Raw genomic sequence first — 65,777 nt, 5'->3', positions numbered from 1 at the left:
AGCAGGATTTGAGGAGCCTCGGGCTAATCTTGTCTGGGCCTGTTGCCTTTTTGCTCTTTATCCTCTTCAGCTGACTCCTGACCTGATCTGCCAAGAGTAGAAAGCAGGTGGGGGGGAAGATAGTGGTGGAGGAGGGGGATGAGGTCTGGCTGGTGCTGGGATGTGTATTGGGAATGAAGAAGACTGTGGTGGCGGTGTGAGCGGAGGTGTGGGGGGGATACTGGGCAGAGGCACAGAAGACAGAGCAGGGGGAGGAGGAGGGGTTGTGTCGAACCTCAGGAAGTGCTTGTTGAGGTCGTTTGCCCATTGATGGTCACCTTCTGCCTGTTTGGGAGGGGGTTTGAACCCAGAGATGGTTTTCAAGCTGCTCCACATCATGTGATTATCTTAAGTATTAAGGAAGTTATGGGCTTTTTTGTGCTGGGAATCGAGCTTGTTTTCCTGGCCTTAATTAATAGATGAAACAATAGGGCCTTGACTGATTTGGACTTTTCTCAGAACTTCCTTAATATCCAAGATATCTCCATGAACTTTTCAAGAATGATGGATTACCATCTCTCCTTCAAAAAATCTAGTATGGCGGATGCATGCATCTCTGGCAGTCTGGCAGTCACTGGATTTTGGCGATTGACCAGAATCTTTGTGAAACGGCCAATCCTTCTGAAATTCAGCGAAAATGAAGAGAAATACTTACTCTTTATTCCCTATACATTGATTTTTAATCCCTATTCTTCCTTCTGGTACAATTTAAGTGACTTTTCGGGCTGCAGCTATTGATTATTTTGGTAATCGAGTATTCTATTGATTATTATGGCGATTAATCAAGTAATTGGATAAAAAAGGAGTTTTGCGTTTTAAAACATCAACAGTTCAGGGCTCTCCATAAGCAGTGGCACAAGGTTGCTGCGTCATCACAGAGATTGTTAAATTTAGTGTATCCCTTTCCCGGTGTCAGGAGCTTAGCCAAAGTTATAGTGTTTGTGAAGCATTGTGTGTTGCCCAAAAAACAAAAATTAAAAAGCGAAACACTCAGTGCAAGAAACACAGAAGAAAGAGTGGACTTCTGAGACGATCTTCTTTCAAAAACTGTCTGTGTCTGGGGATAGAGCTGTGACTCGCCTGGTATGAGAGCAGTGCTGAGCTGCTCACTCCGGGCAGAGAGAGGCAGCAGCCGGCCGATGGGTGAATAGCCATCCTACGTAGAGCGGAGAGCCGGTGTTCTGTTGATGTGTGGGTTTGTCGATTTATGCGTCCCAACCACTAATCTCTATATAATACTGGATCGCTCATTGGCCAATATTTTTGAAGCAAACAAGCTGCCATATTACCACTCTTATGTTCCGCTCCTGAACGCTCTTTTCTATTGATCTTTAATGAGTCGCACAGAACTTTATTCTTTGTAATTTTGTTTAAAAAATACCTTCATGTGCAGCTGTAACCTGCACAAATCTCTAGATCAAAGGCTGTGGCTGAACATTTCACCTGAGTATGATTGAAATGGGAAGTAATGAACAATAATTTGAAGAGTTCTCTCCCTTATTCCAGCATATAGGCAAAGATGATGATAATACATAGTAGTAGTAGTAGTAATAATAATAAGCTGATGATTCCACAAAACTTGTATAAACTTTGATTAAGGAATGCTAATTTTTAGTATTGGGTATTTGTCCCTGTGAGATATGAGTAATTGAGAATAGAAGGGAAAAAGTGTTAAAGTAATAACATTAGGAGGGATCAACATTATCCGAAGAACAAAAACATGTAAATGAGAGAATCAGCTCAGTTATTACTTGAAATGGTTGACGTTCTAATAAGTTGTCTATGTGCGGCCGCATAAGTTAGGAGTGAAAAGATGGCCGCCACTTTGCTTCAGCATATTGTACGGAGCAGGATTCTCAATAGGAATGACATCTCGTCGGGACACCGGCAGCTGACGAAGCAGTGTTTTTTTTTTTTTTTAAACACTGCTTCGTCACGGCCTGTGCACGCATCTGCACATGCTCTAGTTTTCTTCTTGTTACAGTGCCACACACGTGCCTGGCATATGTACTACAATGTTAAACGAAGCTTCGAGGCACAGAATTTGCCTCGAACATTTTTTGCAATCGAATTATTCGAGTTACTCGATTAATCGTTTCAACCCTAGTGACTTTGACAAAGCAAAAACAAGAAATCAGGTAACTTCTCTCTCCGATTGCCTGTGATGAAAATTCAAACACGAGGTGGGAGCTGGGTTATTCTTTTACGTCATCAACCTAAAAATAGATCAGGATATCCCTCCAACAGCCAATAGCAATGCAAATTGCAGGGAGCTCCCTGTGCGGCTCACAGAAATGCGATCACATGCAACTATGCAGAACCTAATTGAGGCGTTGGACTACTTTGTCCACATCCCTACATACAGAAATTAAGGAACAGACCCACTAATGTTGAAGGGTCTGTATAGAGGAGGTTGAGTACATGACCTGTGCAGCGTGTACTTCCAATCTGGGTTGCTCAGTGTGTGACAAAAAAGCCTGAAAATGCCACTCCCTTCACATCCTGATCACCAGTTAACAGCCTGGTGTCAGTGCGGGTGTTTATTAAATCATATTTTGGGGGGCTGCGTGGTGGTTCTCATAATGATTTGCTTTGGTGTGGACAGTAAAAGTTATGAACCACTTATTTTCTCAGTAATCCTACATTAAGTGGACCTAATGGATTGGGCTACAACAGCTTAAATAAGACAAGTTTCACTCAGCACAAATATTGCCACAGAGACGTCTTAGATGATCCGTTAAGCCGTTTCACCACACAGCAAGCTGTATTGTTCCAGGTATTTGTAATAAAATACTCCAAACAAACAGACAGCCTCCACAGCAGCGAGTGGCCACTGCCTGTGGACTCTGAATTATGGTCGGATGATAAGAGCGGTGGAGTCACTGGGCTCAGTTGCTGTCAGTCAGAGCAACCACAATTATTCAGAACTTTATGACCTAAAATGTCTTAAACTAAGATGTTAGAAAAAAAATTCACCCCTGTATAGTTGCCATGGAAGTGAAAACGAGCTCGAGACAAAAACTGTTTTTTGTACCAGGCTGTAAACATGCTTATTTCTGCTCTGAAATTGGACATTTTGGACATGGGGATGTACTCTGTTTTGGAGCTAGCCTCAAACAGCCAGTCAGCTGTTTGAGGCTGGCAGCTGTTTGAGGATCTGAGTGATTAGAATCACTGATTCTAATCACTCAGATCCCCAAATTCACCAGAGACTGACTGATTAGGCCTTTTTTTTTTTTTGCCACCAGCTATTACCTAAATCTGTTCTAATCAGTTGATTTAATCCGTCACAGTATAACTACACCTCAGTCATAGCTACAGGCACAGAGTGTCTTTGCATTGATTTCCAGCAGAATAGGAAAGGAGGAATCCTTGGATTTAAGTTGTTAAGGCACAGAACGCAGCCTGCTCTCCCTGGAACCCAGGATAGAGTGCTGTATTATGTGGGCTTCACATTACTTCTGGTAAGTGCCATAATGGAACCATGATCTGAGTTGATTATGAGCAGTGCTAAATGTGTACATTTGTATTTGTGGCACCTTAGTGAGTGCACAGTAGTTTAGAGGAGCGTTTCTTGAATTTACATCACCTAAGTCAACTCAAGACATTAAGGAATGTGAAATAATACAAATGTTCAAGAAAAATAAGTAACAATCAAAGCATTAAAAAAATAGTCATCCCATCCCTACTTTACATTAAACACGCACACAAATATCAGTGCTGCCATGCAAGACACTCTGTTAAACACACTGGGAGCATCTTGGGGATTAGGCCCCAAGGTCCCTCAGTGATTTCTTTTTTTTTTTTTTTGTCATGATCTGTTCTGAGGATTCTCTGCTCACAGGCCCACCACTTTAACCACTTGTCCACCACGTCCCCATTAAGTCAATAAGTAAAGGATTGCTCTTGTACCAGTTTCACTTTGGTGTCTTGCTTGTTATTGAAATAATCATGTTGGATGCAGAGCTTTTCAGCCGAACCTTGTATATCAAACAATGTCTTGGTTCTTTTACCTTAAAACATACCATTGTTTCATATAGCTACTCTGTAATATGTCGAACAGACAACTGAAGTATTGTTTTCTGTGTACAAATAATCATAATTTCTAAATGGTTAACACCATATTGAGTTGTGAAACCCCTTGAATTGAAGCTGAAAGTTTACATTAAAAACACATCTCCACTGTGATGCTGGACAAAGGCAAAATTAAAAAAAAAATTGTTACTGTCAATCTCTGTGAACCTGACTGTATAGTCTTCCTTATAAGGACCTTTTATTTGTTTAAAAAAAATCTAAGTAATACCAGTAAACAATGTGCATGTTCTTTAAAAATGATGTAATTTGTCCAGGAATTTCAAAATCATAGCACACTTAAACAGCCTTTATTTTTTTATGTAGCACCTACATCTTGTTATTGTTCATTGGTCCACGGTGCCATCTGGTTTCCTTTCCACGTTCTAAGATTTCGTATAGCTTACATGTTGGTTGACTCAGACAGAATTAGATTATTTCAGTATAAATATGAGAAGAAATGATTTTGCCCATCAGGTTGCCTCAGAATGCCCAATTTTCATCTCATATTTTCAAAACATCTGCAACATCCTCAGCCGATTCACTCCTCCATCAATATTGCCATCCTACAGTAGTCAAATGTTTCTGGAAGAACACTTTGCCAACTGTGTTTAATCTTATTTTGTCAAACAGAATCTGTAACATGTTAAACATACACATAGCATTACATTGCATGAGTGCAACATTGTACTTTTTCTCTATACTCTCTGATCCCTTCACTTTGAAATATGGAATTTTTATGTATCAAGTTCCTCAAGGAATCATTTCAGCATCATAACCAGTGCATTTGTTGCCCTTAAGTTCAATAATGCCTTGCCTGTTTGCTATTCCTAAACAGGTATACACATCATTCCTTCCTTGGAACAAAGAAAATAATCAACAAAAAGGTCAAAGATGACTGCGATCCTTTTTACACAAAGGAAATAACGGGATTACCCAAAGTACAGAGTTGTGGAACCTTCCAAGCTTTGACGAAATAAAGGAGGAAAAATGGCTTTTCTGGATAATCCAGCCATTATTTTGGCCCACATCAGACAGTCTCATGTGACCAGCGATGATACAGGAATGTGTGAAATGGTACTAATAGACCAAGATGTTGATCTGGAGAAGTGCCAGCTGACTTTGGTGCCCGGCAGCAGCTGTGAATCAGCTGGGTCGGGCACCCTAAGCGATGGGAGCAGCAGCGGAACGGACAGTCATGCCTGTGACCTCTCCCAGTCCATGGACATCACCTCAAGCTGGGATTTTGGTATTCGTCGACGCTCTAACACAGGTAGGCTAATTTCCGCAGTGTGGCTTGTTAGCAGGGCTAGCTTTGTATTCAGCCTGAAAGCATGCTCTACTGTTGTTTGGGAAGGGGCTTGTGTCTGTAATCTGGGTCAGTGGTAATAGCAAAGTTAAATTCTGTGGCCCTGAAAGGTTGTTGCTACACTGGTAGAATGCGCAGGGTTAATTTGCAACTGTTCTGAGATACTGAACACAGGACAAATTCATCCTGATTGCAGCCTTTGTTGTTGGGATTTATTTATTTTGTTTTTGTAAAAGTTGATTTATTCCCTGTCGTTTTTTCCATGGATCAATACTTTATCGAAGTTAACATGTCAGTTGATAATGATGTAGTACACGTGTATACGTCATGGAAGCATAGGTGGGAAAAGTGTAAGAGCTCAGTTGTATCTACTGTCATCTGCAGGAAAAGTCAGTTTGTGTCCGTGAATGTTTTGATATGAGCAGCGATTGAGAAGATTAGAGAATGACCCAGAAAAGAAAAAATAAAAAAAAAACCTTATCTATATATAATATAGATTAAAAACTGAGGGAGTCAGATGGAAATAAATATATGTGGTTAAAATATTACACTTGATCTGACTATGAGAGATCAGGGTTTTAATGTCAAACATATTCGATTTATACAAAAATAGCCATTTTAGAATGAGAACCACACTCTATTTTTTTCTGGGTCAGGCTCAAAACCTCTCAGTTGCCCCTCATACATCAGCACATAACCAGCTCGATTCAAAGAATGCAAAAACCCACTCACCTACTGGCCAGATCAGATTCAAATTCAGGACCATGTCATCGCAGGATTACAATACTAACCCGAGCTGGATTTCACCACCAAGCTCTTGGTTCAGTTTGATTCTTGCGGGGTCAAAGTTAAACGCCATAATAAAAAATATGGAAGCTCATCGCAATATGTATGTTTGTCTTTTACATATATATTTTTCTTTAGTTCAAAATGATTGCATATGCAATGCTGTTATATAATTAAAGCTAAAATTGGTAACAAAAACTAACATTTAACCACATGTCAAAACTGAGGATATAATCAGTGCCTTAAGTCGTTGGACAGTGACATAGTTTTTGTAATTTTACATCTGTACACCACCATGGAGGTGAATTTACATAATGAAGATGTGTGCGTAGCATTGACATCAATAATTAATTAAGGGTGATAACAAAATGTCACATTAACTATTTAGAAATTTAAGCCATTTCTAAACACAGTGCCGTCTCCAAGACCATAAGTAATTGGACAAACCAATGCAATTCTACAACAAAAAACTGAGTGACTGTACAAGAAGGGGACTAGTGACAGAACCCACCAAAATAATCTATGACGACTCTGAAGGTGTCTCCAGTTATACAGCTTCATGATGGAGAGAAACACAGAAGGATTTTCTAGCCATATTAGCTACAAACGAGGGTGACAAGTAGGTGGCGATGGTCGCTTGATGGGTGTTACTGGGGCGTGGCCAGGTCATGGTTACTTGGCATTGCTGTGCTCAATCTCTAATGATAAATTAGAATGGATGGGGAAACCCGACATTGTCACTGAGTTTCTCCTCCATGCTTGACTTTTAATGGAACCGAAGTTCACTTGATTTGTTTTAGTCTAACGTCTTTCACAGTGATGCTCTTGTCCTGCTAGTTAGCATGTTAACATCTCTGTAAGATGTCTTGTAAATCACTACAGAGGTATTATCTGGTTACACTAACAGCATTGTTGATTTAGAGGTGTTTATTTCTTGCTAACGTTTGCAAAATATGAGTAGAAATGCCAAACATATTAGATTTATACAGAATTATTATGGCTATGATGGTACGCGCGCTCTGATTGGCTAATTTCTGGTCTGATATTTACCCCTGTCAGACCGTTAACATGACAACTGGTCCGGATCACGTATCAGATTTGTGACGTTTACATTTTTCACAGCGTGAAATAAAACAAAACAAAAAGCGAACAAAGAAAATAGAATTAACAGCAAACAAGCTTGAAGTGGATGTACAAAATGAAATGAAGACCAAGAAGATGAAAACACAGCTCTGAATAGTCAAGAACAGATTGAAAACTTTGTTACAAACCAGAAAGCTAAAAACACGATTAGAAAAAACCAAGTTGGACATGAACATACTCCATAAATATTTAAACAGCATATGGAGACACACAGATTGATATCTTACCAGATAGTTCTTCATAGAGGTGAAGAAAGCGAACAGGTCTGACAAGAAGACTGACACTGTCAGCAGCTTTCATATTTGGGCGATACCTTAAATTTGCGTGTTTTTATATAATAAATTATTAACCTCGTTATGCTCGGTCTGTACTGTCAACACGTTGGCCTGATATTTTCCTGTACAGACCTCACACTGGGTTAATAATCCTTTCAAAATAGCTGTTTCAGAACATTTTCCACCATGTTTTGTTTTTGTTCAAGTGAGCAGCTAGTTGACGTCACACTGCCTGTTTAGTCTGAATGCAGACTGCTGTGCCGCATTGATTGGCATTTGCATGAAATAGACTTCTCTTCTATTTTTTACAGAAGCTGCATATTGAAATAGACTTCTCTTCTATTTTGGTCCCGCCTACCTAGCAGCATAGCATCGCGTGTCTTGTAGCTATAAAATGCCCAACCTGTTTGAAAATGAACGGCAAGTTGTTGCTTTGCTTCTGTCACTTGTTGTTGATTGTAGCTAATTTGCCTGCTTTCACACCTGTTCATTTGTTTGGTTCCTTTTTTTTTTTTTTTTTGGACTGGGTGCAATTTTGATCACGCACGAACTGTGGAGAGCTGATGTTTGCTGTTTGGTATACTTATGTATTTTTGGTCAAGGATAAATGCTGCCAAAAGAAAACATTAACAGGACTAATATTTTTTACAGACGCTACATATGAAATAGACTTCTCTTTTATTTTGGCCCCACCTACCTGGCAGCATAGCGACACGTCTTGTAGCTATAAAATGCCCAACCTGTTTGAAAATGAACGGCAAGTTGTTGCTTTGCTTCTGTCACTTGCTGTTGATTGTAGCTAATTTGACCATAGGGTAAAACAAAATTTGCCAGGAGGCACATGCGAGACTCGAGTCTAGATTTGATCCATTTCCTTGTCTTAAAATCCTTCCCCCTGCACTCCACTGTGATGCTGTGACAGCTGTTGCACCAGACAAATGCTGTGATGTTGTAAAGTAAATTGAGTTGAAGTTACCATTCAGTCCCAGTGATTTGGAAATGTTCATGTATCTTGATTATGAGAGGCTAAATTACAAAAATGAATGCTGTCCAATACTTACGGATCAGACCGCATTAAAATGCAATAATGTTGCGTCATTTGGGAAATGATAGAAAAATGTGATGAGTTTGTAATTTAAGTCAAGTTGCCCATATGAATTGTATTGTTGTGTGAATGGCAATAGATCAATCTGCTTTGGTCTTTCTTAAGAATATTACCCTGATGTGCACTGCATGATTGACACCACTGAGTATTGGGGTCTTTGAATGCCTTTGAAAATCCAAGGTTTGTCATAATCAACATGAAATAATCACAGGAGTATGCATTGTTGGGACTGGGTTGTAGGTGTGTTTGTGATGTGGAAAATTGTATGACGTTGGTTTGAATGAAGCAAGTGTGTGAAGGTTCACGCAAAACTTTTTTAAATGGTACATTTGGTGTGTGGTGATGGAGGGAGTCCAAAGGTAAACATAAAGGGCATCATTCCTTTTGGCTCCCTTGGCTCATGTGCTGCTTTCAAGGGGTTGGTTCTCGTGGTTCTGGGTAGAAAGCTGCAATGCAATCCTTTGAGACTTTCAGATTCGCTGAGAATTTGAGAGCTGACCTGTGGTGGCTGTCTCATCAGGAGAACAAGAAGACAACCAAGACAAACCTGGGGCTGCTGGTAAGAAGAGGGACACGTGGGAAAGTTTTGCCTGCTTTCACACCTGTTCATTTGTTTGGTTCTGTTTATTTGGACTGTGTATAATTTTGATCACGCACAAACTGTGGAGAGCTGAAGTTTGCTGTTTGGTATACTTATGTATTTTTGGTCAAGGATAAATGCTGCCAAAACAAAGCATTAATAGGACTAATATTTTTTACAGAAGCTACATATGTTGGCTAACAACACCCCAATCCAACAGGGGGTGGTAAAGGGTGCGTGCATTATTTTATTTAGTAAGTTCAATGTAAGTACATAGTATAATTGTAAACATGTTTAAAAAAAAAAAGGATGACACAAGAAAGTGAAAACATGTATTTCTGTTGTGGTCCATTAAAAAAAATTAAATGACAAAATAAGAGTTATAATTAAATAAAATAACAATAATGATGATAACGGGGTTCTCGCCAGCACAGTTGAGCATTGGGGGGCCCCTATGCTGTGATTTTGGGCCCCTATGCTGTATGCTATTTAACCAGCATAGGGGGCTTTTCTGTTTTTTTTTTTTTTTGTTTGTTTTTTCCTTTTTTAAAGGACATGTCGCATATTGTCCCAGTTAGGAACACAAAGTGGCCCTCAAAATGCCGGAAATAGTGTTTCAAAGGGATAAAAATTTCGGGGGGGGGGGGGGGTCTGTCTGAACACTCTTGCTCTTTAATACAATATATGTGAGAGGTGATAATAACTTCCATTTATAGAGCGCTTTTCAAGACACCCAACACACTTTACAAGTTGTATTATTCATTCACTCGCACATTCACACACATTGGTAGCCACAGCTGCCCTGGGCAAACTGGCGGAAGCGTGGCTGCCATTCTGCGCCTACAGCTCCTTCAACTACCACCTCATTCATACACAAGTAAGGTGGGTTAAGTGACTTGCCCACAGACACAATGGCAACATGTAGATTTTTGACAAGGTGGGAGCTGGATTCGAACTGCCGAGCATTCGGTCATGTGATAGCTCGCTCTACCAACTGGGCTATTGCCACCTTAAAATTTATAGTATTTCATTTTTTTGTGTGTTACTTGTGTTCATGTGTTCTGGTTACTGACAGTATCTATTTCTACACTGGCCACGAGATCTATGCTGTAGAATTGAAAGACTCCTTTAAAGATTTTTGGAAGTAATTTTTTTAACCCCACCTGCTCCTTATTTCCATTATGCATGTGAAGATAAGATTTTTGCCTGCAACAAGGCTATACATGTCCAACAGGTTCCAGACAAGCTACATGTAAGTTTGCACCTGCTCCTGATTTCCAGCACCCACACTCTTAACCCGAATTAGTTGAGTTTACTAGAAAATTGCGTGGAAACCCATTAAACCACTTTAGTTTTTACACAAGCTAAAACTAATCAGGTGAAGTTGTATTAACACATCACAGTAGTAGTTGTTACTCAAAAACATTAGTTCACATAAATTATTTCTCATTGGTGTAAAATAACAGTTTTAAGTTAAACATACAAAAACATATATAACAAATAACATGACACTCCCTTTCGCTGCTCCCTTATTTGCACTCTGGGTCGCCACGGCAAATCCAAGGTGGATCTGCATGTTGAATTGGCACGTTTTACGCCGGATGCCCTTCCTGACGCAACTCCACATTACATGGAGAAATGTGTCAGGGGAATAAGCATTATTAATCAATACTTAAAACAATTTGTTAATATAAGTAATGTCTTTTATTGTAATTTAATTAATTACACCATCTTGATTTTGAGACTATAATATGTCGTTTCAACAAAAGTGTATGGAACAGAAGGAATTAAAGAATACTCTGGCGAGCGGTGTGTAAGAACGTGACACTCTGAGCTTTTCTGCACTCTACCACAAGGAGGTGATTTCTCTGAACGAGATTACCAGCAGTTATACATGCCGATAACTGCTGGTAATCTCGTTCACATAAAATCCTTAGAAGATTGCCTTGCAGCAGTGAGAAGTTGGATGTCTACAAACTTCCTATTTTTAAACTCTGATAAGACTGAAATGATGGTTCTTGGTCCAGTGAGACATCGGCATCTGTTTGACCAGTTAACACTTAGCCTCGTCTCGTGTGTCATACATCACACTGACAAAGTGAGGAACCTTGGGGTAATTTTTGATCCTACATTGTTCTTTGACCTCCACGTTAGAAATATTACGAGGCCTGCTTTCTTCCACCTGCGAAATATAGTGAAGATTTGTCCCATCCTGTCTATGGCTGATGCTGAGACCCTGATCCATGCATTTATCTCTTCTAGATTGGACTACTGCAATGTTCTATTTTCTGGTTTACCGCAGTCTAGCATTAGGGGTCTCCAATTGGTTCAAAATGCTGCAGCCAGACTTTTGACACGAAGCAGAAAGTTCGACCACATTACACCCAATTTGGCATCCCTTCACTGGCTTCCTGTCCCAGTGAGATCAGATTTTAAGGTTCTGCTACTAACCTATAAAATTATTCATGGACTGGCATCTCCCTACCTAGCTGACCTAATTAAACTGTACCGGCCTGAGCTTTACGTTCTCAGGGTGCAGGACTACTTTGTGTCCCTAAGGTAAATAAGAAGTCTGTGGGTCACAGAGCGTTCTCTTATCGTGCCCCTGTTCTGTGGAATGATCTCCCTGCGTCAATAAAACAGTCAGATTCTGTGGAGATTTTCAAGTCCAGACTTAAGACGCACGTATTTTCCCTTTCATATGGCTAGCATACTGGTACAGTTTTGTTTTACGCTTTTTACTCTTTTAATTCATTTATTAGTAATTGGAGCGGGCTGCGGCCTCAACTTTACCTAAATTCTGGGTCTTTTAGTGAAGTTTAGGGCTAGTGGCCGGCGATCACCTTAGTATTTCTCTGTTTTTCTTGTTGTTTAATGCTGGCAAATTATACAGTATTTTTTTTGTCTTTCTGATGCCTGATTCTGTTTTTTCTCTGTTTAAGGTGCGGCTCCATCCAGAGATGGGAGTTGTATTTGTGTTGGCGATCCTCCTCTCCTGTACGCCAATAGCATTTCTTGTATATTCGTCCGTGAACTGTTCTGTAATTTATGTTTGTAGCATGGCCCAAGCAGAGGGTCACTCCTTTGAGTCTGGTCTGCTTGAGGTTTCTTCCTCAGAGGTAGTTTTTCCTTACCACTGTGGCTCTGGGGGTTGGTAAGGTTAGACCTTACCTGTGTGAAGCGCTTTGAGGCAACTCTGTTGTGAACTGGCGCTATATAAATGAAAATAAACTGAAATTGAGGTGCTGTTTTATTTTCAACCCCAACAACACAGAAAGTGGTGGAAAGCATCAACGCAATACAATTTTCACTTATGGTGGCAACAGAACACTTAACTAAACTTGCCTAACCCAACTGAACTATTGAACACAATAAATCATTAACACTAACCACACTGTTAAACTAACACGAAACACAATAACACCACTTAAAACTCCCAATACCCCGTACTCCCATGATGCACTGCATACCAGCTCACAGTCTTAGCGACCGGTCCGGCGATTGCTACAATACATTTAAATGTTCCAAAGACTTTTATTTAAAAAACATAACAAAGGAACACTTCATGAACACCTTGTCAACCAAAAGACAAGTAAAAAGGAAAAATCCAAAATTTCAAGAGGGATTATGAACACACAGCGTTTAACAATACCTGCCATATTGTGAACAGGAAAAAATACTGACATGCATTAAAACTGCACTGTAAAAAATGTGACAAATTGAATAGATTTTAAGTTCTACAATTTTGTTTAAACAGTATTGAACACATTAACTACACCTAAACAAAAAAAAAAAGTGCATGTTAATAAAAGCAACAGTTGAAATGTGTTTGATTTAGTAATAGCACGCCAAATGATGAGTTCATTCATTCATCTTCTACTGCTTAGTCCAATTAAGGGTCGCGGGGGGCTGGAGCCTATCCCAGCAGTCATAGAGCGCGAGGCGGGGTACACCCAGGACAGGACGCCAGTCTGTCGCAGGGCCACAAATAGACAAACAGCCACACACACACACACCTACGGACAATTTTAAAGATTCCAATCCACCTAACCCGCATGTCTTTGGATGTGGGAGGAAACCGGAGCACCCGGAGGAAACCCACGCAAACACGGGGAGAACATGCAAACTCCACACAGAAAGGCCACGGGAATTGAACCCACGTCCTTCTCGCTGTGAGGCAACAGTGCTAACCACTAAGCCACCGTGCTGCGCCAAATGATGAGTTATATTGCCCAAAAATAATTTCAGTTTAGCTAACGGGTTGTCACTGGACCAGTCTTTGGGCTAAACTAATTTCCAGAAAGTTATCAACAAATAATTAACTTGAAGCCTGCATTCCACTTTCTTTAAGTCAGTGTTTCTTTCAAAAACCCACAGCCAAGTGTACATGGCATTGAGCGGAGAAAAAAAAAGAAGCAGCACTTAAACACTAAGCTAATTTCAGCATTTAGCAGAGAACGGTCTTTTAAGTTATGTGTTGCTCTCAAAAATCCACAGCTTTTGAATTTGAGCACAGCAGGATGAGTGGAAGTCTTCACACGGGACACGCCCACACCGGTTGCTAGGTAGAATTTCAAATGGGCCCCTCCCTTCCCTGACAGAAACTTAAGACAAAACGTTAACTCTGCTTAACATGATCATTGCACTGAAAATTTCAGTTGAATAGTGCAATCAACTAATTTAGTTTAGTAATGAGAATGGTTTTTGTTTTTTTACAAAACACGAAAGAATAATTGATAACTCAGAAATTTAAGTTAAAACCAAATCTGGGCACTAACCATCCAACAGGTGGCAAAGTTGGTTGTATTTATTTATTTATTTTCTAGGCTTTTTTTTTTTTTATTGTTGTTGTTAACAGCATGACCAGTAACTTGAAAGATTTGCTTGTCCTTGACTTAAATCTGCATTTCCCAATTTTTGGTCCTCACAACTCAAAGTTGTTCAGCAGCTGATGATTTGCTGAACACGCCTGATTGAGTTGATCTGCTCTGATTAGTTCAGGGATAAATGGGAAATGTGCAGTACTTTTTGTTCCAACGACCAAGATTAGGGAAACACTGCCTTAAATCAACCAGATAGAAATCAACCAAACTTTGTTAAATGCTAATAAGTAAGATGGAAACAATACGGTGTGTGTGTGTGTGTGTGTGTGTGTGTGTGTGTGTGTGTGTGTGTGTGTGTGTGTGTGTGTGTGTGTGTGAGACAGAGAGAATGAGTGCATGACAGTAAGTACATTGACTTAAGTAATTTACTATATTTGAAGTAATTGTACTTAAAGTATTTTCGGTTTTCTGCTATTTATAGTTATAGTAATTTAGTAATTGTGAATAATATAAAGGAATAAATAAACAAGATTAATTTCAAAGTTTGTATACTACAATACAGATTGTGAGGTTAACATTTTACACTAAGGATCAGTTGTTTGTTAATGTTAAAGAATTAGGCTGTTTGCCATTTTAAAAAAAGAGTGCATTAGTCTGTAATTGCTGGTCTTCATTCTACAAATAATGAATGTTTGAGTTCAATATTACGAATATTTCATGAGGTGAAAAATGGAATGTTCCATCTTTCCTCTCATGAAATATTCATTCCATTGAAAGAATGAAAAACAAAATAATTTGTTTTTATATAACAGCTAAAATAGATCCTCATCATTTGATATTTTATTAATTCATAAACAGAAAAGGGACTTACATTTTGTTCTACTGGTGCTTAACAGTCCAACATGCACTTTAAATTGGAGTCCAAAATTGTGACAGTGTAGTCCATGATGCCTTGCACTCTTTATGTACTTCAAAAAAAAAGACCTTGTCTAGTTCCTCAGTCCAGCGAAGAATCACGACAGAAATTTGTCCAGCTTTGCATCCTAACAACTCTTCATGCCTCCAGACGGCTTTCAGCAGAGTGAATTTTTTTTTGTGTGTGTGTTAGAAGAAATAGCAGTGTCAATTAGCTCCTTTAAATCATTGTCTGCCAGCAAAACAAACTCCTCTGTGTTTAGCTAAACACCGCCCTCGGTACTGCACGGTGGTCGGTGCATGCAATAGCACATTTCATATAAATGCAAAGGCAAATGGTACAAATAATCCATGTCACGTGACATACAACCCACCAATCAAATGACAAGCATCCACTCAGCCGTTATATAAAGAGTAAAAGGTTTGTGTTGGGGGGGTGTTGAGTCTTTGTGTTTCAGGCAGCTGTGTACTGGTAGTTTCCTCTGCTGGTTTAATAACACTCTTCTGTAGTGTGTTTTCGTCAGCCCCAGTGCAGCCACACTAAGATCCCGAGTCAGAACACTTTCAGCTGAGCACTGGTAGAAGTAGGAGAAGGAGAGCAGTGGCGGCAGCTGGGATATGTTTGCTCTTCTCAGTATCGAGTAGAGCCGCTGCTGTGCGTCGTTCACCATTGAGGTGGTGTTGACAGTCCATGTGAGGACCTGTCAGACGTGTGTACCAAGGAACTTCAAGCTGTTCTCTCGCTGTCCACCAAGTCTCCTCTGATGGGAGCAGGTTTCTCTTTTTTTCAGAGTCAATAATCCGTGCCTTCATTTATTTTAATCTACAGTGGGGTAAAAAAAAGTATTTAGTCAGTCCCTGATTGTACATGTTCTCCTACTTAGAAAGATGAGAGAGGTCTGTAATTTTCATCATAGGTACACTTCAACTATGAGGGACGAAATGAGGAAAAAAAAAATCCAGAAAATCACATTGTAGGATTTTTTTTTTTTATGAATTTAAATTATGGTGGAAAATAAGTATTTGGTCAATAGCAAAAGTTCAACTCAATACTTTGTAACATAATCTTTGTTGGCAATGACAGAGGTCAAACGTTTACTCTAAGTTTTCACCAGGTTTGCACACACTGTAGCTGGTATTTTGGCCCATTCCTCCATGCAGATCTCCTCTAGAGCAGTGACGTTTTGTGGCTGTCACTATGCAACATGGACTTTCAACTCCCTCAACAAATTTTCTATGGGGTTGAGGTCTGGAGACTGTCTTGGCCACTCCAGGACCTTGAAATGTTTTTTACGGAGCCACTCCTTTGTTGCCTGAGCGGTGTGTTTGGGATCATTGTCATGCTGGAAGACCCAGCCACGTTGCATCTTCAATGCTCTCACTGATGGAAGGAGGTTTTGTCTTAAAATCTCATGATACATGGCCCCATTCATTCTTCCCTTAACACGGATCAGTCGCCCTGTTCCCTTTGCAGAAAAACAGCCCCAAAGCTTGATGTTTCCACCCCCATGCTTCGCAGTAGATATGATGTTCTTGGGATGCAACTCAGCATTCTTCTTCCTCCAAACACAACGAGTTGAGGTTTTGCCAAAATGTTCTATTTTTGTTTCATCTAACCACATGATATTCTCTCAATCCTCTTCTGGATCATCCATATGCTCTCTGGCAAACTTCAGACGGGCCTGGATGTACTGGCTTAAGCAGGGGGACACGCCTGGCCCTGCAGGATTTGAGTGCCTCTGCGTAGTGTGTAGCCTTTGTTACTTTGGTTCCAGCTCTCTGCAAGTCATTCATCAGGTCCCTCCGTGTAATTCTGGGATTTTTGTTCACCGTTCTCATGATCATTTTGACCCCACGGGATGACATCTTGCATGGAGCCCCAGAATCAATGGTCTTGTATAAATGGTAAATGGACTGCATTTATATAGCGCTTTTCCATCTGCATCAGATGCTCAAATCATCATAAAATAATCCACCAAATCTTGAAATTTCAAAATACACAGACAAGCAAATAATTGGTTCGTAATATGTTTTTTTTTTTTTAACTTATAACTCTTATAGCTTTCTTTTGTAACAAAAACTGGATTTGTTTTTGTTTTATATGTGTTTCCCCAAACCTCAATACAATAGGTCATATTTGGGACAAGTAATGAATGATACAGCATGACCATCGAATGTTGGGGGAGAAAATATTGTGCTTTATACAAAATTGAAATAACTTGAAATTTTCGGTTTAACATATGTGAGTTTTCCAACTTAATTTATCATCAATAAAAATGCCAAGAAGTTTAGTTTCAGACACAATTTCAATTTCAACATTCTTCAGTGATAAGTTTCTATTTAAATTCCTGGGCTTATTTCCAAATATAATACACTTTAAAATGAAGTGACAATTTATTGGAGTCAGGCCAATATTTCAAATTTAGTAATTCCCTCTCCATCATTTCCAAAAGTTGTCCCCACTACGGAACACAGTCGTGTCATCGGCAAACAAAATACAACGCACAGACTTTGATACCAAACTTATATCATTATCATACAACAAAAACAGCAATGGCCCAAGGACTGACCCTTGGGGCACCCTACATGTAATCCTTAATAATTCTGAATTTGTCCCTCTAAAATGGACACACTGATACCTATTACACAAATAACTAGCTAACCAATCCAGGGCTAATCATCTAATGCAGTACTTCTGTAATTTGTTCAATAATAAAGTATGATCTATAGTATCAAATGCATTCTGTAAATCAAAGAAAACTCCTATAGTGTATTGCTTCATCTCTATTGCATTTGTAACTTGTTCAACAAAATCAATTATAGCCAGAGAAGTGGTGCAGCTTTTTCTAAAACCATACTGCTGTTCACTGAGTATATGATGTTTGGATATAAAATCATTCAACCCCTTTACAAATATTTTTCCCAGGATTTTATAAAACTGTGATAACAAAGAAATCAGCCTATAGTTTGAAAAGACATGCTTGTCAATAGATTTAAACAAAGGTATCACCTTAGCTATTTTCATTTTAGAAGGAAATTTCCCAGTCATTAGTGACAGATTGCAAATATAAGTTAAAGGTTTAATAATACAATGAATAATATAATGGAGAAAGTCCCATTTGTAATGGGATAATCCTTCAAGAAAAAAAAAACAATCAGGATCAATATTATTTTCAAAGTTGTGAAATCCATGTTCAGCATCTTAAAAAAATTTTAAATTAAGCGCCTGAGCAGGAATTTCATCATCAGATGAAGAAAACAGTCTATAGGATTAGACATTGATTTTACATGAGGATGTCACCGTTTTGTTTCCTTGTTTGCACCTTTCTTCAATTATATTTCTCCAGATCTTGTTCTTCTCTAATAGTGTTTTAGCTTCTTCTGGCAACCCATGTAGTTTAATATAGATTTTACAATTTGATATCTATATAGCCTGTATCTTGTTTTGCTTTTTCATAAATCGAGCCTGTCTTACAAGATCTGAGTTTTTTGGTTAGATGTTCATTAATATACACATTTGTTCCTTTCAGGTTTTTACTTGCTTGCGAACAGCAATCTTTTGTTTTCTATTTACAAACCTCAGGGTTGTAGTTTTTAATGAATTATGACCTCTCTGGGGTAGAAGGTGACAGGTTTCAATGTCACTTGAATTTATTGATATTCCTTTTTCATTCAAAAAAAAAAATAAAATCACCTGCTCCTCCACAGACTGATTGTCCATCTCTGTTTTGGTGGCCTAGACTCTTAACATTTGAAATCCAATTTCTGCTCAAGGCTATGATTCAAAGCATTGTCGATGACACCTTTAAATAATATAAATTTCATGCATTGCAGGGCTGTTGAACTGTCAGACATGTACACTGGATTGACTTGAATGTGGTTGCAAGGTGCTTTGTGCAATTATGTAGCAAAGCAAAAGTTCCCTGTTGTGACTGTATTGGCCGATACTTGATATTAAATGACTGACTGACTGAGAGTTGAAGGAGACTTTGATCGGGACGTCCCTGTTACCGTGTGATTAAAATGTGAGTTTCTGTGCAAGTTTACTGCAACGCACATCAGTAATCATATCAGATATAATATTAGATCATTGTGCACTGCGCGGCTATCTTCATTGATCAGAATTTAATGCTTTTGTGCAGCGGTGTTCATGATACTAACAGTTACTGATTTTGAATCAGAATGTGCTTGCAGAGGAGGAGGATCACGGACCCTTCAGACACATTTGTTGTCCAAGTGTTTGCAGAAAAATGGGAATGTTTTCGAAGAACAAACTGGCTTTGGTCTTGAAAGTAACCGCTTAGCATGTTTTTGTGAATGCTGATGGTTTTTCATTAGGTTTCTCAAAGATTTAGGTCTCCTAAAAATAACAATCCTTTAACTTTTTCAGCTCAAAGACTTGAAAGGCTAAGGAAAGAACGCCAGAATCAAATCAAATGTAAAAACATTCAATGGAAAGAGAGATCATCCTCACAATCGGGTAAATTTCACTGCCACGTCTCAAATCAAACAAAAACAAAAAACCTTTTTGGCTTCAAGGCAGCAATTAATGAACAAAAATCTTTGTCTTGTTGTTGTTCAGGGGAGGATCTAGGATCTTTGTTTGAGAAACAGGATTTCAGAGACCGGCCGCGGACAACAGGAGTCAAATCGGCCCTTTCACTGCGGCTGGAGCAATGCCCTCAGCAGCTCAACAACCCCTTTAACGAATACTCCAAATTTGATGGAAAGGTAAGGTATTCTATTTTTTTTCTAATTATAGATCCCTTAAACAATGGTTTACTGGGTATGTCGGAATTATTCTGTCCTTCCTTTGATTAAACCTCTTCAGTTGGAGAAAATTGGACTGCATTTTGTTTCATTTTCCCTTCTTTTTAAAAAATAAATTGTATTTGTCGATTGCATGTACAGAGATTGATCGAGTTGTTAGTTCAGGTGTTTCTTCTCTGATCCGTAATGTATGCGAGCAGCTGGTATGGCCGTGGGGTGGGTGTGTATCCTTTTGTGATCTTGAGCACAGACCTCTCATTTCTGTTAACCACCATCTTTTATTTCTGCAGAAAAGGGAAATGTATTCTTCCGCGGCACAGAAAAAAACATGAATTTTTACTGTTTCAGTTCAGATTTGTTGATATTTGACCATCAGACCTTTTCCTAGTGTAGGTTGCAGTCTGGTTTTTGAAATGGAGAAAGATGAAAAAATGAATGTTACTCACCGCATTTGTTTTGAATTTAGGATTTGTATTTTGACATGAGTTGACTGGAGTTAATTTTTCCTAAATAATTAACCGTACAGTACCATATTGTCTACATCTTAATGATTGGTGTACGAGGATCAGCTGAAAGGTTCTGCATCCTCTCCCATTATTTTAATAACAAGAAAGATATTCTCATTACTTCACACGTGTAGATATTAACTGTATGCGTGTAAATTATCTTTGCACACGTGCATTCAGTGGAAACTGCTCCTCAAGCGAAGAAAAAGGTGCTGTGAGCGAGAAGTAATATGTGACCAGCGCAACCCCGCCCTCTTGAAGTTGATCGTTGCTCGCGTGGTGGATTTCTGCACTCTCGCTTGAAATATGTTGGAGGGTTTTGGCATTATTGGGGAGGAAACCAGGGGTCGGTACTAGTGCTGCCGTGATTGGTCATTTCTGAAGAGCGACGTTTGATTGACAGCCCTCCTCTGAGGCAAAAGTCTTCTGAAATGAAGGAGGTGCTGTTGTCTTCTTCAGGGAGGTGGTGCCATAATGGTTTGCATGTGATTTAAGAGGCTTTACTTACTTTGCCTTCTGATGGTTAATAATCACATTATTCCCCTTGATCGGTTTGGGTGTAGAGAGTCAGCCTCAGGTGGGTGGGCTTCATTAATCTCAGGTGATTTTTAGGACTTTCTGTAATTTATTATGAAATAATACTGAATTTATGTGGAAATGATTGTTGTACAGAAGCTTCAGAGATCTGTTGCTGAGACAGAGGATGACTGGAGTGACGTTTTAAGCAAAACGAGGCGATAATTGGTTAACGCCGTTGTGTCCGACTGACTTCTGTGTCAGTGAGAAGGTCTGTCAATCAAACCTCGCTCTTCAGAAACAACCAGTCACAGCAGAGCCAGTGCCGACCTGGTTCCCTCCCCATAGTGCCAAAACCCTCCCCCCATAGTGCCATAAGTTTCAAGTGAGAGAGCAGAAATCATCTTGGAGAGGGCGGGAGCGTGCTGGTTGTCTTGAGGAGCAGTTTCCTCACACACAGAGATGATTTGCGTGCGCATAAAATGCCCCAAACGCATTTTTTACGTGAGTGTGTTTTGGCGCTGATCCGACGCCATCCCTTCACTTGCTTAAAGAGAACTGGGTGTAAAAGTGACATATTTGTTGTTGTTTTTTTAATAAAAGTAAAGTTATCCATAATTTGTGCCATGACATATGGTGTCTGAAAAGGGAGGGTCTGTATAAAGATGATTGTAACTCTGAAATGGTTAGTATGTGAGATATATGTTTTTGTATTTATTTATTTATTTATTTTTGGTTAAACCCCTGCTTGTTGAGCACCTCCTTCCATGTGCTGTGCAGTGCCACATCCTGCTCTTTTAAAAAATGATCTTCCAGGGCCGTTGTAAATTGAGACCTTGTCTCAGTAAAATCACCTAATTATTAAACTTCGTCAACTATTGGTACTGTTGCACCAATAAGAACCACCAACCTAAATTTTAGAGCCCTCTGCAAAATTGAAAAATGGCACAAAATTTAAATAGCAGAAAGTCAAACTTGCATGCCCACTGACATTTACCAATGTATCTGGTGTCACACATCTCCAGTACCATGGTCCTTCAGGAAGTTGTGCTTCTATTGACTTTAGCGCTTTACTCTGAATTAGAAAATGTATGTCTAACCTCCATATCACGTCACCCTTTCTTAGGGCCACATTGGTACAACTGCAACAAAAAAGATAGACGTCTACCTATCAATGCAGATGGCTCAGGAGAAAATACATCCAATGACTGTGGTGACCATCGCCAACGCCCGTGTGCATGACCTCATTGGACTCATCTGTTGGCAGTACACTAGCGAGGGTCGGGAGCCCAAGCTCAAGTGAGAACTAATGTGTCATCGACATATATTTTGAGTAGACACAGTACAATAAAATTTTATTCAAAATTTTATTTTTCTAGAAGAAATCTCCCCCCCCCCCCCCCCAGGTTGCTGTATGTCATGTGTTTCTGCACTTTCACAGTGAGAATGTGAATGTGTACTGCCTCCACATTGCTGAAGATGATGGCGAGGTGGATACTGACTTCCCACCTCTGGACTCCAATGAGCCGATCCACAAGTTTGGTTTCAGTACTCTGGCACTAGTGGAGAAATATTCATCACCTGGTCTTGCTTCCAGACAGTCCCTGTTTGTGAGAATGTGAGTGCAGCCTGCTAACCACATGGTTTCTTCAACAGTCTACTGATGTAGTCGTGAAATAATCCACCAAAGACATTTGGACTTACCTGGAGACCGCTTTCTAAAAAGTGATTCAAATTTAGCTCTTTATCTGGATTTGAACAAAATTAGGTTCTTGGACAAGCAGTCATGCAAAAACATGAGTGATTTGGTTCATTCATTGTGTTGTCTCTTGTCTGCTGATTCTCTTTATGTACACTGTGTTAGGTTGCCAGTGTCCCTTGTCACTAGATTGATTTGCATATAATCGTGAAAGTGTTAGGTAGTAAGATAATGTAGTTGAATCTCTGTGTTCTCTAGCATTTAAGTTTAGTTGCATTCATCACTTCAATTGTGGAGTGACTTCTTCTTGTTAGCACTTTCTCTTGTTGCATACATACTTCAGTGGTGATCAAAACATTTTGACTGTTCTCAGTACAGAAAATAAGTATTTGAACACCCTGCGATTTTGCAAGTTCTCCCACTTAGAAATCATGGAGGGGTCTGAAATTTTCATCTTAGGTGCATGTCCAGTGTGAGAGACCATAATCTAAAAAAAAAAAAAAATCCGTAAATGACAATGTATGATTTTTATTTATTTTTATATATATATATATATATATATATATATATATATATATATATATATATAATTTATTTGCATGTTACTGCTGCAAATAAGTATTTCAACACCTGTGAAAATCAATGTTAATATTTGGTACAGTAGCCTTTGTTTGCAATTACAGAGGTCAAACGTTTCCTGTAGTTTTTCACCAGGTTTGCACACACTGCAGCAGGGATTTTGGTCCACTCCTCCACATAGATCTTCTCTAGATCAGCCAGGTTACTGCGCTGTCACTGAGAAACACAGAGTTTGAGCTCCCTCCGAAGATTTTCTATTGAGTTCAGGTCTGGAGACTGGCTAGGCCACTCCAGAACCTTGATATGCTTCTTACGGAGCCACTCCTTGGTTATCCTGGCTGTGTGCTTCGGGTTGTCATGTTGGAAGACCCATCCATGACCCATCTTCAATGCTCTAACTAAGGGAAGGAGGTTGTTCCCCAAAATCTCGCAATACATGGCCCCGGTCATCCTCTCCTTAATACAGTGCACTCGTCCTGTCCCATGTGCAGAAAAACACCCCCAAAGCATGATGCTTCCACCCCCATGCTTCACAGTAGGGACGGTGTTTTTGGGATGGTACTCAGCATTCTTCTTCCTCCAAACACATCAAGTGGAATTAAGACCAAAAAGTTCTATTTTGGTCTCATCTGACCACATAACTTTCTCCCATGACTCCTCTGGATCATCCAAATGGTAATGGGCAAACTTAAGACAGGCCTGGACATGTGCTGATTTGAGCAGGGGAACCTTCCGTGCCATGCATGATTTTAACCCATGACGTCTTAGTGTATTACAAACAGTAACCTTGGAAACAGTGGTGCCAGCTCTCTTCAGATCATTGACCAGCTCATCCCGTGCAGTTCTGGGCTGATTCCTCACCTTTCTTAGGATCATTGATACACCACGAGGTGGGATCTTGCATGGAGCCCCTGTCTGAGGGAGATTGACAGTCATGTTTAGCTTCTTCCATTTTCTAATAATTGCTCCAACAGTTGATCTTTTTTCACCAAGCTGCATGGCAATTGCCCCGTAGCCCTTTCCAGCCTTGTGGAGGTCTACAATTTTGTCTCTGGTGTCTTTGGACAGCTCTTTGGTCTTAGCTGTGTTAGTAGTTGGAGTCTTACTGATTGTGTGGGGTGGACAGGTGTCTTTATGCAGCTAACGATCTCAAATACAACCCCTGGCAATAATTATGAAATCACCGGCCTCGGAGGATGTTCATTCAGTTGTTTAATTTTGTAGAAAAAAAGCAGATCACAGACATGACACAAAACTAAAGTCATTTCAGATGGCAACTTTCTGGCTTTAAGAAACGCTATAAGAAATCAGAAAAAAAAAATTGTGGCAGTCAGTAACGGTTACTTTTTTAGACCAAGCAGAGGGAAAAAAATATGGACTCACTCAATTCTGAGGAATAAATTATGGAATCACCCTGTAAATTTTCATCCCCAAAACTAACACCTGCATCAGATCAGATCTGCTCGTTAGTCTGCATCTAAAAAGGAGTGATCACACCTTGGAGAGCTGTTGCACCAAGTGGACTGACATGAATCATGGCTCCAACACGAGAGATGTCAATTGAAACAAAGGAGAGGATTATCAAACTCTTAAAAGAGGGTAAATCATCACGCAATGTTGCAAAAGATGTTGGTTGTTCACAGTCAGCTGTGTCTAAACTCTGGACCAAATACAAACATGGGAAGGTTGTTAAAGGCAAACATACAGGTAGACCAAGGAAGACATCAAAGCGTCAAGACAGAAAACTTAAAGCAATATGTCTCAAAAATCGAAAATGCACAACAAAACAAATGAGGAACGAATGGGAGGAAACTGGAGTCAAAGTCTGTGACCGAACTGTAAGAAACCTCCTAAAGGAAATGGGATTTACATACAGAAAAGCTAAATGAAAGCCATCATTAACACCTAAACAGAAAAAAACAAGGTTACAATGGGCTAAGGAAAAGCAATCATGGACTGTGGATGACTGGATGAAAGTCATATTCAGTGATGAATCTCAAGTCTGCATTGGGCAAGGTGATGATGCTGGAACTTTTGTTTGGTGCCGTTCCAATGAGATTTATAAAGATGACTGTCTGAAGAGAACATGTACATTTCCACAGTCATTGATGATATGGGGCTGCATGTCAGGTAAAGGCACTGGGGAGATGGCTGTCATTACATCAATAAATGCACAAGTTTACGTTTATTTTGGACACTTTTCTTATCCCGTCAATTGAAAGGATGTTTGGGGATGATGAAATCATTTTTCAAGATGATAATGCATCTTGCCATAGAGCAGAAACTGTGAAAACATTCCTTGCGAAAAGACACATAGGGTCAATGTCATGGCCTGCAAATAGTCCGGATCTTAATCCAATTGAAAATCTTTGGTGGAAGTTGAAGAAAATGGTCCATGACAAGGCTCCAACCTGCAAAGCTGATCTGGCAACAGCAATCAGAGAAAGTTGGAGCCAGATTGATGACGAGTACTGTTTGTCACTCATTAAGTCCATGCCTCAGAGACTGCAAGCTGTTATAAAAGCCAGAGGTGGTGCAACAAAATACTAGCGATGTGTTGGAGCGTTCTTTTGTTTTTCATGATTCCATAATTTTTTCCTCAGAATTGAGTGATTCCATATTTTTTTCCCTCTGCTTGGTCTAAAAAAGTAACCGTTACTGACTGCCACAATTTTTTTTTTCGTGATTTCTTCTAGTGTTTCTTAAAGCCAGAAAGTTGCCAGTGGAGGTGGACTTTTTAGAGGCGGACTAACGTTTGCTGATTAGCAGGTGTTGAAATAATTATTTGCAGCAGTAACATGCAAATAAATTATTAAAAAAAATCATACATTGTGATTTACGGATTTTTTTAGGGTTTTTTTTTTTGGATTATGTCTTTCACAGTGGACATGCACCTAAGATGAAAATTTCAGACCCCTCCATGATTTCTAAGTGGGAGAACTGGCAAAATCGCAGGGTGTTCAAATACTTATTTTCCTCACTGTAGGTAACAATCTCTGGTGTCTTGAATTGAAAAATGGAGGTCTTAGGCAGCATGAAACGAGATTCTTCAGTGTATGGTGATGTCTACATCATTTGTCAGGCCTGCATTAAAGAAAATCTTGTTCAGGTGACAAAAGAAGGGCTACATTGCAGGGTAGTGCAAGAGTCCATCACAAGCTCAAAGATGTGGAGAACAAACTCACAACTGAGAGGATATTGAGTTCTGAGGAGATGTGTCTAAAATGGCATAGATCCTGTTACAGTTGGTTCACCAACAAGACAAATATTACGAGACTAGAGAAAAGGTTGATGTCTCAAGACAGAGGAAACCATTGCAGGTCCCTCCACTGGTCCAGAGCTGCAAGACTCAGAAGTGCCCCCAGTACTTTCAAATGGGCCCTTTGCATATTCTGCCAGGAGAAGTCTGACAAGACTCTGCACAATGTTGAGACCTTCAAGATTCAGAGATGCAGAGTTTGATCGTGATCTGCACATTGCTCTTGCTTTTTGTGGTGATCTTATGGCAGCAGAAGCAAAATATTAGTTTTACAGTTTTACCCACATTTGACATTTAGAGACATGCAAAAAACATGTTTCATTTCAAGCTATCATTCTTTTTAACTTCATTTTGCTCATTTGCTTGCCTTGGTCAAATTAAAGATGACTTACTTTTTTTTTGCCGGTAACAATACCAGGCAGTCACTAAATAAATACATTTTTTTGCTAACTATGGGGTGAAGGAGTAGGGATACAGCTTTCCAACAACAATATTTAAATTCAGCAGGTCATATTACATAGAAATCGAAGTTTTATGTTCTCTTCTAATGCAAACACAAGCAGACTTTTGAAAAGCTTCATGAAATGAGCGGCCATTTTGAATTATGCACATAATGGGTGAAGGGGTAACGATACAGCTTGCCAACATTTAAATTCAGCAGGTCAAAATACATAGAAAAGGATGTTTAGTTTGCTTTTATAGTACATATACAACCAGAATTGTGGAAATTTTGATATAATTGGTGGCGATTTTACTTTATGCAAATTAGGGGGGAGGGGTAAAGATACAGCATGCCAACAGCAATTTTTGAACTCTGCAGGTCAAAATGTATAGGAATAAGTCTGTTGTCTGTTTTTAACATAAAATGCCTTGGCCACATTATACAAGCTTCTTTTCTGAAAATGGACCCTTACTATGTTGTCTTCTTTTCCATACTTCACGAGGTGTGTTTACATTGTGCCCTGAACCGGAACTCTGCTAAAACCGACCCCTTGCATGAGTCACGGCCACAATTTCACAGGTGTGAAATTCACAACTGTGAAATAGCGAATTACAAAATGCTGTGGATTTATAATAAATCAATAAAACATTTGTCACAATGTTAAGTAAAGTCTGGATCAACATCTGGTGCCAGGTGATTGCTAAGACACTGCAAAAATCAGGATCTCTCCAAGTATGTTTGTCTAATTTCCAGTCAGAATATCTAATCTGCACTTAAAAAAACACAATCACTTACTTAAAAAGTAGAATACCAGTAAGATATAAGGACTTGTTTTTAGATAAATACCCTATTTTCTGAAATAGGAATTATGTTGTTTTTTTTGTTTTTTTTCTTTGTACTAGTTTGGGAGGTCCTGCAACTTACATATGTTCATTAGTAATAATAATTAGTAATTACAATGACTATTTGTACAGGACTTTCTAAAGAATCAATGCACTAAATGAAATAATACTATGAGTTAATGACACCTCAACAATGTACAAAAATTCCAAATTAAAGAGTTAAAAAAAAAAAGTCAGTCCCTTCAGCTTCTCCTTCGTTTCATTCGGTGTTGCCAAAGCAGATCCAAGGTGGAACCACATGCTGATTTGGCCCATGTTTACAGCTGATAAACAGAAATATGGTGCATCTTATACTATTGAAAATACGGTAAATTTTTAAGTGAAAGAGCCTCTGAAACATCTCGTTTTGAGTTGTGTCCGAAACAGTACAAGCTTTCCTGACTCACTGTGGCATTTTTTTTAAGCTGCTGTGTTACTTGCAGAAGATGTAACACTTCCTAATACTGGTAAACTAAAGCTCAAAATGAGTTTTCTAAGTGAATTTCAAGATCTTATTTCACAAAATATTCAGGAAAGTTTCACTTGTTCCATTGGCAGATTTTTGTTTTATTGCAAACTGTTTTGTTTTTTTAAACTTGTTATAAGTAAATAAATCTTCCTCACTTCGAGTATTTGCCAATTCCAGTACAGTTTTCCCTGTCTTTAAACAGCTACACATAATCTGTTAATAAATATTTTTGTCTCTGCAAGTTATGAAACAAATATTCTACTTCCTGTTGGATGCTTCTATTTATTACTTTTGTATCGCATGCTTTTATGTCACTTATTTCCTTAATCTTACACATGCTGAGGACCTTGAGCTACACATGCTTTGCTGCAACTCTTGTCTTTCAGACGTTTCTCTGTCAGGATCTTTTTGTTTGTTGCCTATACTCCCTTTCCTGTTGTCAGAAGGCATCTTGCCGATGTGACTGTTTCACTGTTTCTTCATAAAACCTCAACCAAACACTTTCTATCAGACAGCTTGACAGAATTCTGTGCTGCTGATCCTTTTGCAGAACTTTCAATAAACCTTGTATAAACTCCTCTTCTTCTTTTTTCCCGCCATCACATCCCTTAAAGACATAAAAACATACATAGCTTAAAGCATGAATGATGTCCAATAGAAGTCTTTTTGTTTTGTTTTACTTCAGATATACAATCCAGTAATTTTGGACAATATCTGAAAGATACCCATCTGAAATACTTGCTTGGTTTCTTTGAAGCTCAAGTTATGTGGTTCTGGAAATCACCATCTTGGCAGTGCTTAACTCTACTCCACCCCTAGTGAAGCCATAAATAGGCAAAGAGGTGGAGCATGGCCAAGACCAGTGTGACCTGGGTGGGATGGATAAAATCTTAACATCGCTCCAGTTTTATTAAAATCCACAACAGAAGAACATTGTGATTGCATACTTAGTTGGGCTCTGTGCCATGGAGTGGCGCAGAGAGGAGGAGGACACAGAGAGCCAGATGTGTGGCTCCACACGGCTTTTGTCTTACTCGTTTTCCCAAACATCAGGAACGGCAGCAGCAGCAGCAGGTGTTCCACCTGTGGGAGCATGCTGATGAGCACTGGAATGAAACTTTTAGCTGGCTTGGCCTCACTGTCCTTCAGCATACTGCTGCAATGAAACTGAATGCGGTGTAGCAGGGTTTAATTGTGCACACGTCAGAGAAGAACGCTGTCACACTCTAAGGATCACCACTAATCAAGACGGATCAACACGCTCAGTTGCGACCTCCACGGCATGAGGTGAATTGAGGGTGATGTGTGACATTCATGGAAGATTTTTTTGACAGCCAAAAACATGCTCCACGAATATCACACACCAACACGCACTATTAAGAAACCTATTCAGATGCGTTAAGTCACATTAAGAATGTCAGGAATGTGCCAAGAATGATGCAAATATGACATTCGTAAGGTATCTTGCCTATGTGTAAATGCAGCATAACAGGCAAATTTTTGGTTGGGTGCTTGAATAATACGAGTGAAGCTCACTCTATGGTAGATGAAGGCACAAACCGGAAATGGCATAAAAAAAATAAAAAAAATCTGCCCATGGGAGACAAAGCTACAGACCGGGCAACATAGTTGTAAAAAGCCACAAACCGGAAATTACATGGTGAGATGCTGAAGAACTTCGCTTGTTCATGTCCACAACATATACATATTACATATAATTGTGGACTTGGTTTTTATAACTGATGGCTTGGGTGTGGGTACTGAAATGTATGACCGCCATATTGCCTTAGTAACCGTCACACCATCAGTGGACGTAATGTCACCAAGGTACCTGCTCCTGAATGGTAACCTCAGTCTCAGACCTAATTAAATAATACTAAAATTTCACTCAACAGAAACCCCGGAGCACAGACTTCTTTGATGGTCCGTTGCTACAGTTATTTCTCCCCCAGGTTCCTGTATAGGCTGTAAACATGTTTCCACTCTAAAGTGGACTTTTAAAATTGGGGTATATTGGGTGTGGATTATGTTTGGAACCATACGTCAAGAGGTACGTTTTCCACTTCCGCTGAGCTTCATTAATCAAGACCAGAAGTTGGGGTTTCCTGAATCTCCTGGCTTCTTTTTCTGGGCTTCTTCTGCACTGTCCATTTCATTACTGTATGTGATACTTCTCCTGGTGGTGGCTTGTAAAGGTGAGCAGTCACGTAACAGTCTGTGCACAATGCTCAGTATAGCACAAATGTATAGCGGTACAGTCACAAAATCCAGACTTAAGTTGCAGCCAGTCCCAAAATAAAACACACATGAATCACTTTTTCTGTGACATGTTACTGTCTGTTGTCTTTCCCAACTTATTGTCTTTTTTTCATTCCAGAAATGCTGCACATGGTTTTTCTCTAATACCTGTGGATAGTCTGAAGGTAACCATGAAAGATATTCTGCAGAAAGCACTCAAAAAGAGAAAAGGATCCCAAAAAGGTTCAGGTAATTATATTTCTTTAAAAGAGTTCAGCACACTTTCCCTTGATCATAAATAAGAATACTGCACACAGACCTGATAGGTGTGGTGAGTATGTTAGGAGATATATAAAACTAGAACAGCACTTAGCAGACCACAAATTTCCACCAAAGCCCCATAGTCCCCTTTAAGCCCAAAACAGCATTTCAGACCTTGACTTGGCCAAACACGAGGTAGGAATGCGTGGCATGGCAGGATTGTGCAGAAATGCACACAGTTTCTGTGTTGTAACTGCAGTAAGATTCTGCATGTTGGTTAGATGGGGTCATATTGCTTGACTTCAAGCAAGCTTGAAAGTTTTGCAATGCGACTGGGAGGTTTATTGCCAAGGTCTTATGTACAGACACAAGCAAACACACACTCACTTGATTATATAGACTTGTAGGCACTGAACACTCACCGATCATCAAATACCTCAGTGTTATAGGTCCACTCATGGCAAAAATGCAGACCATAAAAATCATACAGTGAATCTGAAAAGTATTCACAGCGCTTCACTTTTTTCAGCATTTTGTTGTTACAGCCTTATTACAGAAGGGATGGAGGGGAGGGGAGTCAGAGAGAGAGGGAAAGAAGACTTTTACATCAGCATGTGTTCACCATCTGTAGCTTTCTGTGCCCATGACATGTCATAGCAGTGCTGCAAGCAAGCAGTAGTGCAGCAGATAAGTGAAACAATCATGCAAATGTTGATTTAAAAACATCAAATTCGGTAGAAATACTCCTTAGACACTCCTCTTTTGAAAAAAACGTTTGGCCACTTGACTTTTCAATCGGTGGTCAGGTAGGGGTCAGTTGAAGAATTACACTGAGGTCAAAAGTAAAAGATGCTCCAATCATATTGAAAAATATTCCACATTATTGGCCTGATCATAAAGATTCCAAAAAGTTATAGTTTGGACTATCTGAGACTGAATTCTATGGAGTTACGGGGCAAAAACAGCAAGAATGGTGACAAAGGTCAGTGTCATTTTGTACAGGGGTCAAAAGTTAAAGTTGCTCTAATTTTGGTAAAAAGTGATGCAAATTATTGGTTGAGCTAATAGGATTAATAAATGGAATAGTGCTGATAGTGTTGAATGCTTGGTCTCCAAAGTAAAGGTCAAACAAGATCTATGTCTATTGGATTCTATGACATGTGACATATGTTACCCCATAACTTGATAAGTAAGGATGATACATGGTCCAAACTATTCCTTTTTAAAACCGTGTTAACTCACCAACATGCCCATTGATGTCCGCTTCAGTTACCACTCATTCATGCTTGGGCACACTCTCCACCACCTCATTTAACTCACTCCAGAAATCTCCCTCATCTCGCAACGTACTCGTGAGGCATAGGTACTGATGATATTCATCATCACCCCTTCAATTTCTAACTTCACTCTCGTCACCCTGACGGACGCTCGCTTACCACTCCAGCACACGCTTAACATACTCTTCCTTTAAAATGACCACAACACTATTTCTGTTCCTATCCTCACCATGATACAACTTGAACCCACCGCCTCTGCTCCTGCTTTTACTTCCCTTTCACTTGGTTTCTTGCACACACGCAGTATGTCGACCTTTCTCCTCTCCAGCATATCAGCCATCTCTCTCCCTTTACCAGTCATCCTGCCAACATTCAAAGTCCTGACTCTCATTTCCACCTTTTCTAGTTTTCCTCTTCTCTCGCTGTCTCTGGACACGTTCTCCTCCTCTTCTTCTTTTTCGTCCAGCAGTAGCCCAATTTCTGCCGGCACCCTATTGGGCAACGGAACCGGTGGCGGTCGTTGTTAAGTAACCCAGGCCTTGACCGATCCTGTATGGAAATTCAGTTTGTACTCTGCATGGTGATTTTGGCTTGTTTTATTGCCGGAAGCCCTTCCTGACACAACCCTACTCATTTGTCTGGGTTTGGGACCAGCACTCAGAATGTACTGGCCGCTCACCCCATGTGGCTGAGTTAAACAAGCACACTAAAAGTACACTATAATGCACAAAAATCCTAAAATTAAAGAGCTGGTAATCTAGAAAAAAGGTTTCAAGTTAAACTCCACTGCGAGTTACCCTCTGATGCGACTTATTGTCTGGAAAATGTGGAAAAAAAAAAAAAATTCCAGGTGTCCTGAGCATGTGATTAAAAGCTAAGGTAGCTTTAGAGGGTGATATGAGAGATGGATCTGCAGGTCAGCGTCCTGTCTGTGCAGGAAAAACAATATGTTGGCAGCAGTTTTGATATTACTGATTTCAGACCAATTCCTTAATCAGAATTAGAAAAGCTAAATTGGTTGGCAGGTAATATCAGCCAGTATAAGCCCTTCAAAATTACAAGGTATGTCAGAAACGTTCCAGGACTGGTGTCACAAAAAATTTATTTCAAATTGGACCTACAAACTACAAGTTATCCCCTTCAAAGTAATCCTCCTGGTGTCTAATGCACTTTCCCATCCTTCTCTGCCACACTTGCATGCACTCCTGAAAGGATTCTTCCGGGATTCTCCGCATGTCACGGCCTTTTTGATTTCGTGCACATCTTCAAAATGGGTTCCCTTGATGACCCCCTTGAGTGTGGGGAAGAGGAAAAAAAATCACATGGAGCCAGGTTGGGCGAGTAGGGAGATTGCTACAGCACAGTGATGTTCTTCTGCGGCAGGAACTCTCAGGTACTCAGGGCATTGTGGGCAGGTGCGTTGTCATGGTGAAGCACCCATGAGTTGTCTTGCCACAACTCTTGCGTACTAGACAAAACAAACACTGCAGTATCTCTTTGTAGACATGCCGGTTGATCGTCTGGCCCTGTGGTAAGAACTTGCAGTGGATGATGCCCCTCACATCGAAGAATGTGATCAACATGGCTTTGAACTTCAACTGGCTTGCTTTCTCGGCCTTGGGGAATTCGGGCTCTTCCACTGAAGGCTGTGGCGTTTGGTCTCTGGGTCGTACTCAACGATCCATGACTTATCACCGGTGATGACTCTCCCTAACAAGTCTTGTTCGGTTTCAAGACACTCGAGGATGTCCTGACACACTTGCATGCGGTGATTCTCTGGTCATCGTTTTGAAGATGTGCACTACATCAAAAAGGCCATGACGACAGAGCTACAGAGAATCCCAGAAGAATCCTCCAGGAGTGCATGTAAGCGTGGCAGAGAAGGATGGGAAAGTGCATGTGACTCCAGAGGAATTACTTTGAAGGGGGTAATTTGGTAGTTTGTAGTTTGGATTTGAAATAAATTTTTTGTGACACCAGTCCTGGAACTTTTCTGACATACCTCGTATATTGGTATCGGCATTATTTATGACAACTCTCATTTGACAGAATAAACAGTGCAGTAAAACACTTGAGCGGCATGGTGGATTAGTGGTTAGCACTGGTGCCTCACAGCTAGAAGGTTGTGGGATTGCTTCCCGCCCTTTCTGTGTGAAGGTTGCATGTTCTCCCCATGTCTGCGTGAGTTTTCTCCGGGCACTCTGGTTTCCTCCCACAATAAAAATAAACATGCTTATTTAGGATCTGCTCCTTCCTCTGCCCTTGAAAGAGGCAGTGTCTCTACATTTGGAGTTGGTCCCCGGGCACTGGACTGTGGCTACCCCAGTGGTTGGATTGTGCCTAACTGTAATTAGGATGTGTTAAATGTAGAGAACAAATTTTGTTATTTATATATATATTATACAAATAATGGATGGTAAGGAGTCCAACATAGAGAAATATTGGATGAAGAAAAGTTATATTGGACGAGGCATAGCCAAATTAAGCAAACAACAAAGAGTCAAGTAAATTAGATCAACTTATTTTGTTGTGAACAGCATATGATTGATTCTGATGTGATGACTGCTTCTAAAACGTCAGTAGCGTCCTTGTCTACCTTCTTAGTGTTTTTGGCATTCAGTATTTTCTTGGAGTTATATCTTGGAGTTCAATATTTCCACCAGTTCCTCCTCTGTGAATTCAGCAAACCTCGCTGACAGACAATTTTCTGCTGTTGTTGACATGTTTGTTGCCATTTTTTCAACCAGCATCTGTCAGCTAGTTCCTGACCTTTGTATGCCGCGCTCTGATTGGCTTGCTGTTGGCAGTAGCTCTAATGCTATTGGCCTGTGTGGCAGCACAGGAAAAACACCTCCGTGTTAACCATTTGTAAAATCCAGGCGGCTTCTGATGGCTTTCAGTGGAGTGAGTATATGAGAAATTGTTTAACAGCTGGACATGTTCCAACTTGTCCTTAAAGCTTCCAACAGAGGTGTTTTTCCAGTGGCGGAGCGTCGCAGCGGCTGCGAGCCGACGATGCAATCCGTCCGCACGTCTTTCATTAAAAAAATCTCCTTTAACAGTGGAATATCCGGATAAAATGCCGAAACCGACTTCTTCTGAAACTTCTGTTCTCTCACGACGTCCTGGATCAATAGAGCCTGAAATGTGGAGGTTTTCAGCTTGAAACAGGCTGACGACGGTGCCTGAGAGCGCTGCGCGTCTCGCACCGTGGGAAGTCCTTAAAGCGACAGTATCACCTCAAAATCTCTCATCAGCTGTTAAAATTTTCACCGAAAACCAGCTTAATTTTTCGAACTGTGTCCACTTCAATGTGTCTCACAGGTTTAGAAAAAATTTTGATCAAACAAAGCGCCAGTCTCTCAGCAGCTTCTCAGACAAAGGAATTCCGACGAGGGGCTGGACGACTCCTCCCACAAGGAGTGCTCACAGGCGAATGACGTCACCGACAGGCGTGGAAAAACTCACGCATGCGCACGAGGGTTCAAGCATGTCTGACGTAAAAACATATGAATGAAATCCATATAGTTTTTGAAAAAAATAAAAAGGACCTATACTTTATTGACAGACCTCGTGTATATATATATAAAATATGCAATGACAATAAAGGTTCTTCTTCCTCCTCCACTGTTGGAATTTCTGTCATCATTTAGTTTGTTCAGTAGAGGGTGCTCCGACAGCATTGTTTACAGCGCTGTCAAGCATGGCTGGGACTCCCATCACCCCTTGATCACTTGCAGTGCAAGCCACAGAGGCAAATTGACCAGCTGACATTTGTTTTCAGTTGGCTTTTTACAAATAGCCACTATGCTACCAGATATAGCTGGGGCCAAAATAGATGAGTAGTCTATTTTCTGCAAATGCTAATTGATGCAACATGACTGGCAATCCAATTGAAGGGAGTGTGACACAGGATGACGTTGGTTGCTCAAGTAAAATGATCCAAGCTGGTGTAATAGGCTCCCAGGCAGCTGTATTTCTGTATAAATGAAATAGGTTTCGCATTTTTTTGCTCTTATATTTGGTCAATGTTAGGGAATAAAACCACTTATATATCACCAGATATATTGTATAGTACTTGTTTTTTTAACTCCCTAATTTTTGTGTTGTATCAACCCGCCAAAAATGTATATTGGTCGGGCCCCAGCCATAATAAAGAAAAACTGAGTTACCAACCTGTGTTGTGATGCTGTCATATTTCCACAGGTCCCATGTATCGCCTGGAGAAGCAGATGGAGCCTAATGTCTCAGTGGACCTCGACAGCACACTGGAAAGCCAGAGTACACTTGAGTTTTGCCTGGTCAGGGAAAATAGTAAGTGTAATCCCAGTGAGCATGTTCTGTTCCACGGCTGCCACGTGGACACAACAGCAGAGTCATGCCAGCTCTCACCTAAAATAAATGACATTCCTGTCAGATGTAACTTGGACTTCACAGTAGGTGTTTTTGGTTTCTCTACAGGCTCTAGGGGTGAGGAAAGCTCAGAGGAAGATCCTCCTATAGACATCACCTCAGTCCAGGACATGCTGAACAGTCACCACTACAAGTCCTTTAAGATCAGTATGATTCACAAGCTGCGCTTCACCACAGATGTCCAGCTGGGTAGATTATGTTTTACTCTTTCAAATATTATGTCTCCAGGGTGCCTCTGGTTGGGTCTCATGCAACAAATAGACCCATTGGTAAAACAATAAGCAGTAACTTTCATGCTGTGGTAAATTATGTATATTGACTACTTCCTACACAGTGTTCTTGATCTGAACAGCAGCTGTGAAGGGGTTTTTCTTCACACAGGAAACAATTCTTCTTTCATCCACTGCAGTTACTATCTGTGGTCTTTCAGGTGTTTTTTGTGTTCCAAAACTCAGCTTCATCTGCTTTCAAAATGTACAAACTGCTGATTTGGACACACCTGATGTTTTTATTCACTTGTGCTGATGAATTACTTTTGTGTGGTCACCCACTTTACTGACTGTGACGGCTCTTTGATCTGAGACAAAAACTTCAAAGCAACATTCCAAATGAAAACGTCTCTCTTTGAAATCAGCATCTTTTCTTTGCTTGTAAATTAGACGATGACATAGTAGCACACACCCAGCTAAAGAGCGCTTTAGCCGCAAGTTCTCCAGTTATGTTTGAATCCCAGAATGTGAGGGTCGACATTAAAACAAATTTTGTCCAATGAAACCAAGTGCATATTATTTTCACTGTTGTGGCACATTGAGACAAAATAATTAAACTGGTGCCGTTCAGATATTTCCAGACTGGACTTCATAAACGAGACACATCGGTAAATGGTTAGTATGTGTACATTGTGTCCTGCCCATGGACTGACACGCACATGTTTGTGTTAAGGTATTTCAGGAGAGAAGGTGGAGATTGATCCCGTCACCAATCAGAAAGCCAGTACGAAGTTCTGGATTCGTCAAAAACCCATCTCCATCGACTCGGACCACCTCTGTGCCTGTGACCTGGTCGAGGAGAGAAGTCCTAGTAAGTAGAACAAACAGTCAGCAGCCACATCTCCACAGGAGAGAACCCTGCTGTGTGTCCGACTGATATCTCGTCTCTGGTTCTCCTGTGTTTATAGCTTGTGTAGAAGAATTCAGATTGCTGTTAAACCTCAACAGTAGAACATTTGATTTCACAGAGGACAAATTTATCAATAAAATCAGCTGTGGAACGAGGAGAGACTGTTCTGTTTTCACACCTGTTGGCTGTAACACAGTGCAGCCCAACACTAACTTTACAACATGAATAATAGACAGTTTTTGGTTCAGTTTCAGTTCTGTGGGCACATTCGAGACTTCAGTCTGTGCAGCTGTGATTGTATTTTTTTTATTTTGCAATTTGCAGCATGTCTCTGAAAATGCAAGTTTGTTTTGGTAAACATTCAATTTTTGTCAACCGTACATATTCTGTGTTATCAAACAGTAAGTCTTAGTCCGTTAAAATGTTTACTTTAATTCTACATAGTTATTTTAAAATATTAGTTTCAAGATACTCATTTCAGTTTTTATTCACTATGTCAGGCTTGTAGTGGGTCATCATTTTACAAACACGAGGAATTCCTCTTCATACAGTAAGGTTTTAGATGATTCCAGAAAAAAAGTTGGGATGATGTGAAAAATGCAAAAAATAAATAAATAAAAAGAAAGAAAGAAAGAAAAGATGCATCGGTGGAGATTATATCTCCACACTGGCCTGGGAACACCTTGGGATCCCCCAGGCAGATGTGGTTAACGTGGGCCAGGAAAGAGAAGTTTGGGGTCCCCTACTGGAGCTGTTGCCCCCGCAACCCGATCCTAGATAAGCAGTTGAAGATGACTGAGGGGGAAAAAATGCTTTGATTTTACTTTTACTTTGACTTTCGCTTCATTGGAGACAGTATGAACCCAAGATATTTCATGTTTCATGTAGTCAACTTAATTTTGTTTAATATACATCCATTCCTGCATTTCAGGCCTGTAACACATTGCACAAAAGTTTGGAAAAGGGCATTTTAGGGCGAGTAATGAGGTGAAAATTAATAAATAATGTTATTTCAAACAGTTGAGGTCAACAGGTGATTATAATCTTGATTTGGTACAAAAGCGGTATTGACAAAAGGTTGAGTGTTTGAGGAGCAAGGTTGGGCAGAGGATCTTCTGTTTATCAACAAATGCATTAGAAAAATATTAAATGTTTTAAAACTATGTTGGTCACAGAAAGGAAATTGCATATTTCTCTCTCTACAGTGCATATCATTAAACAATTCAAGGAATCTGGAGGAATTTCACTGTGTAAAGAGCAACAAAGGCACAAGCCTAAATTGAACACCTGTGATCTCTAACCACTCAGATGAGACTGCATCAACAACAATAATTCATCAATAATTGATATAACCACATGGGCAAAGGATTATTTTGGAAAGCCTTTGTCAAGCACTACAATAGGGAGTTACAGTCACAAATACTTGGGGTTGGGGAAAAAAGATAATCCTTTGATGCATTGCAGTGTGGATGTAGATGAATTTGAATCAGTTCACAAATATCAATCTATTTCATAAATGTTAATTGTGGGGGGTTGGAATAAAGTAGCTAGCCACTGGTAATGAGCACTTCTCGTGTGTTATGTAAACCTGTGTTTCTACTTTAATAAAGTCATTTTTTAACAGTGTACTTTTTATACAAGTACATTTGCCATATGGCTTGTTGTTGGCTCTTGTTACATACAGCTTCTCTTTTCATATAAACTCGAGAAGATGATGCGCAGAACAGCTGAGAGTTCTGCACAATGTACATGAAGAAAACAAAGAAAAACTGGCTGTTTTTGGACTATATCTGACACAGAACAGGACAAGAAACATCTAGCAGCAAGTTCAGGCTGCATCTGAATACAAGGTTCAACTTCAAAATGTAAAAACAAAACAAGCAGTTACATGACAGAGCCCTTGTTTGTGACAAAAAAAAAATTCCACTTTTATCTTCACCCTCCAGCAGCATATTAAATGCGCACCTAATGGCTCCACTGAAAGCAGACTCATTCTGTTGTTTCATAAAGGGCTAAAAAGAATCAAAATAGATGATTTGTTGAGTATTATCGTTGATCACTTAAAATTGTCTTCAGCACTACGCTCATTTTAATGTGTTAGGCAGTGCATAACTCAGCCACATGGGGTGTGCAGCCAGTACACTCTGTGTGCCGGTCCCAAGCCCAGATAAATAAGTAGGGTTGTGTCAGGAAGGGCATCCAGCATAAAACAAGCCACAATAAAGATGCAGAGTACAAATCAAATTTCCATACCGGATAGTCAGAGGTTAACAACAACTGCCACTGGTACCATTGCTCAACAGGGTGCCGGTGGAAATTGTGCTAGTGCTGGGTGAAGAAGAAGAGGAGGAGAGCATTTCCAGAGGCAGTGGTAGAAGAGGAAAACTAGAAGGGTAGAAGTGAGAGTCAGGACTTTGAATTTTGATGGAATGACTGGTAAACGGAGAAAGAGCTGGCTGACATGGAGAGGAGAAAGGTAGACATGCAAGTGTAAGGGAAGTAAGAGCAGGAGCATAGGTGGTGGGTTCAAGTCATATCATGGTGTGGATCAGAAGAGAAATTGCATTGGGGTCATTTTAAAGGAAGAGTCTGTTAAGAATGTTGGAGATTAAGTGAGCATCTGGGTGATGGGTATGAAGGGGTGATGATGAGTATCATCAGTACCTATGCCACACAGGTAGGCTTGAGACGAAGGAAAACATTTCTGGAGTGAGTTAGATGAGGTGGTGGAATGAAAGAGTGGTGATTGAAGCAGACTTCAATGGGCATGTTGGCGAAGGGAACAGAGGTGATGAGGAAGTAATGGGTAGATATGGTATCTGATTTTTCAAAAGGATAGTAATGGCTGTAGTGAATACCTATTTTAAGAAAAGGGAGGAGCATAGGGTGACCTAAGACTGGAGGAAGGTGCACACAGGTGGAATACATTCTTTGTAGGAGGTGCAAGCTAAAAGAAATTAGAGACTGTAAGGTGGTGGTAGGAGAGAGTGTAGCTAGATAGCATAGGAAGGTGGTTTGTAGGATGACTTTAGAGGTGAAGAACAGAATGAGAGCTCAACAAAGGATCAGATGGTGGAAACTGTAGGAGGAAGACTGTTGTGTGAAATTCATTGAATAGTTGAGAGAGGCACTGGGTACAATTTCGCACAACTGAAATGTACTGCAAATGTGGTGAGGGAGACAGCTTGGAAGGTACTGGGTGTACAGTGGAAGGAAGACAAGGAGACTCCATGGTGAAATAAAGATGTCCAGGAAAGCTTAAGGAGAAAGAGGTTGGAGAAAAAACAATTGGGATAGTCAAAGAGATGAAGAAAGTAGACAAGAGTACAAGGAGATACAGCATAAGATGAAAAGAGAAGTAGGAAAAAGCTAAGAAAAAAGGAGCTGTACAAGAAGTTGAATAGTAAGGAAAGAGAAAAGGACTTGTACCGATTGGCCAGACAAAGGGACCAAGCTGGAAAGGATGGGTAGCAGGTTAGAGTGGTAGAAGATGCAGATGGTAATGGGCTGACAAGTGAGGAGAGTGTGTTGAGAAGGTGGAGGGAATATTTTGAAGAGCTGATGAATGAAGAAAATGAGAGAGCTAGAAAAGGCGGGATGATGTAGAGAGTAAATTAGGAAGTGCAAGAGATTATTAAGGATGAAGTGAGGGCAGCTATGAAGAGTACGAAGAGTGAAAAGGCAGTTGGTCTAGATGACATTCCGATGGAGGCATGGAAATATCTAGGAGAGATGGCAGTGGAGTTTCTAACCAGTTTGCTTAATAAACTCTTAGAAAGTGAGAGGATGCCTGAAGAATGGAGACGGTGTGCTGCTTCCTATTTTTAAGAACAAGTGTGATGTGCAGAGCTGCAGTGACGGGCATTAAGCTGATCAGCCACATCATGAAGTTATGGGAAAGAGTAGAAGAAGCTAAGCTTATAAAACGGGTAGATCTATGACCAGCAATATGGCTTCATGCTAAGAAAGAGCACTACAGATGCAATGTTTGCTCTGAGAATACTGATGAAGCATGGAGAAGGCCAGGAGGAGTTACATTGTGTGTTTTTTGGATTTGGAGAAAGCATATGACAGGGTGCCAAGGGAAGAGTTGTGGTATTGTATGAGGAAGTCTGGAGTGGCAGAGAAGTAGGTGAGGGTAGTGCATGATATGTACAAGGATATTATGACAGCCGTGAGATGCGCAGTAGGAATGACACTCATTCAAGGTGGAGGTGCAATTACAACAAGAATCAGCTTTGAGTCCTGTCTTGTTCGCAATGGTGTTGGACAGGTTGATGGATGAGATGGATCAGACAGGAGTCTTCATAGACTATGATGTTTGAAAGTAGAGAGCAGGTCTAGCCTGGAAAGGTGGAGATACACTCTGGAGAGCAGGGGAATGAAAGTCATGTACAGTAGTGTTCAGAATAATAGTGCTATGTGACTAAAAAGATTAATCCAGGTTTTGAGTATATTTCTTATTGTTACATGGGAAACAAGGGTACCAGTAGATTCAGTAGATTCTCACAAATTCAACAAGACCAAGCATTCATGATATGCACACTCTTAAGGCTATGAAATTGGGCTATCAGTAAAAAAAAGTAGAAAAGGGGGTGTTCACAATAATACAACCCCTGGCAAAAATTATGGAATCACCGGCCTCGGAGGATGTTCATTCAGTTGTTTAATTGTGTAGAAAAAAAGCAGATCACAGACATGACACAAAACTAAAGTAATTTCAAATGGCAACTTTCTGGCTTTAAGAAACACTATAAAAAATCAGGAAAAAAAATTGTGGCAGTCAGTAACGGTTACTTTTTTAGACCAAGCAGAGGGAACAAAAATATGGAATCACTCAATTCTGATGAAAAAATTATGGAATCATGAAAAACAAAAGAACACTCCAACACATCACTAGTATTTTGTTGCACCACCTCTGGCTTTTATAACAGCTTACAGTCTCTGAGGCATGGACTTAATGAGTGACAAACAGTACTCTTCATCAGTCTGGCTCCAACTTTCTCTGATTGCTGTTGCCAGATCAGCTTTGCAGATTGGAGCCTTATCATGGACCATTTTCTTCAACTTTCACCAAAGATTTTCAATTGGATTAAGATCCAAACTATTTGCAGGCCATGACATTGACCCTATGTGTCTTTTTGCAAGGAATGTTTTCACAGTTTTTGCTCTATGGTAAGATGCATTATCATCTTGAAAAATGATTTCATCATCCCCAAACATCCTTTCAATTGATGGGATAAGAAAAGTGTCCAAAATATCAACGTAAACATGTGCATTTATTGATGATGTAATGACAGCCATCTCCCCAGTGCCTTTACCTGACATGCAGCCCGATATCATCAATGACTGTGGAAATTTACATGTTCTTTTCAGGCAGTCATCTTTATAAATCTCATTGGAACGGCACCAAACAAAAGTTCCAGTATCATCACCTTGCCCAATGAAGATTTGAGATTCATCACTGAATATGACTTTCATCCAGTCATCCACAGTCCACGATTGCTTTTCCTTAGCCCATTGTAACCTTGTTTGTTTTTCTGTTTAGGTGTTAATGATGGCTTTTGTTTAACTTTTCTGTACGTAAATCCCATTTCCTTTAGGCGGTTTCTTACAGTTCGGTCACAGACGTTGACTCCAGTTTCCTCCCATTCGTTCCTCATTTGTTTTGTTGTGCATTTTCGATTTTTGAGACATATTGCTTTAAGTTTTCTGTCTTGACGCTTTGATGTCTTCCTTGGTCTACCAGTATGTTTGCCTTTAACAACCTTCCCATGTTGTTTGTATTTGGTCCAGAGTTTAGACACAGCTGACTGTGAACAACCAACATCTTTTGCAACACTGTGTGATGATTTACCCTCTTTTAAGAGTTTGATAATCCTCTCCTTTGTTTCAATTGACATCTCTTGTGTTGGAGCCATGATTCATGTCAGTCCACTTGGTGCAACAGCTCTCCAAGGTGTGATCACTCCTTTTTAGATGCAGACTAACGAGCAGATCTGATTTGATGCAGGTGTTAGTTTTGGGGATGAAAATTTACAGGGTGATTCCATAATTTATTCCTCAGAATTGAGTGAATCCATATTTTTTTTTTCTCTCTCTCTGCTTGGTCTAAAAAAGTAACCGTTACTGCCACAATTTTGTTTCTTGATTTCTTATAGTGTTTCTTAAAGCCAGAAAGTTGCCATTTGAAATGACTAGTTTTGTGTCATGTCTGTGATGTTTTTTTTTTTGTTTTTTTTTTCTACAAAATTAAACTGAACATCCTCCGAGGCCGGTGATTCCATAATTTTTGCCAGGGGTTGTAGTAGCGTCTGCTGTTGATGCTACAAACTAAAAACTATTACGTTCAAACTGCTTTTTTAGCAACCCTGTGAATCACTAAACTAGTATTTAGTTGTATAACCACAGTTATTCATGATTTCTTCACATCTGCGAGGCATTAATTTTGTTGGTTTGGAACCAAGATTTTGCTCGTTTACTAGTGTGCTTGGGGTCATTGTCTTGTTGATACACCCATTTCAAGGGCATGTCCTCTTCAGCATAAAGCAACATGACCTCTTCAAGTACAGTATTTTGACATATCCAAACTGATCCATGATACCTGGTATGCGATATATAGGCCCAACACCATAGTAGGAGAAACATGCCCATATCATGATGCTTGCACCACCATGCTTCACTGTCTTCACTGTGAACTGTGGCTTGAATTCAGAGTTTGGGGGTCGTCTCACAAACTGTTTGCAGCCCTTGGACCCAAAAAGAACAATTTTACTCTCATCAGTCTACAAAATATTCCTCCATTTCTCTTTAGGCCAGTTGATGTGTTCTTTGGCAAATTGTAACCTCTTCTGTACATGTCTTTTATTTAACAGAGGGACTTTGTGGGCGATTCTTGCGAATAAATTAGCTTCACACAGGCGTCTTCTAACTGTCACAGCACTTACAGGTAACTCCAGACTGTCTTTGATCATCCTGGAGCTGATCAATGGGTCAGCCTTTGCCATTCTGGTTATTCTTCTATCCATTTTGATGGTTGTTTCCCATTTTCTTCCACGCATCTCTGTTTTTTTTTTTTTTTTGTCCATTTTAAAGCATTGGAGATCATTGTAGATGAACAGCCTATAATTTTTTGCACCTGCGTATAGGTTTTCCCCTCTCCAGTCAACTTTTTAATCAAACTACGCTCTTCTTCTGAACAATGTCTTTAACGTCCCATTTTCCTCAAGCTTTCAAAGAGAAAAGCATGTTCAACAGGTGCTGGCTTCATCCTTAAATAGGGGACACCTGATTCACACCTGTTTGTTCCACAAAATTGACGAACTCACTGACTGAATGCCGCACTACTATTATTGTGAACACCCCTTTTTCTACTTTTTTTTTACTAATAGCCCAATTTCATAGCCTTAAGAGTGTGCATATCATGAATGCTTGGTCTTGTTGGCTTTGTGAGAATCTACGGAATCTACTGGTACCTTGTTTCCCATGTAACAATAAGAAATATACTCAAAACCTGGATTAATCTTTTTAGTCACATAGCACTACTATTATTCTGAACACTACTGTATGAATGAGAGGGAGCCCAGTGGAATAGTGGGGTAACAAGGGATAGACGTGGTGAAAGTATAGTGCAACTAGAAGTATACGGAGTGCTTCACTTTTTCCACATTCTGTTATGCTACAGCCTTATTCCAAAATGGATGAAATTAATTTTTTCTCTCAAATTTGTACACACAATACATGGGGTTTAATACACAATACTGATCATCCTTGAGATGTTTCTACAGCAGGTGGCGTTATTCCTTTTTTTGTTATTTTTCTGAACATTCTTTTCCTCTTGTCCTGCAGGTCATACAATATTTAAGATCACCTATCTTAGTAACCATGACTACAAGCCTCTCTACTTTGAGTCCGACGCTGCTACTGTCAATGAAATCGTACTAAAGGTGAGTTCCTTAAAGTCTGCTCTTCACCTCCTTCTTCTGCCATTTTGATAAATGGTAAATGGAATGCATTTATATAGTGCTTTTCCATCTGCATCAGACGCTCAAAGCACTTTACAATTATGCCTCACATTCACCCCGATGGCGCTCACTACACACCGGGAGCAATAGGGGATTAAAGGCCTTGCCCAAGGGCCCTTAGTGATTTTCCAGTCAGGCGGGGATTTGAACCCATGATCTTCTGGACTCGAGCCCAACACCTTAACCTCCAGACCATCACTTCCCCTCGTTTTGATCAGCTTTTCCAAGCCACCATCACATCTGTTTCAGACTGTGAATGAAGACTAACAATATCTTGGTTTGATTTCTGACCTGACGTGTTTTGGTGTTCAGCTTAAACCCAGCATTGCTTATTTTCTGTTCTGTGAATAAATGCAGAATCATTGCATCTTGAGAGAGAATCCATTATAAACTTCAACTCTGCAAACGTTTGATGTGATATGCAAATGTACAGAAATGACTGAATAAAAATAAAAAAATCTCTCCTATATTAAATTGAAAAGACGTAATGTTATGCGTAAAAATACGCCCCCTTCCAAATCGATGCCCAAAACATCAGACTGAGTGACGACCCCTGCATTCTGTCTTCTTAACCCCAAACATTTGATTGAAATGAAATGTTTATTTCAACTATCAAGGCGCAAAATAAATAACAATAATAATATAAAATACAAAGAAAACTATAATCAATGGATATTTGAAAAGGAGTGAGAAGAAGTAAAACTTATTTACTCCCACCCCTTCCTTAAGTAACTAACATAACTTACACATGATATATGCATTAATACATTAAACATACACATATAATAATTTAATAATAAGATGACTGAATACGTTTCTACACACGCGTACATTATATATATATATATATATATATATATATATATGTATGTGTATATATATGTGTATGTGTATATATGTGTATGTATATATATATATGTATGCATGAAGAGCTCTTTTCCAAAACACTTTAAATCCATTTTGATTGTTTTGAGAAAAATGGCTTATTTATCCAGATCAACAAATTTTGCAAATATTTAGTTTGTCCTGTTGTAATAGATGGTTGGTTCAGTCTGAACATTTTCAACAATAATTGACAAATCTAACAACGTTATTGTTTATAATCCAAAGTTTATTTTATTTTTTTCCAAAATGCTATAAATCCACTCATTCTTTTTTCAAAATGCAATGCAAAATGCTATAAATCCATCCATTTTTTTCAGTCTTTCTGATTTTAAAACGAGAACATGTTGTAGATATCAGGAAATTTCATCAAACAATTTGTAATAAAAGCAATAATAAAGTAACACTTCATAACATCCATTCCCACATGATTAATCTTACGTTTTTAGACTATCCACCATGGAAAACAACTAACTAAACAGTTCATTTTTTTCAATCCATTCAATGTGCAACCCTAAATAGCATAACAAAACCACAATTTAAAAACAATCATTGATAAGAATACATTCAGTAGTCAGTTAAGTACGGAACCTGTATGTGTGTGTGCGGCATCCTGAGAGAGGTAAGGGGGATGTCTGACAACTCTCGTGTGTGTGTGTGTTAAATAACAATAATCAATATTGATACAAAAAAAATACATTCAATAGTGTGTTGAACCTGTAATGCCAAACTATTATCAACTTTGCTAAAAAAAAAATACATTCAGTAGAGTTATTCAAGTTATTCAGTAAAGTGCTGAACCTGTAACGCCAAACTATTATGAACTTTGATTAAAAAAAAAAAAAAACATTAAGTAGTTGACTTATTCAAGTTATTCAGTAAAGTGCCGAACCTGTAACGCAAAACTATTATGAACTTTGATAAAAAAAAAAAAAATACATTAAGTAGTTGACTTATTCAAGTTATTCAGTAAAGTGCCGAACCTAACAAAAGTAGCAACTTTACCTGCTACATAAAACAAAAATTAACACACAGAAATTACTTTAGTGCGCAATATCAAATTAATTGTTACATCTTGAACCTACTGGTGTCACCTAAATAGCATGACGAAAACACCATTTAAAAACAACAATCATTGATAATACATTCAGTAGTAAGTTTAGTGTTGAACCTGTACGTATTTGTGTGTGTGCTCGCCATCCTGAGAGAGGTTAGGGTACGTTGTATGTTTGACAACTCTGCTAGACCACAGGTGTGTGTGTGTTATTCTGAGAGAAGTAAGAAGGATGATTTTACAACTTTGCCAGACCAAAAATTGAGTGGGATTGTTTGTGTGTGCACCATCCTCAGAGGGGTAAGGAGGATGTCTGACAAGTCTGACAGACCACTGTGTGTGTGTGTGTGTGTGTGTGTGTGTGTGTGTGTGTGTGTGTGTGTGTGTGTGTGTGTGTGTGTGTGTGTGTGTGTGTGTGTGTGTGTGTGTGTGTGTCTGCGTTTACTGTGCATCCTCATCACTCTGGTATGCATTTTCATTCACCTCAGATAATGCCTCATTATAAAAAGCCCTCACTCCATCAGAAACACCTATTGCTTCCAGAAGTGCCAGCACATCATGCTTCTTTGAGACTTTCACTGTGGACTGCTTTGGAAGTATGGCAGGTTTCAGGTCAGCCCACCGCTTGCCCCGTGTCAACACACTGTGAAAACAGTACTCCCTGTTGTACACTGTCTTGAAGCCAACCTTGTTTGTGCTCAAGTCAAGCATGCCTGCATCACTGATCTTAAAGCTTCTCTGAGCCTTCACACATTCTTTTGTGGCTGACCTATAATCAAATGCCTTCCAGTCTGTGCCATAAATGTAAACATTGCCAAACTGCTGCAAGAGAGTATGATATTCTTGTGGTAGACGAATTTAGTCAATTTTCCTGATCTTCTGTTCAATCCTACCAAAAACACGGTCAGCTGGGACTGTGCCGTCTAACTGGAAAGGTGTGCTCAATGCCAAGGTTGGGAAAAAACTGTTTAAGTTCCATGAGCATGGACACCACAGTCAGATTTTTGTTTTGCCCAAAACAAGAGTCGCTAAACAACCGAAGCCCCTTGGATTTACGGATTTCACCCTCAAGGCGAACCTTGAAGCAATCATTTAATGCAGATGCAATCATATTGCTGTCCTTGCTGCTTTCATTTTCCTGCCACACGTAGAGGTGGACGTCCTCTTTTCTCTGGTGACTGTTTTCTCCATGGTGTCTAACAACACCAAATAAGTACAGATACAGCTGACGTGAGTAGTAAGCCTGTCCTATTGGAGTTTTCGGAAGAATCAAGTTTTGCATCATATCAAAGCAGACTGTTACATAATCATTAGCAACCCTGTTTAAAAGGTCATAGAACATGCGAGCTCTGCGACGATGCAAAATGAATTGCAATGCAGATTCTATTTGCTTCTCTCTTTCAGTCAAATTTGGATCAGAAATTCTGATTTTGTATTTGGCACAATCAGAACATGTGTCCGTAGCTGGGTGGCCAAAGCCAAGATTGAAGTCACTGGCAAACACAGAATAATACAGGGAGTAGCTCGTGTGCGTGTGGTTGAGAGCCTCAAAGAGCTCATGCATCTTGCGTACATTCAGATCACAAGGGAGATACTTGCGGCCTGGTGCTCCTCTCCGTCCATAGTGGCTGGCCCTGCATGTGAAGGACTGTATGTGTTCAACAATTAATTGCCTTCGCTGTTTGTTCTCCTGAATATTTCATGCACCACCTCTTCTCTCTGGACGTGTCTCAGCATAATACTGGGCAACCCGGGAGGCACGGTCTTTCCTTATGCCTGTAGTAAATTAAAAGGAAATTATTTAGGTTGTCAGTCATCTACCTTGCTTAGACTTACTAACTTCAACTTTGAAACCAATACAAAACACACCATTTCCACACAAGAAACTTACGAGCACAATTAATTTAAAAAAACCTAATTTCCCTGAATTTTTCTTGGAAACAAGGGACATTCTTATTTCTACAGTAAATATCAACATTATAATAATGAATGTGTTAGCTTCAAAAATCATGGACAAAGTTTGTTTTTACCGGGGACAGATAAAAACTCAGGGACGTCCAGGATAAAATAGAGTAGGCTAGGTTTGATTAACCTGTACACACCCACCTCTTTGTGGCTTGTGCACAAACGTATTGCGTACCCAAATGCCATTGTCCAGTAAAATAAGGTTATAAATCCCACATGCTTGTGATATATCTCATTTGAAAACGCTTGTCTTCTAGTTTCTGGCGATATGTGCATGAACTCTCTAAGTGCTACACAACTCCAATAATGTAACTTCAAACATGTCTAAAAATTCATTTTTTTTCCTCCTTTAATAAAAAAAAGTAATATTATAGTGTTTATGTTTATACTTCATAGTAGACCTTACAAACACACTACACCCGTTTATGTTCTGGACAACTGTGTAAAATATCAGATCTCTAGTCATAAACACTGTGAAACTATGAGCTTTTTTGTATGTAAAAGTGCCATTTGGCACAAACGATCCAAATTAGCTCCAAATGTGCCAAACAGGACTATTTATATTTTGTGACTAATTTGACCATAAGTCCCAAAAAGATGAAAATAAGTCATGTGAAAAGATAAGACGATGCTTAAAACTCCTGTGCGCTCTGGCCTCATTCACTTTCACCTTTACGCATGCTGCTATTGGCCGCCTTTGTAGTTAAAGACTACAATTCCCATAATGCACTGGGAAGCTTATCTCATTGGCTAACAGAAAATATGAGGCATGGGTTTGAAACGTCACTGGGTTTGTTAGCTCTGAATGACCAAAATCTTCAATGCGTAACTGCCTTGGAACGCACGTTTTACTCCAAAGCGTACACCAGAAGAATGCGCGTACCAAGAACGGAGCTTACGCTGGATTTATAGAGTAAACAGGTTAGTGAATAAGGGAATAAGGCCAAGTCACTTTCGGATTTTCCATGTATCGGAAACACGGGAAAGACGCGTTTTTATCGTCATATTTTTACTTTTTCATGGAATAAAAATGGACGTTGATGGATTATAACAACATACAGCCTTTACGGGAAATACAACTGGATATTATTTTTTCTGTGGAGTGTCACAAACAAATGAGCCCACTTATGGCCGGATTCGATGTGTTTTAAAGTTCCAAAAGACGAACACAAGGTAAGAAGCGAAAATAATATGATGACAAATTATTAGTTACTGGCGTTTGTGGTGGATGGTTGGCTGAGAGTGGAGTTGATGGTCGCTTTCTTTGAGATTGCCTGATTCAAAGAGGTACAAAATTGTACTTACCCAACACTGTGAGGAATGTTGGTTTGCAAACTGGTACTTTATGCGGATGGTCATTACACAGCAGACTGTATTTCACAGAGATGTTCCTGTCCTTTCTTCGGTCTTCGTCAACCTTTTGACGCTGCCGTTTAACTTCTGTTATTGTCATCAGATGAAGTAGAGCCCTGTCCTGTTCAACCTTACCAGGCTTATCATAAAACTTCTGAAAATTCATTACGATGTCATCCGGTGTTAATGTATCTGCATGGCAAAAGTTTTTGGCAGCAGTGTGTTTACATCCAACGGAGGGAATCAGCCCGCCACCAGAATGGCGAATTTTCTTCATTTTCTCTCGTTCATGGTTGTCTTTGTTTAAACGACGTCTTCTACCACCTGATGTAGGTTTCACGGGTTCATCGGAACCATCAAAAGTAGTCACAACAAACATTCCCGAAAGTTGTTTGGGCACAAAAACTTACACAGCAACAAAACTCCCCGCTTCAGATCGCCGCCATGTTGGATAGAGCTAACGGAACTCTGATTGGTCGAGAGGAAATGTCGCACTCAGCCAAAAACCGTGTGCAGCGACAATCGCGGTTTGGAAAGAAACAACAATTTGCAGCACATATAAACAAGGAAATATAGCGATTTGGCATGAAACATTAATGGGGCAGTGAATATGCTCAGTACACAGCAGAATAGCGTGGTGAACTCGTTTTTTTTAAATTGGCGTTTATCGCGTTTTGGAAAAGACCGCTGCACGACGTCTCGCACCGTGGGAAGTCCTTAAAGCGACAGAATCACCTCAAAATCTCTCATCATATATATATACACGAGGTCTGTCCGTAAAGTATAGGTCCTTTTTATTTTTTTCAAAAACTATATGGATTTCATTAATATGTTTTTACGTCAGACATGCTTGAACCCTCGTGCGCATGCGTGAGTTTTTCCACGCCTGTCGGTGACGTCATTCGCCTGTGAGCACTCCTTGTGGGAGGAGTCGTCCAGCCCCTCGTCGGAATTCCTTTGTCTGAGAAGTTGCTGAGAGACTGGCGCTTTGTTTGATCAGATTTTTTTCTAAACCTGTGAGACACATCGAAGTGGACACGGTTCAAAAAATTAAGCTGGTTTTCAGTGAAAATTTTAACAGCTTTGAGGTGATTCTGTCGCTTTAAGGACTTTTCACAGTGCGAGACGTCATGCAGCGCTCTCAGGCAGCGTCATCAGCCTGTTTCAAGCTTAAAACCTCCACATTTCAGGCTCTATTGATCCAGGACGTCGTGAGAGAACAGAGAAGTTTCAGAAGAAGTCGGTTTCAGCATTTTATCCGGATATTCCACTGTTAAAGGAGATTTTTTTTTAATGAAAGACGTGCGGGCGGATTGCAGTGTCGGCTCGCAGCCGCCGCGACGCTCCGTCACAGGAAAAACACCTCTGCTGGAAGCCTTAAGGACAAGTTGGAACATCTCCAGCTGATAAACAATTTCTCATATACTCACTCCACTGAAAGCCATCAAAAGCCAACTGGATTTTAACAAATGGTTATCAACACGGAGGTGTTTTTCCTGTGCCGCCGCGCCGCGTCGGCTGCGTCCCGACGCGCGGACCCGTCCGCACGTCTTTCATTAAAAAAATCTCCTTTAACAGTGGAATATCCGGATAAAATGCTGAAACCGACTTCTTCTGAAATGTCTCTGTTCTCTCACGTCCTGGATCAATAGAGCCTGAAATGTGGAGGTTTTAAGCTTGAAACAGGCTGATGACGCCGCCTGAGAGCGCTGCACGACGTCTCGCACTGAAAAGTCCTTAAAGCGACAGAATCACCTCAAAATCTCTCATCAGCTGTTAAAATTTTCACTGAAAACCAGCTTAATTTTTCGAACCGTGTCCACTTCGATGTGTCTCACAGGTTTAGAAAAAAATTTGATCAAACAAAGCGCCAGTCTCTCAGCAACTTCTCAGACAAAGGAATTCCGACGAGGGGCTGGACGACTCCTCCCACAAGGAGTGCTCACAGGCGAATGACGTCACCGACAGGCGTGGGAAAACTCACGCATGCGCACGAGGGTTCAAGCATGTCTGACGTAAAAACATATGAATGAAATCCATATAGTTTTTGAAAAAAATAAGAAGGACCATTACTTTATATATATATATATATATATATATATATATATATATATATATATATATATATATATATATATATATATATATATATATATATATATATATATATATATATATATATATATATATATATATATATATATATATATATATATATATATAACACACACAGTGGTATGTAAAAGTTGGGGCACCCCTGATGATTTCCATGATTTTCCTTTTATAAACCATTGCTAATTAGTGAAACTAACTTTTTTTTTTTTTTTTGGTTAGTGGGTTTGTTAGCTTTTTGGTATCAACTCCACTCGCCGTGTTTGGAGGATGAGAACAACCCCAACAACACCGTCCCAACTGTGAAGCATGGGGGTGGAAACATCATTTTTGGGGGTGCTGTTCTGCAAAGGGGACAGGACAACTGCACTGTATTGAAGGGAGGATGGATTGTGTCATGTATTGCTAGGTTTTGGCAAAAAAAAAACCTCCTTCCCTCAGTAAGATCATCAAAGATGGGTCGTGGCTGGGTCTTCCAGCATGACAATGACCTGAAACACATAGTCAGTGCAACTAAGGAGGGGCTCCGTAAGAAGCATTTCAAAGTCCTGGAGTGGCCGAGCCAGTCTCCAGACCTGAACTCAATAGAAAATCTTTGGAGGGAGCTGAAACTGGAAACCTGAAAGATCTGGAGAAGATCTGTATGGAGTGGACCAAAATCCCTGCTGCAGTGTGTGCAAACTTTGTCAAGAACTACAGGAAGCGTCTGATCTCTGTAACTGCAAATAAAGGTTTCTTTACCAAATATTAAGGTCTGTTTTCTACTGTATCAAATAGTTATTTCATACAATAAAATGCAAATTATTTAAAAATCATGAAATGTGATTTTCTGCTTTTTTTTTTCTTTCTTTTTTTTAAGATTCTGTCTCAGTTGAAGTGTACCTACGATAAAAATTACAGACCTCTCATTCCTTGTAGGTTTGACTCAGTGTGTGTGTGTGTGTGTGTGTGTGTGTGTGTGTATATATATATATATATATATATATATATATATATATATATATATATATATATACAACTACAATAGTGTAATTGTTCCCATTCGTGTACCATAGTTTCTGTCAGGTGAACAGTGATTTCATTGAGAAAAAATAAAGTGAATGCTTTTTGTAGGTACTGTCCATGTTGAAGACTACTGCTATAACTTGGTCACTGTGTCATGTTTTAACTTCAGGTGAACTATATTCTGGAGTCTCGGGCTAGCACGTCACGGGCCGATTATTTTGCTTTGAAGCAACGGAAACTGAACCGCCGGACAAGCTTCAGTTTCCAGAAGGATAAGAAGACTGGACAGTAATGAAAGAGACGTGTGCAGGAACTGGTTCGTCTACAACAAGGACAGTCTGTGGAGGCCGGGTCTGGCCTAACAGAACGATGGACTAGAGGAAACACGAAACACAGAAAATGGAGAAACTCCTCACTAGATGTGATCAAAAACAGACTTTTCCAGAAACAGGTGGAAAAATTTCAAATTGAGACTTCTATGTCGCCATCAGTTTTTTTTGTTGTTTTTTTTTTAAATTCACTGCATCCTTTCTGTAGGATGTATTTGTCTCAACTATTTCAAATAAAAATGCTCAGAAAGGACAGATGTGGTTGAGTGCACAGCACCTAACGGCCCCCCGCTACACCCCCACACCCACCCACCGGAGCATGTCGATGGGATTTAGCAAACATGGAATGCTGCAAAAAGTCTTTTTATCTGTTATCTTTGTAACTGATGGAAGCAAAAGTCAAGATTGACTTTTCAGTTAATTTGATAGGTTGAAGGGGTTTGTGAAAAAGAACTGGGACAGTTGGAGAGATGTAGAACATAGAGAGGAATAAAAGGAGATGTCAGAGAGGTTGCAAAAGATAAGACGTGGTACATCGTCTGCATTTCAGTCTTTTCCATCTTTAGATCCTTAAATCATTTTATAATGATGCCTCATCTTCTCTCTGTCACATACACACCCACACATGCAGCAGTTTTCTGCAGCTGCCATGCCTGTGCAACTGCAAATTGGGGATTAAGTATTTTGCCCCAAAGGACCTTTGTGATTTTACTGTCTGATGTTGAATTAAGCTGAGCATTCTTTGGTAGCAAGTCCACCGCTGTAACTTTTGGACCTAAAAGGTGCAGATGGAAATGTGCTGACAAGAAAGGTGTGGGTGCAGATGGTGGAGGGAGTACTTTGAGGTGCTGATAAACAAAACTGTCAGGGAGAGATGGTTCAATGTTGTACAGAGTGTGAATCAGTAAGTACGGCTGAGTAGTAAGGATGAAATGAGAATTGGTGGGTACAATTCTGCTAACCGCTTAATAGCGAAGCTAACTTTTGTGTTAGCGGATTAGCTTTTCAGCTAACTTCAAAAACAATCAGTGGGCCAGTTAGCTTCTGCTAAATTTAGTTCCTCTAACTTAGTCCGCTAATGTTTTCTTCCTGACAGTAAGGGTGAAAAACATTTGTAAACCCTAAAATCATACAAGTTGATTCCTGTCAGCAATGTATTTTGCAGCAGTCAGGCAGCTATGAGGAGCTGAGCTTAACTCTACCCCAGCAAAAGGGGCCTGGCTGCCAAGCTGCTACAAAAAAGTAATTTACGTTCACAGGATACAGTGGTTCAGGCATGAGGCAGAAGTCCTGAAATGAAAAGTGGGTTTGACTTATGGTTTTGATTTATAAACCAAATTCATCCAGATATTTTAACTACATTGTCAACTGTCATTTTTACAAAGTCAAAATATAACATCTTTTAATTTTAAAATAATGCATTAATTTTGAAGGTTTGAACATTAGCACACACAGGCGCCAAAAGGCTTTATGGGGAAAAAACGAGCCTCTGCTCACCATTGATTGGTTGATTTATTATTTGTAAAAACCAACACACTGTTACTGTAATGTGTGTGTTGGTTTTTACAAATAAATGTGTATTTGTAAAATGTCTTTTTTCATTTGTAAAAAAAAAAAAAAAAAGCATTTGCAAAACTGAAAATTCTGTTTAAGATGTGGTTCAGCTCAACAACCGTGTAATATGGGTCAAAATGCATAGAACACTGCTATCTACTGGATTGCAGTGTGAATAGTGCCTGCCCAAATATCACATTTGGCATCTCTGTGTGTTAATGTTCAAACCTTCAAAATTAGTGCATTATTTTAAAATTAATATATGTACTCTTAGTGGTTCGCACTGTTGCTTCATAGTGAGAAGGTCATGGGTTCAATTCCCACCTGTGGCCTTTCTGTGTGGAGATTGCGTGTTCTCCCCATGTTTGCGTGGGTTTTCAACAGTACTCCGGCTTCCTCCCACATCCAAAGATGTGCAGGTTTGGATTGGAAACTTTAAATTGCACGTAGGTATGCGTGCGGGTATGACTGTCTATATGTGGCCCTGCAACAGACTGGCGTCCTGTCCAGGGTGTACCCTGCCTTGCGTTCTATGACTGCTGGGATAGGCTCTAGCCCCCGTGACCCTTAATTAGACTAAGCGGTTGAAGATGAGTCTGTGAGATATGTGTTATATTTTCACTTTGTAAAAATGACAGAGTTGACATTAATGTAGTTAAACTATCCATATTAATTTGGTTTATAAATCAAAACCATAAGTCAAATCTGCTTTCCTTTTCACGACTTCTGCTTCACTTCTAGACCACTGTATGCTGTGAATGTAAATTACTCTTCCTTACAGCAGTGGGCAGGGCCCACAAAGACAGAAGCGCTGACGCGTTGTTTGTGTTGGGTTTGTGATCGTCTTTGATTCTAATCAAAAGCATTGGCGGTGCTTAAACTCAAAACCGGCTTGTCAGTACCTGAGAGTGTACCAGAGACAATACTGAAAGTTAGTGGTTAGCTGTAGCCGCTGCTAAATTTTTAGTGGTTAACTTTTCAGTTAGCAGATTAGCAGTTATCAAAGCTAACCTTTTGGGTAGCTGTGCCCACCACTGGAAATGAAGATGAAGAGTCGGAAAGCAGTTGGTCCAGATGACATGCTAGTGGAGGTATGATCATGTAGAGGAGAGATGGTAGAGATTTAAACCGTTTGTTCCCCTGTGGTCCTCCTCCCAGTTGGATGTGCCTGGAAGACTTCCCGAGAGATGACTAGGGGACCAATCCACCTCAGCTGGCTCCTTTAGATGCAAAGAAACAGCAACTGAACTCCAGAGTCCCTAATGGATATTCGAGCTTCTCACCCTTTTTCAGAGTGTAAGGCCAGATACCTGACAGGAATCTCAATTCCAGCAGTTGTAGCTGTGACCGTTATTTTTGGCATTGTACAAACCATAGGTGAGAATTGGAGAGTCTCGCCTTCTGGCTCAGCTCCGTCTTCACCACAATGGTCCAGTACAGCTACCCCAAAACATCATAGCCCAAATCAATCTATCGATCTCACACGCTAATTTAACCCCACACTGAACAAGACCCAGAGATGCTTAAACTCCTCCACTTGGACCGATAACTCGACCCCTGACCCAGATGACAATGGTCTCAGATGTGGAGGTGCTAATTTTCAGTTGCTTCACACTTCAGACCTGCCCGGTACGCTTTAGAAGTCGCCGTCTGATGTAGGGCCAGAGTGGGACTCATTTTAAGCCCTGGAATTTCATGCCTCACACCGGCCCACTTTAGATCACGTCCTTGTATTATTAAAATCATGTTCATGGTAAATCTAGTTTTTGGAGATGCTTTCCTCACATTTTGAAGACCAGAGATGTTCTCTTCTTCCGTCTGGACTTCAGGCTTTGGTGTTGAGCTTCATCACTGGAAGTTTTGAAGTGCATCTGTATTTACAAGGTTTTTTGCACAGCAAATGTTGAAATGTTCCTGATGTGGAACAAGTAAAGAAATGTATTTCTTAAACTATAAAGAAACATGAAACAGTGCTGTGCTATTTTCTTTAAGGTCTGATTACTTGATAGTTTAAAAAAAATGTAATCTATGTTATATAGCGTTGAGACTGTTCTTGTCACTGCAGTAAATTGAAAAAGCTAGTGTGCAGATTTATTTTGTAAAAATAAAAATGGATCAATTTACAAATATAAAATGGTCACTCAGCCTGTGATTGATTCTGCAGCTAAAGGCTAAGCTGGTGTTAGTTGATAAAATTTTAAGAGTTCAGTGGTGCACTAAGGTTACATTTTATTTTGAGATTACTCACCCACCTCAGACAAATTTGCAGAAGAGCCGTTGCTCAAACTGGGTGTGTATATTTCCAAAAGAGAAGAATTTTTAAATACCCTGTAGAAGAAACCTTCAATTAAATAAGACTTTATGCTTTTGACCTAAAAATAAAAATGCGCTCCCCTCAGAGCAATGCAAGACCACTCCACAAATTTGTGTCCGGTGCCGGTCTGCCATCACCCCAGTTTACCAATCCAGTGGTACTGTCCCCAACTTCCATGCAACATTGCGTAAGAGCGTCAGCAGGGACAGCACCTCAGGGCGAATCTCATCCGCTCCCAGTGACTTGTTTCTGAGGCAAAAATGTAGTCAAAAACTCCTCAGAAGCAAGTCACTGATGACTTCTGTGATGGAGGTGGCACCAGGTCCACCTGTCTTCCATCCCTGCCTTCTTAAAGGAGTGCAAGGATATGCAGTTTAATTTTTTTTTTTTTTTTTTTTCCCAATCAGCAGGCATGAAAATTGATTTGCTAAGGCCTTTTTGTTTTGCTCCATGCCAGCAGGTGGTGCCAAATGTCCAAGAGTTGGCTCATCTAAAAAAAAAAAAAAATCATACTGTCACAAAGAGAATATTTCATCGTTTCATAGTTCTTACAAGACCAATGTGCTGTCAGGTCAGCCGATGGTGGCTCATAACTAGTCAACCCACCATATTTTTTAACTTCATCCTGCGGTCGCAGGTGCATTTAAGCATAAAGAACATTTGCCTATAAAGGAGACAAACTGAGCCAGCGGTCAGCCAGCTGCCTTTATGGGAGTCAGTAATCCAAGTGCTCGGTGTATCTTGTACCATCTGCATGTCTGCACTCACCAACATTTGCTGCATCGACAGTTGTGTTGAAAGATGCTCCAGTATCTTTTGTTGGCTTTCATAGGTGAGAGACCACTGTGATTGGCTTTTTAGGTTACAGCAAATTAGTGCACAAGAAAATCAAATCAATTTTATTTATATAGCGCCAAATCACAACAAACAGTTGCCCCAAGGTGTTTTATATTGTAAGGCAAGGCCATACAATAATTACGTAAAAACCCCAACGGTCAAAACGACCCCCTGTGAGCAAGCACTTGGCGACAGTGAGAAGGAAAAACTCCCTTTTAACAGGAAGAAACCTCCAGCAGAACCAGGCTCAGGGAGGGGCAGTCCTCTGCTGGGACTGGTTGGGGCTGAGGGAGAGAACCAGGAAAAAGACATGCTCTGGAGGGGAGCAGAGATCAATCACTAATGATTAAATGCAGAGTGGTGCATACAGAGCAAAAAGAGAAAGAAACACTCATCATCATGGGAACCCCCCAGCAGTCTAAGACTATAGCAGCATAACAGCATAACTAAGGGATGGTTCAGGGTCACCTGATCCAGCCCTAACTATAAGCTTTAGCAAAAAGGAAAGTTTTAAGCCTAATCTTAAAAGTAGAGAGGGTGTCTGTCTGCCTGATCTGAATTGGGAGCTGGTTCCACAGGAGAGGAGCCTGAAAGCTGAAGGCTCTGCCTCCCATTCTACTCTTACAAACCCTAGGAACTACAAGTAAGCCTGCAGTCTGAGAGCGAAGCGCTCTATTGGGGTGATATGGTACTATGAGGTCCCTAAGATAAGATGGGACCTGATTATTCAAAACCTTATAAGTAAGAAGAAGAATTTTAAATTCTATTCTAGAATTAACAGGAAGCCAATGAAGAGAGGCCAATATGGGTGAGATATGCTCTCTCCTTCTAGTCCCTGTTAGTACTCTAGCTGCAGCATTTTGAATTAACTGAAGGCTTTTCAGGGAACTTTTAGGACAACCTGATAATAATGAATTACAATAGTCCAGCCTAGAGGAAATAAATGCATGAATTAGTTTTTCAGCATCACTGAGACAAGACCTTTCTAATTTTAGAGATATTGCGTAAATGCAAAAAAGCAGTCCTACATATTTGTTTAATATGCGCATTGAATGACATATCCTGATCAAAAATGACTCCAAGATTTCTCACAGTATTACTAGACATCAGGGTAATGCCATCCAGAGTAAGGATCTGGTTAGACACCATGTTTCTAAGATTTGTGGGGCCAAGTACAGTAACTTCAGTTTTATCCGAGTTTAAAAGCAGGAAATTAGAGGTCATCCATGTCTTTATGTCTGTAAGACAATCCTGCAGTTTAGCTAATTGGTGTGTGTCCTCTGGCTTCATGGATAGATAAAGCTGGGTATCATCTGCGTAACAATGAAAATCTAAGCAACGCCGTCTAATAATACTGCCTAAGGGAAGCATGTATAAAGTGAATAAAATTGGTCCTAGCACAGAACCTTGTGGAACTCCATAATTAACCTTAGTCTGTGAAGAAGATTCCCCATTTACATGAACAAATTGTAATCTATTAGATAAATATGATTCAAACCACCGCAGCGCAGTGCCTTTAATACCTATGGCATGCTCTAATCTCTGTAATAAATTTTTATGGTCAACAGTATCAAAAGCAGCACTGAGGTCTAACAGAACAAGCACAGAGATGAGTCCACTGTCTGAGGCCATAAGAAGATCATTTGTAACCTTCACTAATGCTGTTTCTGTACTATGATGAATTCTAAAACCTGACAAACTCTTCAAATAGACCATTCTTCTGCAGATGATCAGTTAGCTGTCAGTTAGTTGTCAGTTTCACAACTACCCTTTCAAGAATTTTTGAGAGAAAAGGAAGGTTGGAGATTGGCCTATAATTAGCTAAGATAGCTGGGTCAAGTGATGGCTTTTTAAGTAATGGTTTAATTACTGCCACCTTAAAAGCCTGTGGTACATAGCCAACTAATAAAGATTGATCATATTTAAGATCGAAGCATTAAATAATGGTAGGGCTTCCTTGAGCAGCCTGGTAGGAATGGGGTCTAATAGACATGTTGATGGTTTTGAGGAACTAACTAATGAAAATAACTCAGAACAATCGGAGAGAAAGAGTCTAACCAAATACCGGCATCACTGAAAGCAGCCAAAGATAACGATACGTCTTTGGGATGGTTATGAGTAATTTTTTCTCTAATAGTTAAAATTTTATTAGCAAAGAAAGTCATGAAGTCATTACTAGTTAAAGTTAAAGGAATACACGGCTCAATAGAGCTCTGACTCTTTGTCAGCCTGGCTACAGTGCTGAAAAGAAACCTGGGGTTGTTCTTATTTTCTTCAATTAGTGATGAGTAGTAAGATGTCCTATCTTTACGGAGGGCTTTTTTATAGAGCAACAGACTCTTTTTCCAAGCTAAGTGAAGATCTTCTAAATTAGTGAGACGCCATTTCCTCTCCAACTTACGAGTTTGTGAGTTATACCACGGAGTCAGGTACGTCTGATTTAAAGCTCTCTTTTTCAGAGGAGCTACAGCATCCAAAGTTGTCTTCAATGATGATGTAAAACTATTGACGAGATACTCTATCTCACTTACAGAGTTTAGGTAGCTACTCTGCACTGTGTTGGTATATGGCATTAGAGAACATAAAAAAGGAATCATATCCTTAAACCTAGTTACAGCGCTTTCTGAAAGACTTCTAGTGTAATGAAACTTATTCCCCACTGCTGAGTAGTCCATTAGAGTAAATGTAAATGTTATTAAGAAATGATCAGACAGAAGGGAGTTTTCAGGGAATACTGTTAAGTCTTCAATTTCCATACCATAAGTCAGAACAAGATCTAAGATATGATTAAAGTGGTGGGTAGACTCATTTACATTTTGAGCAAAGTCAATTGAGTCTAATAATAGATTAAATGCAGTGTTGAGGCTGTCATTCTCAGCATCTGTGTGGATGTTAAAATCGCCCACTATAATTATCTTATCTGAGCTAAGCACTAAGTCAGACAAAAGGTCTGAAAATTCACAGAGAAACTCACAGTAATGACCAGGTGGACGATAGATAATAACAAATAAAACTGGTTTTTGGGACTTCCAATTTGGATGGACAAGACTAAGAGTCAAGCTTTCAAATGAATTAAAGCTCTGTCTGGGTTTTTGATTAATTAATAAGCTGGAATGGAAGATTGCTGCTAATCCTCCGCCTCGGCCCGTGCTACGAGCGTTCTGGCAGTTAGTGTGACTCGGGGGTGTTGACTCATTTAAACTAACATATTCATCCTGCTGTAACCAGGTTTCTGTAAGGCAGAATAAATCAATATGTTGATCCATTATTATATCATTTACTAACAGGGACTTAGAAGAGAGAGACCTAATGTTTAATAGACCACATTTAACTGTTTTAGTCTGTGGTGCAGTTGAAGGTGCTATATTATTTTTTCTTTTTGAATTTTTATGCTTAAATAGATTTTTGCTGGTTATTGGTGGTCTGGGAGCAGGCACCGTCTCTACGGGGATGGGGTAATGAGGGGATGGCAGTTGGAGAGAAGCTGCAGAGAGGTGTGTAAGACTACAACTCTGCTTCCTGGTCCCAACCCTGGATAGTCATGGTTTGGAGGATTTAAGAAAATTGGCCAGATTTCTAGAAATGAGAGCTGCTCCATCCAAAGTGGGATGGATGTCGTCTCTCCTAACAAGACCAGGTTTTCCCCAGAAGCTTTGCCAATTATCTATGAAGCCCACCTCATTTTTTGGACACCACTCAGACAGCCAGCAATTCAAGGAGAACATGCGGCTAAACATGTCACTCCCGGTCCGATTGGGGAGGGGCCCAGAGAAAACTACAGAGTCCGACATTGTTTTTGCAAAGTTACACACCGATTCAATGTTAATTTTAGTGACCTCCGATTGGCGTAACCGGGTGTCATTACTGCCGACGTGAATTACAATCTTACCAAATTTACGCTTAGCCTTAGCCAGCAGTTTCAAATTTCCTTCAGTGTCGCCTGCTCTGGCCCCCGGAAGACAATTGACTGTGGTTGCTGGTGTCGCTAACTTCACATCTCTCAAAACAGAGTCGCCAATAACCAGAGTTTGATCCTCGGCGGGTGTGTCGTCGAGTGGGGAAAAACGGTTAGAAATGTGAACGGGTTGGCGGTGTACACGGGGCTTCTGTTTAGGGCTACGCTTCCTCCTTACAGTCACCCAGTCGGCCTGCCATGTGCACTGTGGTGTCCTATGAAAGGAACCAGTAGAGGGTCCCAGGCTTCATGATAAATGGACTGCATTTATATAGCGCTTTTCCATCTGCATCAGGCTAGAAAAGGACTAGATCTGCCCCTGTCCTGGAGATGGTCTTGGTGCAAGCAGAGCTTGAGCAGAAGGTGAAAGCCTTACTTTTATTTGTAATAAAGTTCTGTGTTTTTCCACAATGCTCTCTGAATCTTCTGAGGACTCACACACTTCTGTATGCACAACAGAGGTTTTTGGGAATTTTCAGAAGACACGAAAAAGGAGAACTCAGAGTGGCACAAACCCAGAATGGTGCAGATGACTTTTGGCAGTGGACCAGAGCTGAACTTCAATGAAAGCCAAGAAAGCTTTGAGAATTATGAGGACCGGTGTCGCAGACCGAACGGTCCCCCTAAAAATCGATCCCCCCGATGATGCAGTTCACTGTTTATCACCTCATTTCTGCTTCAAACTGCACTCCAGTCATCATCTGTCTCAGCTACAGATATCTGAAGCTTTTGTACAACAGTCATTTCCACATCAATTAAGCATTATTTCATCATAAAAGGTGGCAGCGATCAGAGCACCGCTGCTAAACGAGCTGCTAGTTGATGTGTTCACCGTGCGTTGGACATTTCAAAGGTCACGGAATTTCGCTTCGTTTCTGCTTAAAACTGCCTCATTTCTGCTTACAACTGACTTTAGAATGATTTAAGACGTTTTACCTTTATCATCTGATGGTTAATAATCCCATTAATCCATTTGATTACTTTCGGTGAAGAGACTCCGTATCAGACGTGCTGCTGTGGTCTGAAATGATGCATGTGTAGATGCAAAAGGCGGACCGTTCAGTCTGCGACACCGGAACACTGTCTTTATAAGGATGCCCAGTGTCACAAGTGTTTCAAACATGGCCATTTGGAACGGGCCTGCCACCTGCGCCCTGGAGAAACGGCGCAAACTCCAGCGAGGAAGAAGGGTGGAATCACAAAGCTGAGCGCAAATCACCTGACACAGTCGCATCACGGTGATGGAGGCATGATGCACCAAACTGGACCAACCTAGACTGACAGCTTGCCAGAGGAGGGAACCGTGAGAGACTGTCCATGAAGGGACCAGTTACTCATCCATTCGACAGAGAGGTGGCGTGATTTCAACACTACAAGAGAAAGAGCAGGTGACACTCAGCACAAGGCAGCTTGGGACTCGAAGGCAGCACACTTTTTCCTGCTGTAGCCTTCAACCCCCAAGCTGGGTGGTCCGGGCCCTCCTGCTGTAGCCTTCACCCACTTTGCCTCAATTCGGATGACGGACTTCTTCAAGTTTAGAACCCATAAACAATGTCAAATGTATATGTGTTGTCTTTAATTTTGATGTGTGCCATTATTACAGTAAAAAATAATTGTGGATTAATTGCTGTATCTTGTCTGAGGCAAATGCAGTGTATACATAATTACCCTTTTATGGATCAATAAAGTTGTCTGAAGGTGGAGCCGAAGATGGAACTACATGATGACATCAGCGTCAGTAACTCCGCATCGGCACCAGGGGGAGGCACCAAAATCACATCTACAGTCCGCTGCAGCAGCAAAGGTCCAGGTTAAAGTGAATTCAGTCAAAGGTTAAAACAAAGAAAGGCATAAGAAACAGTGATCTGAATTTATTTGAGGTAAACCGTGGTCCCTCACCCATTTGTTATGTGTCGGACGCAGCTCGGAGAACCGACCAGCGTTTGAAGGACCCAGTATAAAATAAGCAGAGCACGGTACAAAGGCTAACTGAATTTAATACATAACAGTGATAATATAATAAAAAGGTGCGGCCTGGCGTGGTGCGCTCCCAGCAGCGCTAACGGTCCGGAGCCAGAAGCTGTTTCGGACCCAAGGACCCCGCCGACACCCCCCAGGTGGCCGCAACAACCGAGTCTGTGAAAGAAGGAACCATTATGTGAGTCCACACTCTACACACAGAACACTTAAAGGTGTACAAACAGCAAACACTTCCTGGCTTGATTACTGATCAGCTTCCCAACCTGCAGGCATGGAACCTCCCGTTCACAAAACTCCACTGCAGTGGAAGCTGATACATGACTAACAAACAGCTCAATACAATAAGGTGTGAGGGACACCACATTTACTGACTGTATAACTGTTAGTCACAAAATCTAACGTACCTCAGGAAGTGTGCTGACGAGCGTGAGACCTCACCCCCTCCTCGTTCACAGACTGTGCATCAAACCTGGACGTTCTCAGCATCCGCTGCTGATGAGATGGCTCCCGAGACGACGATCTCACCCGTCTGGTCACAAGGTCGAGTCTCTGGCAAATACACACTGTGCACTCCAGTCTTAAATGCCAACATGTTCCAATCCATCCAGATGCACTACAGCTGTGAGTCCTGACGAGTCGCAGGTGATCAGGGTGAGGTCCTGACAGCCTCAGCAACACAGCCACTCAGTCCCAAACGCACGCCACCTGGGAGGAAAACCAAACAGAAACAAACCGGCAGCCAGGCCCCCCCAGCCATATAACACCATTGTTAACATTCCCAAGGTGGATCATTCTGTTAGATCAATACCCGATTCCAAAACCGCAGGATTAATTCACAAAACTGGCAGGAGGTGACAGATTTACCAAACTGGACCTGTCACATGCTTATCAGCAAGTTGAGCTGGATGAGGATTTGAAAAAGTTCCTCACAATAAACA

The 65,777-nt window shown here is 40.2% G+C and overlaps 1 protein-coding gene across 2 annotated transcripts; it reads left to right on the top strand.

Annotated features, from left to right (window-relative positions):
* The first annotated feature begins 5,066 nt into the window (after positions 1-5,066).
* mapkap1 (MAPK associated protein 1) lies at positions 5,067-54,454 on the top strand. 2 transcript variants are annotated; one of them, XM_034192059.1, is made up of 12 exons: positions 5,067-5,383; positions 9,249-9,287; positions 19,437-19,526; positions 19,629-19,777; positions 21,965-22,137; positions 22,280-22,456; positions 30,545-30,654; positions 36,150-36,257; positions 36,405-36,545; positions 37,299-37,436; positions 45,324-45,421; positions 54,040-54,454. In XM_034192059.1, the coding sequence occupies exons 1-12, from the start codon at positions 5,101-5,103 to the stop codon at positions 54,160-54,162; spliced, it is 1,629 nt and encodes a 542-aa protein (XP_034047950.1). In that variant the 5' UTR covers positions 5,067-5,100; the 3' UTR covers positions 54,163-54,454. The 2 variants fall into 2 exon arrangements, with proteins under 2 accessions (XP_034047950.1, XP_034047951.1); XM_034192060.1 differs by lacking the exon at positions 9,249-9,287.
* The last annotated feature ends 11,323 nt before the right edge of the window (positions 54,455-65,777 follow it).

Source organism: Thalassophryne amazonica, chromosome 17 (genome assembly GCF_902500255.1).
Source record: "Thalassophryne amazonica chromosome 17, fThaAma1.1, whole genome shotgun sequence".
NCBI classification, from domain to species: domain Eukaryota; kingdom Metazoa; phylum Chordata; class Actinopteri; order Batrachoidiformes; family Batrachoididae; genus Thalassophryne; species Thalassophryne amazonica.
Note: the sequence above shows the minus strand (reverse complement) of the source record. Positions and strands in the feature narration are given on the sequence as shown.

Coding starts and splice junctions, on each gene's coding strand:
- mapkap1 (XM_034192059.1), top strand. CDS start 5,101: ATGGCTTTTCTGGATAATCCAGCCATTATTTTGGCCCACATCAGACAG. Junction 19,527..19,628: donor GAGATCATCCTCACAATCGG/GTAAATTTCACT, acceptor GTTGTTGTTCAG/GGGAGGATCTAGGATCTTTG. Junction 45,422..54,039: donor TCAATGAAATCGTACTAAAG/GTGAGTTCCTTA, acceptor TTTTAACTTCAG/GTGAACTATATTCTGGAGTC.